The sequence below is a fragment of the Eretmochelys imbricata genome, chromosome 6 (assembly GCF_965152235.1).
Source record: "Eretmochelys imbricata isolate rEreImb1 chromosome 6, rEreImb1.hap1, whole genome shotgun sequence".
NCBI lineage: Eukaryota > Metazoa > Chordata > Testudines > Cheloniidae > Eretmochelys > Eretmochelys imbricata.
The window spans coordinates 12,180,894-12,250,798 of NC_135577.1; the positions used below are offsets into that span (position 1 = coordinate 12,180,894).

Genomic DNA, 69,905 nt, shown 5'->3' on the forward strand with positions numbered 1-69,905 from the left:
GGGGCTGAAGGTGACGGCTAGTGGCGTTCTGTTATTTTCTATTTCTAAACACCCATTTTTTCATGATTTGTGTGTATAAAAACAAACATCTTCTGTATTTTCCACAGTATGCGTCCGATGAAGTGAGCTGTAGCTCACGAAAGCTTATGCTCAAATAAATTGGTTAGTCTCTAAGGTGCCACAAGTACTCCTCTTCTTTTTACTACATTACAGAATCACACTTTGCAAGGTGGACCTTTAGCATCTCAGGAAGAGCAGGAAGAAGTGAGCCCTTCACAGAGAGGGGCCCAATGAGGGGAAAGGCTGGAGTTTCCTTCTCATTTTCCCGACATCCCCTTCCTGCAGGTTGCTTGCAAGGAAGAGCTATTGATGGACCCACATTTTTTGTTTCTTTTTCCAGACAGCAGAGGGCAGAGCTCACAGGTCCCTCTATACAGGCCCTGGGGCTCAGAGTGCCCACCCCTTCACCATTCTGGCCCTTGCACATGGCTCAGGCAGAGCTGGTTGGAAAATATATTTAAATTTCAATGAAATTTTTGGAAACTCTTTTCTTGCTCTTTTCCCCCCAGATTTTTCAAATTTCTTTTTCTGAGGTTGTCATTGAAAAATGACTTTTATTTGGATGATGAAAACCCCCAGAATGTTGCCAAATGTGGTACTTTTCTTCCCAAAATTTCCTTTCCATCCAAAAACAATTGATGTGATTCACACCAAATTTCCTTGAACCAGCCGTGAAAAATAATGGCTTTTTCTGTTTTAATCACTGACTGATTTTAATTTTTGCCCTTCTGTTTCCCATTTATTGACTAAAAGGTGTAGCCAGTTGTCTGACCACACTCGCAGTTTGCTCTTAAAATGTTCAAGAGACCAAATAAATGAACTTAGCCAAATTTATTGTCTAAAGACAAATCAGTACAATACTTCTCAGAAGCAAATTCTCACTGCATGTTCACCTTACACAGAACATGTGCTTCAAAGAAACACATTCCAGATAGCAGAATTTATCAGATGATTTTACAAGTTACAAAACTTTCTAAAGTCACTAAAATCCAATCCATCAGTTTGTCCCAGTTCCTTAACTTGTTGTTCTGTACCTTCGTTATCTTTGTTCTGGATATTAGCATTCCAGGTACTGGTCTGCGAAGGTATCAGCTTGTACCCTGGCAACACATTAAAGTATTTTGCCTTTGATACGTTTCCTATTGTCTAATGTCAAAGCTGACTTCAGCTTTGCAAAATGTTGTGGGATACTTGATGTGTGTGCCAGAACTGCGGGGAAAGCATAATACAGTTGGTTAACAAAACTTCCCAACACTCACGTATATAGGTGTAGAAAGAATGAGGAGTACTTGTGGCACCTTAGAGACTAACACATTTATTTGTGTGTTTGTGTGGATGTGAGTGAGTAATACCAGGCACATAATACTTATTAATGTGGTGTATGCTACACTTAACATAGACCATTGGCTAATACCATCCTTGACTTAGTGCCTCTGAGCCACATGCCATGAGCACATGATAGCTGGGGTCGAAAGAACATCTTCCTTTTCTTCCTTGATCTCACAGTGACACCTGCTGGCCACTTCTCTATTGTAGCACAGTGCAAAGGGATCAGCTCCCCAACTGTAGGGGAACTAGAACAGGAGGACTTGTGGCACCTTAGAGACTAACAAATTTATTTGAGCATAAGCTTTCACGAGCTACAGCTCACTTCATCGGATGCATTCAGGGGAAATGTTGCTTGATGGAGGTCTGGGGCAGGTGGGGTGTGATGTTTGCTGAAGGAGAGGGAAGCTGGGGTGATGGGTAGGTCACAGCATTAACTCCCCAGAGAATGGGGGTGATGGTTAGACTGGGGGGTGGAGAGTCAGTGAAGGGGAGGGGATGAATGTTACCCACCGTAGTGGGTTGGGGACTGGTGGATTATAGTGAATAGGAATAGGGTAGTATGTCTTTAAATAGTTTGTGAGCCCTTTAGTGGTGCTCACCATGTCCTATGTCTTTGAAGGGACCAGATCCCACCCAGCGAACAGGAGCAGCTAACGGGAGTTTTGCGAGGGAGTTCTCCAGGTGAAGTAGGAGTGACTATGTGAACCTTGGAGTGATTTTGTTGTCAGTTTGTTGTGTGCTTGCAGCTTGACTGAAGTATATAGTGTGGTCTGTTTGTTCGGGGGCCATGTGCTGAGACTACTGGCCTGCTAGGCAAAGCTGAGAGCTTCTTAACTAGGCTTTGATCCCTAAACCATTTAGTACCCATCAACCCTTTACCGGGAGTGGGGCTACTCAGGGCTTTAGAAAGCCCGCTCCTAAGTGACCAGAGGAGCTAGTGAACATGGGAGTTTTGCAAGGGAGTGGGAAAGCCAGATACACCTGATGAACAGTCTCTAGACTTAGGCCAATAAAGACCCTCCCACAAAACAAAAACAAAACCCAACGAATATGGCTGCAGGAGTAAAAAGAGAATGCAAGTAGAAGTCCAGTGGCAGAGTTTATTGCACTGAATGCAGAATGTCTGATTGCTAGCCTTGGGGGCAGGTGGCGTATGTGTGCATTCAATGCAAGGATCTCCTGGCCCTCAGAGACCAAGTACAGGCTCTGGAGACCAGAGAGGCTGAACTGGAGGAGCTAAGGGAGACAGAGGTACACAGACAAGACTCTCCGGGACACAGCAGAGTGGTCCTACCCACAGTCTGACAGCCTCTGTGTTGATGAGGAGGATGAATGTCTCAGAGAAGAAGAACATCAAAGTGAAGTGGAGGGAAATGATCTCATATTTAGGAACCTCCTTCCAGATGATGTCATAGTATCCTCTTGCAATGAGGATACCTCTTCAAGGGAGGGAATCCCAGTTATTACCTGTCTCTTCCTTATAGTAATGGGGGATTTGATTATTAGAAATATAGATAGCTGGGTTTGTGATGACTGGGAGAACCACATGGGGAATTGCCTGCAGGGTGCAAAAGTTGCCGATCTCTCGAGACATCTAGACAGGCTATGTGCGGTGCTGTGGAGGAGCCGGTGGTCGTGGTACACATGGGTACCAATGACATTAGGGAAAGGTAGGAGAGAGGTCCTGGAGGCCAGATTTAGGCTGCTAGGTAAGTGATTAAAATCCAGGTCCTCCATGTTTCTGAAATGCTTCCAGTTCCATGTGCAGGGCCAGTTAGACAGGCAGAGCTGCAGGGTCTCAAGGAATGGATGAGAGGATGGTGTAGGGAGGAGGGGTTTGGTTTATTAGGAACTGGGGAACCTTTTGGGAAAGAAGGAGCCTACTCAGGAAGGATGGGCTCCATCAACACCACAACGGACCCAGATTGCTGGCATGTAAAATTAAAAAGGTTGTAGAGGAGTTTTTAAACTAAGGGGGCTGGGGGAAAGCTGACAGGTGCGGAGGAGCACGTGGTAAAGGCAGAGACATCCCTCTGGGGATCTTTTCATGGGGATTCTCTATATCCTAGTAAGAAGGAGAGGATAGAAGTTGATAAAGTACAGGTAGAAACTGAAGAGAAACAGTCAAATGAAAGCATCCCATTCAATTACATTGCATAATGGCAGACAGCTAAAAAGTGACAAATTTTATAAGTGCTTGTATACAAATGCTAGAAGTCTAAATCCTGAGATGGGTGAACTTGAGTGCCTGGTATTAAATGAGGATATTAATATAACAGGCATCACAGAAACTTGTTGGAATGATGAGAATCAATGGGACATGGTAATACCAGGATACAAAATATACAGGAATGACAGAGTAGGTCGTGCTGCTAGGGGACTTGCACTATATGTGAAACAAAGCATAGAGACAAATAAAGCAAAAATCTTAAATCTCTATGGATAGAAATTCCATGCTTAAATAATAAGACTACAGCAGTAGGGATATTTTACCGACCACATGACCAAGATGGTGATAGTGAATGTGAAATGCTCCAGGAGGTTAAAGAGGCTATAAAATAGAAAACTCAGTAATAATGGGGGATTTCAAATATCCCCATATTGACTGGGTACATATCACCTCAGGACAGGATGCAGAGATAAATGACTGTTTCTTGGAGCAGTTAGTCCTGGAATCCACAATGGGGGAGGCAATTCTTGATCTGGTCCAAGATGTGAATACAGCTGAACCACTTGGTAATAGTGACCATAATGTGATTAAATTTAACATCACTGTGGGTAGGGAAAACATTAAATAAGCCTACCACAGTAGCATTTCAGGAAGGGGAAGTACAGAAAAATGAGGAAGCTAGTTAAACAGAAATGAAAAGGTACAGTCACAGAAGTGAAATGCCCGCAAGCTGCATGGAAACTTTTAAAAAAACCACAATAGAGGTTCAAATAAATGTATACCCCGAATTAAAAAACATAGTAAGAGCACCAGAAAAGTGCCACCATGGTTAAACAACAAAATCAAAGAAGCGGTGAGAGGCAAAAAGGTATTCTTTTAAAATTGAAAGTTAAATCCTACATAAACAAAAACTCTGGCAAGTCAAGTGTAAAAGTATAATCAGGCAGGCCAAAAATGAATGTGAAGAGCAACTAGCCAAAGACTCAACATATTCATAAATGATCTGGTAAACAGTGAGGTGGCAACATTTGTAGATGATATAAAATTACTCAAAATACTTAAGTCCAAAGCAGACTGGGAAGAGTTACAAAGGGATCTCACAAAACTGGCTGACTGGGCAACAAAATGGCAGATGAAATTCAATGTTGATAAATGCAAAGCAATGCACATTGGAAAACATAATCCCAAATATACATACAAAATGATGGGGTCTAAATTAGCTGCTACAACTCAAGAAAGATCTTGGGATCATTGTGGATATTTCTCCCAAAACATCCACTCAATGTGCTGCAGCAGTCAAAAAAGGGAACAGAATGTTAGGAACCATTACGAAAGGGAGAGATAATACGTCAGAAAATATCATGATGCCTCTATATAAATCCATGGTACACCCACACCTTGAATACTTTGTGCAGTTCTGGTCGTCCCATCTGAAAAAAAAGATAGACTTGGAAAAGCTATAGAGAAGGGCAATAAAATGATTAAAGGCATGGAACAAATTCCGTATGAGGAGCAATTAAAAAGACTGGGATTTTTAATCTTGGAAAAGACACAACTAAGAGGGGATATAATAGAGATCTATAAAATCATCACGGTTGTGGAGAAAGCAAATAAGGAAGTGTTATTTACTCTTTCACATATTATATTGGGAGTCACCCAATGAAATTAACAGGCCGCAGGTTTAAAACAAACAAAAGGAAGCACTTCTTCACACAAGGGACAGTCAACCTGTGGAACTTGTTTTCAGGGATTGTTGTGAAGGTCAAAACTATAAAGGGGTTCAAAAAAGAACTACATAGGATCATGGAAGATAGGTCCATCAGTGGCTGTTAGCCAAGATGGGCTGGGACTCAACCCCATGCTCTGGGTGTCCCTGGGGATGAATCACTTGATGGTTACCTGTTCTGTTCATTCCCTCTGGGGCACCTTGCATTGGCCACTGTCAGAAGACAGGATACTGGGCGAGAAGGAACATTGGTCTGACCCAGTTTGGCTGTTCTTATGTTCTTAGAGTAGTGGTGGGTAAGCAGCGGGGCGGGGGGGCTCATCAGTCCAGGCAAGTGAGGCACAGCCGAACCAAGAAGTTCCAAAAGCTCCCGAATACATTTGGCATATTCTTTTGTCATTTAACTGATAAATATATACTAATTTAAGGACAAATTGTGATTTGATTAAAATGTCAAAACTCACTGTCTACAGCAGTGAAATGCACCACTGGGAAGTTTGAAGCATGCCATGCTGTGGGAGGCCCAAACGTTGGTATAGCTAAGAGTGCCTCACGAAGCTGCCTTGTTACCATGGCAATTTACCATGCCCAGGAATCCCTTTCTAATGGTGTTGTTGTGGTAGCCATGGCTTGGTGCGGCCACGGCAGGATTGTAGCCTTTAAGTCTATGCTGCAGGGGATGGGGGCCCCATGGTGCATATGCGCAAGAAGCTGTAGCTGATGACTGGTCCACCTGCTGCTGCTTCACTATAAATGCCAGCTTTTAATAGCTAATAAATTATACATTGGGTGGGAGTGAAAATAATTATTTGTGACTTGTGCCTCACATCTAGAAAAAGTAATGAGTTGCCACTGGTGAATAGCCAGGCCTAGCTTGTTTATGAGCATTTAGTAAATTGTTTTTTTGGGGGACTCAGCTGTGCCAGGCTTCATTTTTTGGGAGGGTGGGGGGGTTTAAAGAGCAAAAGATACAACTGGTGGTGAGGATGGGACCCTAACCTACGTGCTGTAAGTCTCACGAGGAACACTTTATTCTTTCAATGGTTGGGTCTTTCCTGACATGGCTTGGCCTTGAATTCTGCTGTCCTTTGTTAGTGGTTGGAGGGCTGCTTGCTTTTGGCTCAGCCCGAGCGATTTCCGAGAAGAGATCTGAATCCTGTGATCTGTGACCTCTATGCTGAACAGAGGATTTGAGAGCAGGAAAAGGATCACTTTTACCAAAAGTGGGACATGAACCTAGGCAGGTACACATCTGTTGGCGCTTAAGGCCCACTGGCCTGGTGAGTGCCCTATTGCTGTTTTTGCTATAGTGAGCTTTGCTTTGAGGAATAAGGATTCTCTCATTGCGGGTTTTCATGTCTCTTCAGCAGCCTGGTGGGGAGCTGTGAGGACAAGCAGATGTTCCCTCTTCTCTACCTCAAGCCCTCTGGGGCCACTCTGAGCTCCATTGCTTTCCTGCTTAGCTATGATCCATCCCATCCCTTCTGAAGCATTCATCTCCTATGGAGTCCAGAAGATAATGTACTCAATGGTCATCATGTCTGCATTACACCCACCTTGGGGGGAGACAGGACCTTGGGGGTGGCTCTTTATCTAGCTTTCCCTACCCCAGCAGGAGAGCGTGGTGAGACTGGGAACTCCTGGTTTCCCACCCGCCCCCACAATGTGGGAGAAGGAGGGTTAGCTTAATGTTGCTGTGATGGCAAATGGGGAGCCAGTGCAACAGTTTGTAAGAGAGTGATGGGACCAAGTCCCCCAGGTGAAGAAGGTAATCTCAGTGGTTGTGTGTGGCTGGGCATCACCTCGGTTGAACTGGTGTGTCTCAAACACACTAGGGCATATGAATTTAGCAGATCATACCCTATTTCTCAAATAATGCATTAGAACAGAGTGCAATTTGCTCTACACCTGGGTGGCATGTTCGAGCTCAGGGCGCTGTTCAGTGTGTGCCCGATAAACAGGACCCAGGGAAGTTTCACAAAGGGAATGCAGGGTTAGCATTTCTCAAATGTGGCCACTGTGTCCACATGCAGCCACCAGGGAGTTTTCCTGCAGCCACGACAGCCTTCTGGGGAGAGATGGAGGAAGGGGCAAAGCCCTAGGACTCCAGGGGTGGTTAAAAGGTAACTGAAAGATAAGCACAATGCAGGCTAGGGTTAGGTATAATAATTTTTTTGGGGGGTAGCCAGGTTCAAGCTCCTGCTTCTGATAAACTAAATTATATCTAAGAGCTGCTGCTTCGTCTTCTTCTTTCTTTCTTTTTTTTTTTTTTTGTCTCTTGTATGTTTTCTCCCCAGGTTTTGGACGTCCCGTGTTGTTTAAATGAACATGCAGATGTGGCTACAAATGCATTGAAACTGCAGCTAATACAATTGCTTGGATTAGTGATTCTCAGCTGTGGGAAAAGACATCAGATGGCTGCCTGGGTAGCTCAGTTGGCAGAGCATCAGACTTTTAATCTGAGGGTCCATGGTTCAAGTCCCTGTTTGGGTGATACCAATGACTTTTTATCCCCAATCTCCTTGCCTCACCTAGACGTACAGAGGCTGCAGACCATGGGGTGGTTCTGGGAAACGGCCAGGACCAAGTGACCCTTTGACCACCTACCCCAGCCGCCCTCTGGCCCTTACCTATCTACTCCAGTCCTCTGGCACTGCTCTCTCTGTCTCTCTCTCCATGGGCAGTTACATTCTTCTCCCAGGAGGGAACGTCACCAGCAGGGTCAGGGTTCAGGGGCAGACACCTGTGAGGGGGCAATTGGCTCCTCCCTCTGATCACCCCTGGGAGTGGTGGTGGGGATTCTACTGATCCCTTTTGCCCTGCTTGGAGTGGGGGCTGGTGCTGGGACCTCTGCCAGTCCCTAGTGAAATGACAGAGCCCTGCACTCCCAGGGCTGGATGTAGTACGTTCAATCAGGGGCAACTGGCAGAAACAGTGGGTGACACCACCTCTCCCCTGCTGGGGGATAAAATCAACTCTTGAGGAGAGGTACATGGGGCTCACTAGCATTATTCACTGCTGCCTGTAAAATGACCCACAGTTGGTTCCACTGGGGCTCGAACCCAGGACCTTCTGCGTGTAAAGCAGATGTGATAACCACTACACTATGAAACCATCTTCTGTAGGGTGGCTCCCCTTCTCGCAGGCCAGGGGTCATACAGCAGTTGGGAGGAACACAGCTGCTGTGGGCAGGCCCAGGAGATGCTGGGAGTTCACCTTGCCCAGTGCTCAGAGCACCTGCCTGGCTGCAGGAAACCACACAGCTAGGGTCAGTGCGGTGGTTGCTTGCAGATCACTCACTATGACCAGCTGCTTCCCCAAGAAGGGTGCGAAGTCTGCGTGCATGGGGCTGGGGAAGTGGGGGTGGGAAGGATCCCGGAGCTATGGTGAATGCCCGCCAGCTGTGTGCACCCTAGAAAAACCAGCCATGTCCAGAAACGCTCCCCCTCTGTTGCTGCTCCCATTTGCGTCCGTTATAGAGTGACCTAAAATAATTGGTATATAATAATGCCACGCGTTTAGCTACCACTCTTTAATCGGTAGCTCTCACATAGCTTTACAGAGGATGGCAAGGTCACTGCCTCCATTTCACAGATGGGGAAACTGAGGTGAAGGTAATCATCACTCAGAGTCACCTGGCCAGGCTGAGACTGGAAGGCAGGGCTGAATCCTAGCCCAGTGCAATACCCACTAGGCCACCACCACCTCCAGCACCCTACCTGTGTGAACAACGGGCCCTGCCCCCAGGCAGTGCAAGGGCTAGGAGACAGTGCTGCACAGAACGGGGGGAGTGCTGGGGGGGGGGGGGAGGGTCTGGGGGAGGGCTGGATTAAGCGCGGGGTCAGTGGTAGGTGAGTGAAGGTTGCAGGGTAGCAGGGGAGGCTGGCTCAAAGGGGAGTGGATGGTTGTCTGGGATGTTAGGTGGGGGCAGGGCTGAGTAATGGGGTGCTGGGGAGATGCAAAAAGGGGCTGTCTGGGGAGAGTGGGTGGGGCCAGATGGGGGGCCCCAGGAGGGTCTCTCAGGGGAGGGGGGGCAGGATGGGGGGTGGTGGGAGCAGCTGGCTGCTGGACAGTCAAGTGGGTGAGGCCGGGGGTCTATGGGAAGCCGGGGGTGGTGGTGTCGGTGGCTGAAGAGAAGTCTGGGCCCCGGCTGGCCGCTGGAGGGAGGGGGCCAGGCGGATCAGTACTGCACGTGGTCTGGGGGAGCAGGGGGGCGAGGGCAGAGCTGGTCTCTCCCCAGGCTGCCACCTGTGGCTCCGCGGCTCTGGGCTCCAGCCGGGACCAGCCGAGTGACTCCGCAGTGGTCTATGGCGCCCGGCAGTGGCCATTGCAGCGCTGCTGCAGAAGGACTTGGACAACTGCAGCCCCCAGCTCAGGGGTGTCCGGCCCTAATAGGCAGAATTGGGCTTTTTAAAGTCTCTTTAATTTCTGAGGCGCCACGGCCCGCAGGGTTTTGCGCTGCTTTTATTGGGAGATTGCTTATTTGGGCTTTCTATGCAATAGGCACCTCACTTCTGTGCTGCTGGGAGCCCAGCCAGCAGCCACCCGCTCGCCAGCCGCCCGGCTCTGAAGGCAGCAGCCCGCTGCCAGCAGCAGCGAGAAGTGAGGGTGGCTGTACACCACAGCATGCAAGGATGGGGAGGCAGTGGCAGGGAGTCCCCTGCCTTGTTCCCCTGGGATCCATTGCCCCGGAGATAGGGTGGCAGGCAGGGTCTCCCCCCGCACCCTCTTGCTGCCCCTAGGAGAGCCCCCTGCATGGGGATGTCAGGCTGACCTTGGGGAGAGTGCAGGATTCTGCCCCAACCAGATGCTCTGCCCTGGGGGCTCTGGTGCCCGCAGCTGTGGCTCCCCCAGCTGGGCTTCCAGGCACTGAGAGCTGCTGTAGGAAGCAGGGGTGCCCGGGGGGGGGAGAGGGCAGTGCCAGGAGGCCACAATAGGCCCTGAGACCCATGGCGAAGTGGCAGTTCTAGCCAGAAAGCAGGATGGGAACCCAGCCAGCCCTTGCTGGCGCAGAACCTGCCTCTGCTCCTCTCTCCGCAGGGCACTGCAAGGGGAGTCGAGCGGCAAGCTTGGAGCAGTCCCAGCCCATTACATAGGGGCCTGGCCGGCCACCCCCAGGTTCATGAGCCCGATGCAGTGCTGCCATCAACCAGGACATGTGCTGCCGACCCCACCTCCTGCCGCAGCCTCCTCCGTCCCGCTGGCTGGGGTCAGTCACCCAGAGAATGGCCCTGGCACCACCTCCCACTCCTCGCTCCCTCCCTTGGGTGTCCTAGTGCCATCCCCTGCCCCTCGCTCGCTGTCTGGCTCTCCCTCCATGTGCTAGCAGAGCTTAGTGCTCACCCCTCTCATCCTCAAGGAGGCTTCAGGCTGAAGGGCGGGGAAGACCTTTCCTAGTCAGTGTTGGCTGTTGACTATGGAAAGACAGAGACACGTGTGTGTCATCTCTCCCCCCCCCCCCGCCCCATCTTGCTAAACCCTGTTGCAAACATTTGCGTTTTTCCTTTCCAAGCTGGAGGAGGAAAATCTCCCACTGTTCCTGCCCCCTTTGGTGTTTATGCAGGGCTTAATTTGTGCGGGGGCAGCCTTTTCACTACAAATTAAGCCCTGATCCCATTCCCCTCCCTCTGAAATGGATTTTGTGTGGTTTGAGAGGCAGTGCTGTGTTTTTTTTCCTCCTTGAGACTTGGCAACACTACAGTTGGGCTAGGCTGGTAGCCATAAACCAGGCTGGAGAGGGGTGTCCTGCTGCCAGCCAGCCCTGGTCCTGCAGTGAGTGCCCTGCTTTTGCAGCAGCTCCAGTTGCATTCACCCAGGGCTGTATGTATTTAATTAAATACATGGTGGATGGCATAGTCTACTGGATAGATCAGTGGATGGGCACTCATGATAGTCAGGTTCTAGTCCCAGCTCGCCCAATGTCACCCTGCAGGCCAGTGGCTAATTCCTACCAGTGCTCTGTAGGTGCCTCAGTTTCCCCCACTCTAGAACACGGATAACCCTGCTCTGCTGATGAACTAGCACTAGGTGTCATCATTTCTGAAGGCAGCTTTGCCCCAACCTTTCAGCTTGCAGGAGGCTGCAGCGTTCTGGGCGGAAGATATGTAGCAGTCACACTGAAGCAGGAGGGTTGAGTAGCAGGATGAATCTCACGCTTTCCTTGCACCATAAATTGGTGCAAAGGGAGGGCTAAGCCAGGAAGGATCACCCCCTCGCATGCTGCTTCTGCAGCAGGAGGCTACAGGGGTGCAATTCCTCCCCCTGCTCCCCTCAATGCATTATGAGAGTCAGTTTATTTTGGTGATTATCCCTGAGGATCCCTGCCCTGCACCTCCCACTCCCAGTCCTCTAGCCCGGGTGGGCAGGGGAAGCATGTAGTATTATGGTCTGAAACTGACTCTAGGGGACACCCAAGGGTGTAGTATGCAGCAAAATTGGTTAGTGGAAGAAGGGGAAGCAGAGAATAATTGGCTTTACACCCTATGGCTAGCTTAGCTTGGTAAGCAGCTCACTCCTCTGAGAGCCCCCCCTGCTGTTATCTGGTGCTGCTGCAATGGGGAACTTCCCACTTCTACCCCCTATAGGTCCTAGGACACACTGCTGCCTTCCTCCAGTGCAAGAGGATTTGGGGACTTAGGGTGCTGCAACCCCTCTGCACCAGCACCTACAGAGCTGAAAGGGAGAGAGGAGGCTGGAGCCATGCCCCGCCCACCCATCAGCCTAGGGAGCTCTATTTCTCTCCTATGCTGGTAGGGACACTGGGGGGGTTCCCTAGATTCCCCACCTAACCCCCCAACCCAGAGAGGGTCCATCACCCCCACAACTAGTGACCACAGGCCCACCTCCACCAGTGCTTCAAAGAACAGCTTCTAACCAGAGCTGTGTGCATGCTACTAACATGAGCACAGCCAGAGTGTGAAAGGGGGGATGTGTGGGAGAGGGGACAACAGGGCATTCTGGGGGCAGAGGGAAGGGGAATGCCCCCCCTGCCATGGAGTAGCCCATGGGCCAGTGGCAGAAGATTTTTTGAAAGGAGGGTCTTGTTAAAACATTGCCAGGCCAGCACTTAATGCCCCTCACCCCCTGACACTGTGTGGCCCTGTTTGAACCAGGGGACAGCTGTCCACCACTGCTTTGACTAGAGGGAACCAAGGGGTATGGACTGGACCTGGCCTATCTCTAACCAGCATAGGAAGGACTGGCAAAAGCCAGGAAGTGGGGGTCCTAGGGAAGCCAAGTGCATCTATGATGAAGGAAATGGGGGGGAGGTAGGGGGGAAGGTTCATTGCCCTCTGCCTGTGACCCCCTCATTGCAAAATCATACCCACACCCTCAATCTTTCCATTGAGCCTAAGCCAACTCTGCTGGGCAGTGGCTTGAAGGGAGCACGTCCTAGCGTTGCAGGCCTCTGTCACCATATACAGCCTGCCTGAAGGCCTGCATGCTGAAGAGGGGGAGAGAGACACCTGCACAAGTCAGGGAGGAAAAGCAGGGGGGTGGCTGTCTTCACTCATTCCAGGGCCTCTTGCTCCAGGTACACAGATGAACCTACTATAACCAGAGGGGAAGGGGACTTTGGGACCAACATCCTGATTGCCAGTCCCTGTGCAGAAGCAGCCAGCCACAGAGACAGCCCCAAGCCAGGGACCAGTTCAGCCCCAGCATCCCAGCTGGGCAGGAGCAGGTCTACATACCAACCCAGCCAAGAGCTGGTCTCTTCAGTGAATCAGCTGGCAGTGACACACACACACCCCCGTGGGGCTTTCAGGTTTTTTTAATTTAGTTGTTTTCTTGGAAAAAAAAAAAAAAGAGAAAGAAAAAAACAGTAAGGCAAAAAACCCAAAACTAGAAGTGGAGGGATTTGTTTTAGTTTTTTTTAAATCTACCAGTGTCCCTCCCATGGGAATCCAGGGCCCATGCCCCCTCCGTGCCTCCTCCTGCCCCAACAAGCAGGGATCAGCTAGCACTGGGCTTGGCCTCATCTCACCCAGCCGGCGAGAGGGGACCTGCCCCGTCCAGCCAGCAGTCTATACGAACACTGCCCCCTCACCCGGTTGGCAGAGGTGGTGGAGTCAAGGGGGGAAAAGAACGAACCCAGAATGAAACATACAAGGAAGGCACCTCAGTGTGTGATTCTCAGCCAGGTTCAGGGCTGCAGAGAGACGCCCCTCTGATTTTGGGGCTGGCCTGTTTCCTGGCCCTGCCCGATCCTCTCCTGCTTTGGCAGCACCTCTGAACCTCAGGATCCAACTGTGGCCGCTATCAGTGCCTCCGTCCTTCCTGCTGGAAGGGGCAGGTGACTAACATGGGGGAGGAGTGGCCAAGTGGAGAAGGAGGGATGCTATCCCAAGTCAGCAGGGCCCTAGCCCAAAGCCAGTATGGCTCTGGGCCCAAGCACCTCCTCCCCCTCTCCCCCAGACCAGTGCTGTGCCTGAGGGGCTGGGTGGGAGCTCTACAGAGCATGGGTACTCACTGTGCAGGAGACATGAGATGTGGGTGTTACAAAAATGAGACCCACTGTGGGAGGAGGGGGCAGAAATCAAACAAAATATTAGCTCTCTCTACATATATATAATATACAGATATATAACAGGCGCTCGCTTGGCCAGAGGGATGCTCCACCCCCACCGCAGCTCCCCACCTTCCAGAGTGCACATGGGGAGGGGGAAGACAGTGGGGTGGGTGCCTCTTGGCGGGAGAGGAGGGGAGAGCAGAGGGGGTGGGGGTCTCATTGCCCACAGCCCTCTCTGAAATCAGACAGAAAGTTCAGCAGACACTGCCCCAAACAGGGTTCTCGGAGAGCAAGGCCAGTCACAGCCTCTGCCCCTGCTCCTGGATGGAAGAGGAGCTATGGCTCTGCATTGCCTGCCACAACATTCCTCCGTCTCCATGGGCACTCACCAGGCTCCCCCAGCCACTTGGGTGCCCCTAGCTCCTGCCTAAGGGAGGAGAGACTGACCCCTCCCCACCACAATAATGAGATACAGGATATCCCCAGCTCCCGCAAACAGCCCCCCACCCCATGGGAAGTACATTGGGAGGCTTCTGTTCTGTCCCACAGCCCCATTGTGTGCATCCCCTTGTCTAAGGGTGTTAACAAGGGCCAGTCCTTTTCTAACAGCTCCAGAGCTCTTCCCTCCCACAGCTCCCGGAGGAGTCGGGCTGAGCCAAGCTGGACAGACAGACAGCCGCGTAAGGGAGCTGGGGGACACGGCCACCTGGGGCACAGAGCACCAGCCCCGGGGATCTAGACATCAGTGTCAATCAGCTAAGGCAACCCAGCCAATCACCGCCACTGGCTTTTGCTTGTGGTGATTGATTCGGAACGAGCGATTGGTTAAGACAGACAGACACTCGAGGAAAGCGCTAGGCAAGGAAGTCACATGATCGGCTGCTTCCCTTCAACCTCCATCCTCTTTCCTTCTCTTCCTCCTGCTGCTGATCCTGCCACTTCCAGCTCAGAAAATGTCCGGACACGAGCTCCAGTCCTGCTTCTCTTTGCTCTCCCAGTATCCTCCCCGGTACACGTGCGCCAACTCCTTTGTAACAGGGTCCTTCTTCCGCTCGAACCACAGAGCCTTGTAGGGGTCGTAGGGAGCGCCTGGAGGGGGAAGGAAGATTGGCGGGAGGGGTGTCAGACACGCCAGCGCCGCCTGGGGCGAGGAGAGGGGCAGGGAGCCAAGAGTCTCCTTACCATCCTCCGTGGCCTTCATAGCCTCGGCCTCGCGCTTCTTGCGGGAGATGCGCTGTTTCTCCTCCAGCCGCTGCTTCTCGGCGTTGGCCTCGTCCCAGCGCCCGTTCTCCATCAGCCTCTGGTCAGGCCGCAGCCGGCTGTCAGTGGGGGCGGTGCCGCTCTCGAGGGCGTTGAGCGTCAGAGCCAGCTCAGAGAAGTAGTACATGTTCTCCGCGTTCTTCCTGTGCCGAGGGACAAGGGTGAGACACGGCCGGGGGACGCGACCCCTGAAGATCCTGCCAGCATGGCGTCCTCCCTCCAGCCCTGCGGCCTGCTCCGCCAGTGGGGAAGCGGTTCCCTGTCCCATGGGAATCCCTGATCTCTGCACTGGAGGGCAGAGATGGCAAGGCGTGAGCCGGCACCTGCATCTCAGACAGCCCAGAAGGAAGCTGGGGCTATGCTGGACCATCTAGCCCCCAGTGTCTCCGCCACACCCCCAGCCCAGCAGCCCTCACTCACGGGAGGGGGTTCCTTTTCCACAGCAGGACCCGACTCTCCTCGGCTCTCTGCCTCCCCTCAGCACCGTTCTCCCCACTGCCTGGCAGCACCTTGAAGCAGTCCATCTTCTCATCCCAGGTGCCCAGCAGGACAAAGTGCACTTTCCCCGAGAGGTCTGTCACCTCCCCCGTCACCTGCCGGGATGGAAAGTACAAAGTGGGGCACTGGGTGCAGCTGTCTCCCCAGCCACCCAGCACAGGAGCAGAGAGATGGGGGAGTTCCCATGTGAGCCTCTAGTGCCGCTCCCAGCAGCCAAAGCCAGCTGCAGGAGCCAGAAATTCACCATATTCCACCCCCTTCCTCTCCATTAACCCATCATTCCGCTCAGGAGTTCACCAGATTCCTCGCCCCAGACCCACTGTGCCCTCCATGGATTCCCCAGATCCCATCCACCCCCAGCCCCGTTATCTCCGCGCTCCTGACCCCAGAGGAACAGCAGATGTCCCTGCTGGAGCTGAGCCAGCAATACAGGGTTGGTTGGGCAGGTCACTCCCCAGATGTAGCTGCCATGTCACACCCCACGTGCTGCCTTCTCCCTCACCTACCATTGGGCAGCAGCTCACACAGGTCCTTTCCCATCCTGTCTCCCCCTCTGCCCCACAGCACCTGGCCCTTTTGTTCTCTCCCCTCCTCTATCCCCCAAGCCCCTCTCCTGCACTGCCCCGATGAGCACTGCACCCTGCTCGGGGGTGGGGGAGGAGACTCGGGATGAGGATTAGCCATGAATCCCCCTCTTACCTTCCTGGCCACATCCCGGGAAAAGTAGCTGTAAGGAACAAACTTGAGATTGCACTTGTCGCCCGTCTTGTGATTGATGATTTCGATCTCACCAGACTGCAGGGGAGTAAGGTTTGGGTTAACTAGGCTCAGCAGCACTCAACGATGCACTTTCCAAGCCCCCACCCCCGTGGTAGTGATGGGGAAACTAAGCCATGGATGTTAGGTGCCTAGCCCAAGTCACACGGCTGGGAATAGAACCCAGGGGTCCTGGCTGCTGCTGTACAACCCGTTCCTGGACTTACTTGCCCCCGTTCCCATCCACGCTGCTGCAGGGCTAGGAACAGAACCTAGGAGTCCTGCCTCCCAGTGCTGCCACGTGAACATGTTCCCAAACCCGCCTGCTCACCTGGTCTATCCATAGCTTGCCCACTATGATGTTGTGCACTGTGGTGGTCACCTTCTTCCACGTGTAGTGATTGCCGGAGGAGTGGAAGATGCAGTGGATGGTACCTAGAGACAGGGAGGTGGAGGTTGGAACAGCCATTAGCAGACACCCCCTCCGCGCTGGGACAGGACGAACTCCACCCACCCACGCCGCAGAAGCAGTAAAAATGGGGGAAGGGAATGGCCAGTCTAACCCCAGCGGCTGCCTTACAATGCTGCAGACAGCACACACCTGCGCCCCTCCAGGCCTCCCGCCCATCTCTAGAAGAGCCCCCAATGCAACACGAACCTGACTTCATCCAGCCCAACACTTAACAGCATCCCAATCTGCTTTTATCCGACAGTCACATGCGCCATGCAATTAGGAAGTACCAAGCTGGCTGTGTGGGGAGCTCCCGGCTACTCCAGCCCCAGCCTCTCCCAGAAGAGAGCACTGTAGGGAGCGGGGGATGGGGAAAGCACTGGATTTGAGGATGTCCCTGCAGGAGCCATAACACTGCCGGGCTCATTTGTTTTCCAATCTCCTCAGAGGTGACCAACTGCGTTCACGCAGCGGCACTTCCCTTTACTTTGGTGGTTTCAGCCCGATGTGTATATTTGCCGTTATGTCTAACACGGTTTCTGGACAGATGCTTGTGCCATGTAACCAATTCCAGGAAGCAGCACACAAGCAGCAGCCAGGGGGCTGAAGGACGGGTCCCAGAGCATGTCTGATTTCTTGCACAAGGGGTATAAAAGAGCAAGACACTCTCCAACAAATATTGCAGACGCCGATTTCTCAACAGCTTATAAGCAGCTTTCCAGATCTCCAATTGTACAACCAATCCCCCACCACTCTGGAGTTACCATCCAATTGACTAGAACTCCCTCAGACCCATGATATTCACTGTTCCTACCACTGGCAAAGAAACTCAGACAACGTGGCCTACTGGACCGGGCTGAGAGTCAGGGCACCTGGGTTCTACTCCCAGCCAATGTTCCCTCTAATTTTTTACATCCATGTGCAGAATGAAGTTTGTTATGTGCACCAATATGGAGGTGATGTGTGGCGGGCGTGGGGCCGAGGGGCTCAGGAGTGGGGCAGAGGGTTGGAGTGCGGGGAAGTGAGGGCTCTGGCTGGGGGTGCAGGCTCCGGGGTGGGGCCGGGGATGAGGGGTTCAGGCTCAGGGCTGGGGCAGAGGGTTGGGGTGTGTGTGGGGGGGGGGGGGGGAAGGGCTCTGGCTGGGGGTGCGGCCAGGGATGACAGGTTTGAGGTGCAGGCTGCCCCAGGGCTGCAACGGGGAGAGAGGACTCCCCCCAGCCCTCTCTCACCGCAGCAGCTAGTGGCTGGGGGAGGGGCGCCTCTCCCCGCCTGCGTGGCCCTTTTATAGCTTGCTGCATGGTCGCGCAGCTTAGAGAAAGCTTAGCTCCCAGCTGTGCCCCAGACAGCAGGGTGATCTTGTATAAGTCACATCCCTTCTCTGTGCCTCAGTTCCCCCCTGTAAAATAGGGGTTGTGACCCTGATCTCTATGGCTGAAAAGCTCTAGGTCAGAGCTAGGTGTTATAAATGTTACCTTAGTTGTGTGGCTGGGGTTAGCCTGCTGCAGTGGCAATTGCTTCGTGCTTTCCAAGCTCCCCACCAGCTCAGGCCATTTCCACTATGGAAACAGCCATGGCAGCTGGGTGGCTTGCTCAAGATCACTCTGCAAGGCAGTGGTGGAGTGGAAATGGATCCCAGAAATCTGGCTCTCCAGTGCATGTTCCTGCGATGGGCTGGGGCAGAAGGAGCACTGAGCTGGGAGAGGAGAGGGGGCATCATCTTCACCACACTCTACCATCCTCCTTCCTGGGCAGCTGACAACACTACAGGAGGGGCTGGAGACCATCGCTGGCACATAGGGTAACAGCAAGGGGAGTGGAGATAGAAACCCCCACTAAGGGGCCTGGGACACTCTGCCGTGGCTCGAGGAACCCTCCCTAGTGCCTAGCAGTAGGGATGCTGGTGGCCAGGACTCACCAAGGGGCATGATGGATATGTATTTGCCACGGAATTTGCTGGTGATTTTGATCTCCTGGCGAAGCGTCCAGCCGTGCTTGGAGTGAGCATGGTGGGCAGCAGCGGGAGGGTGGTGGCTTACCTGGGAGAGATAAGGGAGAGAACGAGACAGTTGCCAAGGGACCTGTGCCATTACTTGCCACTCCCAAGCCCAGCGCCTGGCTCTCTCTAAGAGACACAACTGTGGGGCCCTGGGGTTGGATAGAGAGGGATGGCAGCACCAGGAGCTCCAGCTGGAGGAGATCTCTAAGGAGCCCCAGCACAGACGGCATGGCAGCCTGGCTTGCCCTCTAGGGCAGAGGCTGTTCACACCTGCTCGCAGAGGGAGCGGTAGCCGTTCTCCTCCAGCCGGTCCAGCTCGAAGGTCTCCCCCAGGAGAGGGTTGAATGGCTTGCTGGTGCGGAAGACGGTGGTGGAATAAGAGGAGACTGTGAAGGCGGCCACGTAGCAGAGCTGCTCCAGGGAGCTCTCGCACTTGGCTGCTCGGTCCAGCAGCTCGTGGTACTCCAGGTCCTCGGTGAGGCGCTGCAGCATGGACAGAGGCTCGTTGAAGTTCACCTGGGAGCAGGAGAGAGGAGTCAGAGACAGGAGAGGAGCCCAGGATCTTGGCTGCCCAGGGAGCCGCAGCACTGGGAACCTAACAATCTTAGATCAATGGGGCTCATCAATTTGCAGCCTCAGTCCCAGCTGTTCCTCAGAAAACTGGAGGTCACCTTCTTTCAAAGGACTAGCCCCAGAGACCCCCGCAGGCTGGGGGACTCACCGGCATGGGGATCTTGGAGAGCTCCTTCCCAATGCAGTTCTTCATGATGCTCCACAGGTTGAGGCTGTAGTTCGGCTTGTTGGGAATCCGAGTTCTCTTCTCCTTTTTCGTGTCCTCTGGCTGATGTTTGTACTGAGGGCAAGACATGGGCAAGACCATGCTGGCATGACCAAGGGAAAGCCGGTCTGCAGGCTTTCCTGGCCCTGCATGACTTCTTCTCAATCTTGACTCCTTCCCTCCCTTCATGTCCTTCTCTCTACCTCCAGCCTCCTTCCATGCAGCTTCCTATGCCTGGGACACCCTGCTTGACCAAGTCCACCAGATCTCCTCCCACTCCACTCCCAGAAGGCCTAGTTCTTCCCCCACTCAGCTTTCATGCACTCCCATACCCACAGCCCTGCCTGTCAGGCCCTTGGCTTCATGCCTGCCTAAAGCACCCAGCAAGCTCAAGTCAACAGTGCCAGGAACATTCCTTGGAATATCTGCCCATGTCCCCCAGACAGCTTCTCTCTCTCTCTGGGGGCTTCCATCAGCAACAAGACTGTACCTGCCCTGGGTACAGAACTACCTGCTCGTCGAGGCTGATGTCACTGCTGGTGCCGCTGATGTTGCTGCCAGTGCGTCTACAGGAAGTAGAGAAACCAAAAGTCAGCACATTGCACCCCTCAATGCCCTCCCTCCCCCAAGCCATCAGAGGCTTTTCTCAGTCTGATGCGCATTGAAGAGCAAAGGAATGGTACAGGACATGGCAGGGAGGTGGAGAGGCCCAGGCCATGCTGATAGCTACCCCTCTTCATCACAGTAACCTACAGTATGGTGCTTACCGGCAGAAGCAGAGCTACATGATCATCCACAGATGTACGCGTAGGGAAGGGGCATCCTCCCTGCTAGGCAGAGGAGTAGGGAGAACGATGCCCAAGACTCAGCCCGAGATCACTCACTTGTGGCCCATGCTCTCCGGCATGGTGATGATCTCCGGTGCATCAAAGAACTCATTATCATCATCTTCGTCGCTCAGGTCTCCTTTCCCTGGGCAGCATTCATCTGCAAGAGGGAATGGTGGCAAGCTATACACGAGAGTCTTCAGTCTCCATCTGCCTGGAGCCCAGCAGGAGGTGCTATGGGAAGCAGGGCAGCAGTGCTGGCTGTGTGGGGACCTCCCAGCTATTCCAGTCCTGGCCTCTCCCAGCAGGGGGTGCTACAAGGAGCAGGGCAGGAGTGCTGGCTATAGGGGAGCTCCCAGTTATTCCAGCCCAGCCTCTCCCACCAGACCAGAGGGCACTGTTGGGAGTGGGGCAGCAGTGCTGCTTTTGGGGTGAGCTCCCAGCTACTTCAGTCCTGATCTCTTCCAGCAGGAGCAGGGCAGGATCACTTGCTGTGGCAGAAGCTCCTGGCTACTCCAGTCCCAGCCTCTCTCAGCAGGGGGAGCTCTAGAAGGGAGCAGTGCATAACGATGGAGATGCCTGAGAGAGAGCTCCCAATCCCACCAGTCCTTGCATCACCCAGCAAGAGCAACAGCAGACAGCTGTAGTGCAGCCTCGGGGAAGGAGCCCTGCCCTCTGACCTTTAGCGGAGCCCCCGCTGCGGGGAGTGCTGGCTGGCAGCACGGTGGCCCCTCGGAAGGCTCTCTCTAGATGATTGTGCTGCTTGGCCAGTTGCTCCAGGGTCTCCTCCAGACGGATGCGCTGGTCTCGCTCGTACTGAAGGGACTTCTGCCACTTCTTGCTGTGCGTCTGCGCCAGCATCAGGAAGTCTCGGCAGGCCTGCAAGGAAGAGCACAGGTCACTGCCACAGCTCTGTACTCCACCCTGCCCCGGAAGCGCTGCCTTAGAGGGGTCTGCTCAGCATGCGTTGGTAGGCTCCAGATGCCTCTTATTCCCACCCGGGGCAATGCTGCCCCCTTGTGGACAAACAAGAGCTGCAGGGGAATTTTCAAGCCATTGGCAGTGTCCCAGCCACCACCCCAGCTCAAGTGGCCTTGTAGCCACCCAGACGATAATTCCTTCTGGCCAGTCAAGACAACATCTTCCTTGTGAGCCCCTGTGCTGAGGTTCTGAAGGCTAGAGGCAGCTCTGAGGCCAGAGACTCCCTGGCAAGTGCTTGGCAGCTTACAAAGCTGGGACAGCAGGCAGAGAAATGGAGGGGGCTCCCAGCTGAAGCCACCGTTGGCTCAGTCATTTCAGCGAGCATAGATCCACATTTCCCTCACAGCCCCAGCTCCCTTCTGGGGACCAGCCCATACTGGGAACTTCCCACACCCCACATCCTATAACTGGGTTCCCCATCTCCCTCTGACACCAGGGCGGTGATACCTCAACCCTCTATGGCCAGATGAGCGATCACTGAACCATGCCTTCACTGGCCTCTTAGAAAATCACAGAGCTGAGCTGGAACCATTCTCCATGTGGAATCCTGCCCCATCCCCATCCCTTCCTACGTCCTACTGCGATCAACCCCCAGCGTGGCACACTGTATCAGGCGGCCTGGTGGGCAGAGAAGAGGTGTAAAAGGGTGCAAGAGATTTACATCCTTTTACACCTCTTCTCTGCCCACCAGGCTACCCAATTCAATGTGCTGTGGCAGGGGTTGATCGCAATAGCCACACAAGCCCTAGATAGGCACCGCAGGGCATTCACCATAACAGGGAGGGCACGTAGGCCACAGGTGCCCAACAGAGGGCTCCGATAGCAATGCAGGAACCCATAGTTTACCTGTACTGATTTACAGAGGACAATACATCTGCCCCCTGCTCCAGAGATTGCCTTCACTGAAATAGTGATCAGGGCCTTATCGTGTCGCACAGACCCAGGCCATGGCTGCTTGCCCCACACAGCACATGATCCAGCACACACAGTTCTGCACTGATCTGAGAGGCCTCTCCAATCTGGAGCAGTGCACGCTGGGGCGTGTAATCCCTGCAGTTCCATGTGCTCCACCCCCCGCAGCTGGCCACACTCACGTTGATCATGGCGTTGGAGGTGATGCGGAAGAGTGTGGCTCGCTCGTTGACCTGCTTGATCTTCTCGTTGCTCTCGGCTGGCAGCTTGAGGGTCTCCAGCTCGCTGAGGGAGCGCTGCAGTGCCGTGCCATGCTTGGCAATCAGGTCGTTGCACGTGCTCAGGTCCTCCACTTTGCTGGACAGGGTGCGCAGTGTGTTCTGCAGCTCCGTCTTGTCTGTCTGTGATACGGACTCTTCATCACCTGACTCATCTGGGGAGGGGGGGCGGGGGAATATGTCAAGGACAAGCCACATCACATCCAGCCAGGAAGGGATACTCAGCACCGACCAGCCAAGTGTGTTACCAAACCCTCCCCTGCTCCCCACACACAGTCAGCGCTTCCTACATTCTGTCTCCACAAAGTGATGGTAGTGGATCGGACAGCTCAGGGGAAATGGTGCCTCATCCTGTCCAATCCAGCTGGAGGTCAGTAATGATTGACAGCAGCTGTCATCCAATGGCTGCTCAGGTTGGAATTGTAGCACCTGGCTGGGGCCTCAGCAGTGGGGACTGACCCTAGGACCTCTTTTCAGAGTAGCAGCTGTGTTAGTCTGTATTCGCAAAAAGAAAAGGAGGACTTGTGGCACCTTAGAGACTAACAAATTTATCTGAGCATAAGCTTTCGTGAGCTACAGCTCACTTCATCGGTTCTCAAACCATAAACCACTCCTACCTGGACTAAAAGAGCCAGCTCTGTTAGCCATGGCTCCATCTGTGGCCCAGCCACCACTGGTGGGCACAGAGTGCCAGGCTGAGTGGCTGTGGGTTACAGAACCACTGCTAGTGACCCATGCTGGCAGCTGGGCTCCCGTACTGCAATCTACATAAGCCACATCACAAAACTTCAGCTAGCGCTCAATGCAGCAGCCCAATTGCTTGGCAAGAATTATTACACCTATGCTCCGTGCCAGCTACCAACGTGTCTCAGCTCCCGGTTCTACCCTCGGAGCAGACTGGACGCTGCCTTTTCCACCCATGTGACATCTCAGCAGCTGAAGTGCTGGAGCCCTGGTTGAACTGTTAGGGCAGAGCTTCAGCAGACAGGAGCTTTTGAGCTTCCTTCCTTGGTCTAACAGCACATGTCTGCTCACCCACAGGCCATAGCGTAAAGCTCACCTTGCTCCCCAGACAGCTGAGAAGGGGCATGGATTTGGAGTTAAAGACGGAGAATATTTTTACTCCAGACAGGCTATTTATTGCGCTCTCCTCTATTTCAAAACAGAATCTGAAATGATTATTCTAAAGCCAGGATGACAGTAATGGGCAGGGCTGTTCACTGCATAAGTGGCTCCAAGAAGTCTATCCAAGACACTATCCAAGTCCAATACACTATCAGAACAGATCAAGCCAGGAAATCTTAAGGGAAAGATCTGATCTGACCATGTGGCTAGCATACAAGATGTGTGTTAAACAGCAAGAGAGTCAACACTAGGGTATATATTAGAACTCAGAAAACAAAGACGTTTCAGGAATACCAGAGCCCCGAATCTTGGAATTCACGGTTAGAGATGGCAGAGATTGTAATCAAGACTTAGCATTGTCAAAGTCAGTAAAGACATGACAGCTGATCTTTTAGTGGTCTACGTTGTCCTGAAAAAAGAAAAAAAAAAAAAAAAAACGAGGTCCAGAAATCCCAAGCAGGCCAACGCAGAGCTACATTAAATAACTGTATTGGGGGTCGCTCCCAAAGGCACTACTCAGGAATGATACCTCACTGTGCTGGCAGCTGTACATACTGTCCCAAACAGATATAGCTAATCATTTGCTATGTCCATAGGGGCTAATCTGGAAAAGGTCTAGAAAAATTGGGATATTCTCCCCCCGCCTCAAAACTGCAAGTAATCTTTCATTTTCCAGACCTGTTCCATCATTTGTTCTACGTTACATGGTGCAAAAGTGACAGCTGCCATTCAAGCAGCAGTCAGAGAAGACCTGGGATTTTGTATTAAGGGAGGTAACAGCTGACACTATTAGAGAGGTTCAGAGACAACTCCGATTGTCACGCACAAAACTCAGCCCCTGGGTATGGCTGGACACCTACCAAGGGTGCTGATTTCACTTTCCTGAACATTCCAAGCAGCGGCTGCCTGAGTGTGGAGAGCCAATGTAAGTGCATGAGCAGATCTTTATGCGCATTCATGCCACAGCCCCAGACAGCGCGAGGCGGTAGCTGAGCCACACTCAGACCCCCGTGTTCCCATGGGAAATAAAATTCAGTGGAGCTAAATACATCAGCCCAGGGGGAAGAACGGCCTCAAAAGCCTCTTGCTGCAGAACACAGCAGCTTAGCCATGGGATGGGGAGCCAGGCAGATTTACGATACAGAAACAGGGTGTAGTTGTGGAGATACAGCTCTACCAGAGATTGAACAGCCTACTGGGTAAAGCAGGGTCCATCTGCCCCTTATGCTAAAGCAAACTGGAAGGCAATGAGCCCCCAGGCCGTGTGTTGCCATGGGGCATCGTGCACGCAGTTCAGCACTGAGCAGTGACTGGAGAACTATGGGCTTGGTGCTGGGGAAGGCTGGAGACGTGTGGTCTTTGCCCCGAGGAGCTGAAAATCTAAATAGGATGGAACGAAACATGCCAGGAATCCCAATTGTAAAATTGTATTGACCCCCACGCTACACATCACATCCCTAAAATGGAAAGGTGATTGGTATCTTGGGGTGAAGCATTTGGTGCTGCTTTCAGGTGCGAGGTTCTCATCATCTGCAGCTCCCAAGAGAGCTCCGAGCAGGTAGCTACAGGAGTTGGGAGATCCAATTACTTAGGGATCTCAGATCCCGCCTCCTGACACACAGCACTGCACCCTGGGACCCTAAGCCCCACCTAGGAGAGCACTCCCTCCCCTGAAAGGAAGGGAATTCAGTCTTCATGTTCACTCATTCCTAGCTTCCCCCAAGTCCTCTGCACTGCACCACCACTGGGTCCCTCCCTCCCCTTCCACAGAGCTCCCTCGGAGAAGCCACGCATGGCACCACTTACCTGATTCAGCCAGCATCTTGACAGCCTTGGCCTTGGCCAGCTCCAGGGCCGTGACCCAGCGCTGCCGCTCCACCTCTGAGCTGGCCTTCAAGTGGTAGGTCTGTGCCCCACCGTTGGAGATGATGAAGTTGCAGGAGTCCTCCACAGTGATGTTGGCTGTGGCTAGGTTAATAGTCCCACGACAGGTGTGACGCATCTCCGCTTTCGATCTGCAATTATGGTGGAGAAGGTTGGGGAACAAAGGCAAACAATGGGTAACCCAAGTCAACACTGAGATGGGCATCACAGAACCAGACTGCTGGCATGTAAAATTAGGACAGTCAGAGGAGTTTTTAAACTAAGGGCTGGGGGAAAGCCGACAGGTCATGCTAGTGGGGGAGTGGTTTTATATGTGAAAGAAAGCATAGACTGAAATAAAGTAAAAATCCTAAATGAATCAAACTGTACTATAGAATCTCTATGGATAGAAATTCCATGTTTGACTAATCAGAGTATAGCAATAGGAATAAACTACTGACCATGTGACCAGGATGCTGACGGTGCTTGTGAAATACCCAGGGAAACTAGAGAGGCTGCAGAAACAGAAAACCCAATAATAATGGGGAATTTCAACTGTCCCCATATTGACTGGGAACATGTCACCTCCGGATGGGATGCAGAGATAAAATTTCTAGACACTATAAATGACTGCTTCTTGGAGCAGCTAGTCCTGGAACCCACAAGGGGGGAGGTGGAGGGGGGAGATGCAATTCTTGATTTAGAACTAAATGGAGCACAGGATCTGGTTCAAGAGGTGAACATAGCTGAACCACTAGGTAATAGCAACCATGGCGTAATTAAATTTAACCTCCTCGTAGGGGGAAAAATACCAAAACAACAAGCCACAGTAGCATTTAACTTCAAAAAGAAAACTACACAAAAATAAGGAAGATAGTTAAATGGATATTAAAAGGAACAGTTACAAGAGTGAAATGCCTGCACACTGCATGGAAACTTTTTAAAAACATCATAATAGAGGCTCAAACTACATGTATACCCCAAACAACAGAAACAGTGAGAGGACCAAACAAAAACAATGCCACCATGGCTAAACAGTAGTAAAAGAGTTGGTTAGAGACAAAAAGACACCGTTTAAAAATTGGAAGTCAAATCCTTCTGAGGAAAACAGAAAGGAACAAACTCCGGCAAGTCAAATGTAAAAGTATAATTAGGCAGGCTAAACCGGGGTGGCCAACCTGTGGCTCTGGAGCCGCATGCAGCTCTTCAGAAGTTACTATGTGGCTCCTTGTACAGGCACCGACTCTGGGGCTGGAGCTCCAGGCGCCAACTTTCCACTGGGAAGGGGGGGGGCGGGGCGTGTGTGTGTGTTCGCTCACTGCTCAACCCCTGGCTCTGCCACAGGCCCTGCCCCCACTCCAGCCCTTCCCGCCCCCTCCACTGAGCCTGCTATGCCCTGCTCCTCCCCCCTCCCCCCGCATGCCAGGAAACAGCGGATCGGGAAGGTGGCTCTGGGAGCGGAGGGGGGGCTGCTGACGTATTACGGTGGCTCTTTGGCGATGTGCATCGGTAAATTCTGGCTCCTTCTCAGGCTCAGGGTGGCCACCCCTGGGCTGAACAGAATTTGAAGAGCAACTAGCAAAAGATTCAAAAACTAAACAGCAACTTTTTTTTTTTTTTGGGGGGGGGGGGGAGTGCAGGGGAAGCAGGGACCCTGCCAGACTCTCTGTGGGGCCACGGGATGATCCAGGCGCTGAAGCAGCACGCAAGGAAGACAAGGCCATTGCAGAGAAACTACATGAATTCTTTGCATCAGTCTTCACTGGAGAGCATGAGAAGGAGATTCCCACACTAAGCCATAGCGGTAGTCTGTAACCTATCACTTAAATCTGCCTCTGTGCCAGGTGACTGGAGGATAGCTAATGTAACACTGACTTTTAAAAAGGCTTCAGAGCTGGTCCTGGCAATTGTAGCCCACTAAGCCTAACTTCAGTACCAGGCAAATTTGTGGAGACTATAGTAAAGAACAAAATTATTAGACACATAGACGAACACAATATACTGGGGAAGAATCCTTCTGTAAAGGAAATCATGCCTCACCAATCTATTAAACTTCTTTGATGGGGGTCAAACACGTGGGCAAGGGTGATCTAGTGGATACAGTGTATTTGGATTTTCAGAAAGCCATTGACAAGGTCCCTCACCAAAAGCTCCTAAGCAAGCCAAGCAGTCATGGGATAAGAGGAAAGTCCTCTCATGGACCGGTAACTGGGTTAAAGATAGGAAACAAAGCGTAGGAATAAATTATCAGTTTTCACACTGGAAAGAGGTAAACAGTGGGTTCTCCCAAGGATCTGTTCTGGGACCAGAGCTGTTCAACATATTCATAAATGGTTTGGGAAAAAAGGGTAAACAGTGAGGTGGCAAAGTTTGTAGACAATAAAAAATTATTCAAGATGGTTAAGTACAAAGCTGACTGAAGAGTTACAAAGGGCTCTCACAAAACTGGGCAGGTGGGTAACAAAATGGCAGATGAATTTCAGTGTAGGTAAGTGAAAACTAATGCACACTGGAAAACAATCTCAACTATACATACAAAACAATGGGGTCTAGATTAGCTGTTCCCACTTAAAAAAAGAGATCTTGCAGGTATTGTGGATAGTTCTCTGAAAACATCTGCTCAATGTGCACCGGCAGTAGAAAAAGCTAACAATGTTAGGAATCATTAGGAAAGGGTGATATAGTAAGACAGAAAATATCATAATGTCACTATATAAATCCATGGTACACCTGCACCTTGAATAAAGAGTGCATGTCTGGTCGCCTCATCTCAAAAAAGATAGATTAGAATTGGGAAAAGTACAGAGAAGGGTAACAAAAATGACTAAGGGTCTGGAACAACTTCCATATGAGGAGAGATTAAAAAGACATGGGCTGTTCAGCTTGGGAAAGAGAGGACTAAGAGGGGAGACGACAGAGGTCTATAAGATCATGAATGGTGTGGAGAAAGCGAATAAGGAAGTATTATTTATTCCTTCACATAACTCAACAACCAGGGGTCACCCAATGAAATAAATAGGCAGCAGATTTAAAACAAACAAAAGGAAGAACTTCTTCACACAATGCACAGTCAACCTGTGGAACTCTTTGCCAGGGGAAGTTGTGATGGACAAAAGTATAATCTGGTTCAAGAAGAATTAGATAAGTTCCTGGAGGATAGGTCCATCAATGGCTACTAGCCAAGATAGTCAAGGACACAACCCAGTGGTTTGGGCGTCCTAAGCCTCTGACTGCCAACAGCTGGGACTGGATGGTTCACTTGATAATTGCATTGTTCTGTTCACCCCATCTGAAGCATCTGGTGCCAGCCACTGTTGGCAGACAGGATAGTGGGCTAGCTGGACCATTGGTCTGACCCAACATATCTGTTCTTATGACATGGCACCATCTCAGCAGCCACCTGTTCCCCCAGCATCCCATCCTCTTTCCTAGACAGAACTCCAGCCAAGGAGGAGAAGGTGGGGGTTTTGAGACCTTAGCAGCTTCACCCCAGAATCAGCGAGAGAGGTGGTTGTGGAGTGCCGGGCACCCCATATGCTGGTGGTTTATTCTGATTTGAGCTCCCTGCTATGTGGACATTATTAACCAGGTCTCTTCTCTGCCAGCTTTCACTAGCATATGGCAAGCTCCAGAGTCATTTCTCTCCGCCTCCCATGCCACCCCCCACATTGGCAGTGGCTCCCAGTTTGTTCTATTAATGGGCCAGGCCTATCCCCTTTTAAGGGTCTGGGTGTGGAGGCTTTTCTATGCTCATGTGATCTCTACACTGGCAGGCATTTCTATTAATAGGGCAACATCTTGAACTTCATAGAACGGCCTGATAATTTAGCCCAGCCAGCCAGCCGCACACTAGTCAAGCCAGATGGCTGGGGATTTTATGTTCACTGCTGGGACTCGGCCAGACTGGCGAGCTTTTGGGGGTGTTAAGCCCCAGGTGGATGTGGCTTCACAGAGTTCACACAATAGTCTTCCGCCCCCAAAGTAAATATTAACCAAGTGGACTAGTGAATTTCCGGCCAGCCACATCACACACTGCTGTCAACATGCCCAGTAATGCAGGGAGCGGAGCATGCACAGAACACCCACCACCCAGCAGGAAATTCCAGAGCTGGCCAGGGGAGATGTCCCTGCTAGATCCTGTCCTTTGATCTCACTGATTGGGCAATAGTGATGGGAAGAGAAAGGCCCCCAAATAGCCATGGCAGAACTAGCATGGCTGGAAGGGTGGGTCCTCTCTTGCCCCCCCATTAAGGTCAAGGGATCTCCCTTCCCCCCCTCCATATGCCCCCTGCTGGCTCAACTTCACTTTTAGCAAGAACACACAGCCTCCCTGCCCTGAAGGTCACATGAGCTCTTCAGCAGCCAATCTAGTTATTCAGGCTGCAACCTTTCCCTCCCCCACCCCAGCTCAGGATGAGTTCAAAGTTCCCACTGTATCGCTGTGGTACAATGCGGGGCCATCTCCCTGCCTGCATAACCAAGCAACACCTAGGCAGCCAAGGGCTGGCACACACTCACACCTTCCCCCTGGCCTTGGCAGCTTACAGCTGGCACACCAAGGAAGCTGATGTAGGTCACCCTCTTGGAGAGGGGGGAGAAGACAACATGGGGGTGAGCTGCTTTATCTCAGGGGCTGCCACTTTTCCTGAGCACTCTCGAAACCCTGGAAGTCTTTGCTCGAGAGCATCAGACAAGAAGGCTGGGGGAGGGGAACTGTGCATTCTGCCCTCCCACACCCCCAGCTGTGTAACATGAGCTTGTGTTGCCAGCTATTCTTACCCTCCAGGCTCTAGTTACTCTATGAATAATACAGGGCTAGCTAGAGGAGAACAGCTAACAAGCAGCCACCCCACCCTGGGTTCAGACAGGCTAGGCGCCCTTCCTCTGTGTTGTCACTTTAAACAGTTTATAATCAAGATGCCTGCCTGAGACATAACTCCTGAACCATTTTCCTGGGACTTTTCTGAGATGCCACAGACCTGGTGTCAAGGGTGGGGAGGATAAGTCACCACCTTCTGAGGATTTAAGCTTTCATTTATTTACGAAATGATGTTTCTAGCCCTTAAGGTTGGGAAGAAAATCCTCCCAACATGACCAAATGCAGGGCTGCCTTCCTGAGGCTGCAGTGTCTCTGCTCATGGCTTTCCTGAGCATCAGCAGAGTGACATAACAAGATGCTGGTCAGTTTCATAGCTAAAAGAAAAGGAGTACTTGTGGCACCTTAGAGACTAATCAATTTATTTGAGCATAAGCTTTCCTGAGCTACAGCTCACTTCATCGGATGCTTATGCTCAAATAAACTGGTTAGTCTCTAAGGTGCCACAAGTCCTCCTTTTCTTTTTGCGAATACAGACTAACAGGCTGCTACTCTGAAACCTGTCAGTTTCATAGCTGCCATTCCCAGCCCTCTGGACCACAGTGAGGGTCTCAAGAATCTGTCTCAGCTACTTGCACTTACATCACCATCTGAGCACTTCACAATCTAACATTCCTACTACACCCCGGAGAAGCTGGGCAGTGCCACTCTGACATCTGTAAAATAGAGACACACACACAGACTTCAGAGCAGCAGCCGTGTTAGTCTGTATTTGCAGAAAGAAAAGGAATACTTGTGGCACCTTAGAGACTAACAAATTTATTTGAGCATAAGCTTTCGTGAGCTACAGCTCACTTCATCGATGCATCGTGACTTGCTCCAGGTCACACAGGGAGTCTGTGGTAGAGCCAGGATTTGAACCTATGTCTCTCAAGTATCAGGCTAGTGCTCTGACCACTGACTGTCCTTCTCCCTTAGGCTGCTGCTGAGGAAAGATATGAGCAGAAGCAGGCCTTGTGGCAGGCCCTCAGGAGGACCCAAAGCAATAAAGCAGCAGACTGGTCTACACCTAAAAATTACATCAATCTGGCTACGTCACTCAGGGCTGTTAAGTTCCATGTCTACTGTTGCAGTTAGGTCAACCTAACCTTCTGGGGTAGATGCAGCTAGGCTAATAAAAGAATTCTTCCATGGACCTAGTTGCCACCTCTAGGGGATGTGAATTTCCTACCTCAAAGGAAAACCCCCTTCTCGAGTCCAGGGCTACAGCAGAGTAGCCGCAGCTGCAAACCCCCCTCTCGAGTCCAGGGCTACAGCGATAGGGTGACCATATTTCTTAAAGTAAAAACAGGATGGCCAGGGCTTGCCAGAGCTGCCCCCACCCACAGGGCTCGCCCGAGCTGTCCCCAGAGCCACCCTCCCCATGCCACCAGGGGCTAGCCTGCCAAGCCCTGTGCCGCCAGCAGCTGGGGCTGACCTGCTGAGCTCTGTGCAGCCTGGGCGGGGAGGAGGGGTCAGCTCTGAAGGCAGCGCTGCCTGCCAGCATCACGTTTCTCCGCTGCTGCTGGAGGGTTACGCTGCCTTCAGCTGAACCCCGAGCAGCAGCCGCTGCTCTCTGCTCTGCCTTGCAGCTGGGACAAGAGCCCAGTTTTGGTGAAGAAGTAGGGACGGCTGGGACAGATTTGAAAAAGGGGACTGCCCTGGCCAAAATGGGACATATGGTCACCCTATACAGTGGGGTAACTGCAGCTGCAAAGCCCCCTCTACAGTACAGTGCTACAGCTGGGTAGCCACAGCTGTAGCATGTGTAGTGTACCCATAGCCCCATACACTCACACCCGTAGCAGCTAGGAGGCTGGGGTAGGGCAGAGTACTGAGAGCCCAACAGTCAGGAGATGGAAGAAAAAAACCTTCTCCTTCCCAGTACCCAGAGAGGCAAGGGTGGGGCTTCAAGCTTGTGAGATACCTACTTGCCAGGGGCAGATATGAAGGAGCCCCCATCAAGCATGGGGGTAGGGCCGGGCTTGGCAGGAAGAACCACCCCCTCCCTCTCTCTCCAATCCAGGCCCCTGGTAAAGCTTTTAACCCTTGTGGAGACTCTGGGGCTCAGATGTCAGCTACAGGCAGGGTGTGCAAACAGTTTTGTTCTACCTGCAAATATTTACTATGCAGGTGGCAATGAAATTACTTCCTGGCTGCCCAAACCTAAGCATGCAAAGCCAGGTCAGATGGGAGATGTTCAGCGAACCCTGAGGTGCTACAACAGTGGTTCTCAAACTTTTGTACTGGTGACCCCTTTCACATAGCAAGCCTCTAAGTGCAACACTTTTTATATATTTAACATCTTTATAAATGCTGGAGGAAAAGCAGGTTTTGGGGTGGAAGCTGACAGCTCGCGACCCCCCCATGTAATAACCTCGTGACCCCCTGAGGGGTCCCAACCCCCAGTTTCAGAACCCCTGCACCACAAACAGTAGTGTGAGCAATTCAGGAAGGCATGCCCTGGAGGAAATAGTGACTCAAGGCCCCAGTGTGGTGGTGGATACCGGGCTGCACAAAGTGCTGATGTAAATGGCCTTGGTGATTCAAATCTTATCACACTCCCCACCGGAACCTGGGCATGTTGGCTAACTCCAATTCAGTGATGCCTGAATCCAATCTAAACACCACTTTGAGATCCTTCAGGGAAGACAGCACTGGAGAAAGATTTCAGTGGGTTTTTACAGAAGGCTCTAACTTGCTCACCCTCGTACAGGAGAGCAGTCCTTATTCCCACCCCAGCATCTTGGAGGGCCCAGAGCACAGAATCCCTCCACCCACACAGTAGCACTTTACTGCCTAGGTACCCACAAACAGCCAGACTGAGCAGCACTGTTACACAAGGAGCAGACTGGAGCTGCCTCAGAGTTCCAAAAGTCAGAGGGGGCAGGAGGTGCACATGGCCCCTCTGGCTGGGTGGGCGATGCCCTTGCTGCCCCACTCACCCAAACAGAGAGGTTGCTTTCCACTTCCCTCCTGGTGCAAGGCACTAGAGGGCTGGACTGACCACACATCCCCTGAGCTTACACCTCACTGATCCACGCACTTAGAACAAGAAATATTTTGTTTAAAGCTCAGATTAGTCCCCAGAGGGGGGAAGGAACCCAGGAGACGTGTTATGGACCAACTGCCATGCAGGGGGCTGCTGTGCGTAGCCTGTGATTCTGGGTAGGGTGTCAACCTAGGGGATGCAGGGCAACGTACAATGGGCTGCAAGAGGCTTAGGGTGAGCAGCTGCCAGTGCTACTTATAGGTCACTAGCTCAGTGTGTGTGTGTGTAACCCAGTTTAGGTATGGAAACGAGGTGCCATCTCCCAGTTTGGGGAAGGGGAATTACAGGCTGGCAGCAGGAGGGTTTTCCAGCAGCTCAGGATGCCCCAAAACTGAGCTGAACAAGGGAATGTGAATGATGTCTGCTCAATTCTCTACCGGCCAAATAGCAGAACGGTGTTGAGCGAGTGCACAGACTTAGAGTTGGCCTCCTGGCCCTGAAATTTCGTAACGGGCACCAGCCACCAACCAAAAGAACAATGGAGTCACCCTCCCGCTACTTTACCGAATTCTTGGGGCTCTACTCAGCCAGCTGGGCCTCAGAGGGAACATCAGGAAGAGAAGGCCTCAGTACATAGGGGTTATGATTGAGTGAGAGAGGAGGAGAGTTCAGATGGGGCAGCGACTGGCAGTGAACCCCTCATCTGTAGCAGCATTGCTCCAAGGAAGGGATAACATGGGGGAATCTCCCCACTGAGTGAGGGGAAATTCTGGCCCCGGCAGTAGCTCAGTGAGGAGGAGGGGGGTGACTCTGAGCAAGAGGGAACCCCAGTCTCTGCAATAACTTAGGAACCATTTGTCCAGCGAGCCCAGTTAAGGTGACTGGGCAGGGCAGCCCCTGTACCTTTGCTCAGTAACTCTGGCTGGGTGAGTGCTGGGGGGAGGGAGCAGACTCAGCAGGGGGATGGGAGATCTCTATCCAGCAAGAGTTTGGGCAGGCATCTCTCTACCTAAGTATCTCAGCACTCTGAATGCTCATTGCTTTTCATGAAAAGAATGTCCCCAGGACAAAAGACATCTCTCTTGCTGGAGTTATCTTTAGCAGCTGAGAAGCCCATTGATCTTTGGGGGAGGAGGGGGTCTCTCCCTGGGACAGGGCTGAGCCAGTTGTTGTACCAAGCTCTTATCTAGTAATTTCATCAGTAGATCTCAAAGTGCTTTACAAAAGTGGTCAGTATCATTACCCACATTTTACCGATGGGGGAAACAGAGGGGAAATGATTTGCCCAAGGTGGTCCAGCAGGCCAGTAGCAGAGCTGGGTAGAGAACCTAGGTCTCCTGAGTCCCAGTCCAGTGCTCTATCCACTAGGCAACACTGCTCTGCTTGTAGCTGGAATAGCTCAGCAACCTGTTGCTCTGGGTTTGGATGGGGGAGGGTGGCAGTCCCAGGGAATAAGTGGAGTGAGTGGCCCTGGTCGCCCCCATATTTATAACAGACCATCAGCCCATTGTGCTGGGTGGAGATATGGAAGGGTTTGTCTTTCCCTTGGAGGGCAGGCAGGGGAGGGAGTTCCCATGCCCAAATACCTACGGTAGATGAGGAGTCTGCTGCTCTGTTTGGGCATCTGGTTGCCCATGTGTTTGTAGTAGCTAAGGAACCCACTGGTCTGGACGTGTGTCTCCTTCCACAGATGCTCAGGAGGTAAGATCATTGTATCTCTATTAGTTAGAAGCTCTTTGCACAGAAAAGGGGATGGGAGTAGATCTCTCCCACAGAAGCCTCAGTTAGGTTTTCAGTGCCAGTGTTAGCTGAAAAGCCCATAGCTACCAAGAGATGGGGATGGGATGGAATCTCCTGGAAGAGGATCTATTTGCTGGAATTTGTAACAAGGACAGAGGGGGTTTCTGGTTAGTCATCCCCAGTAGCTGACGAGCTGACTGCTCTGGGGGTAAGGATAGGAACTGCCAGACTGGATCACGTCCAAGGTCCATCTAGTCCCATACTCTGTTTCAACCAGTGGCCAGCACACAAGAAGATGTAAGAACGCTGCCATGGCAGGAGAGGGATAATCTGTCTCCTACCTTAGGCCTCCTCTCATCCTAATAAGAAAAGGAGTACTTGTGGCACCTTAGAGACTAACCAATTTATTTGAGCATAAGCTTTCGTGAGCTACAGCTCACTTCATCGGATGCATTCCTGATGAAGTGAGCTGTAGCTCACGAAAGCTTATGCTCAAATAAATTGGTTAGTCTCTAAGGTGCCACAAGTACTCCTTGTCTTTTTGCAAATACAGACTAACACGGCTGCTACTCTGAAACCTCTCATCCTAATAAATTTCAGACTTAAGCCAATCTTTAATATCCCTTCCAAAAATCTTTAATTAATTGGGATGTTCTTAATCTCCATATAGCTGTCCAATCCCTTTTTGAATCTTGCTAAATTCTGAACCTCAGTGACTTCATGAGGCAGTGAGTTCCACAGGCTAATACCACACTGGTGTGAAAAAAGTATTGACTTTGAATGTCCCTTGGTCTAGTGTTAGAAAGCAGGGAGAACAGAAGCTCCCAATCTCCCCTTTTCACAACCAGTGATTATTTTATAGATTTTTACCATGACCCTTCTCATTTACCTTTTCTCTAAAGTACCAATCCCAGTCTTTTCAATCTCTCTGCCTGGGAGAGTTATCCAGGCCTTGATCATATTCATCACCTTTCTCTGAACTCCCTCTAGTTCTGCTACTATCTCTCTCTACAGGGGTCTTGTTGTTCAGGAAGATCCCTGATATTTACAGCAACCATGGAACCTGGTGCTCTTGGGAAACTCTCTCTGCAGGGGTTGCCACCAGTACCTATAACTGAGGAGCTCATTGCAAAGGTGGGGGGGGGGGGGCATGACTGGTGTCTCTTCCTAAGGGTAGGTACCTGTAGCAGCAGAAAAGCCCACTGTTCAGGGCATAAGCAAGGGGGTCCTCTCTCTTTCCCTAGGGGTTTTGAGTCTTCCTCACATGTGGGGGCAGGGACCTTGCTACCTGAAAAAGTCTGTTGGTCTACGTACTTATCTGGCCCATCATCACCACACCCTTGCAAGGCAGGGTAATATTATTTGCAGTTTACAGATGAGGCACAGAGCATCTGGCTTCTCCAAGGTCACGCATGGAGTCTGTAGCACGGCAGGGAACTGAATGACCCAATCCAGTCCTTTAACTACAAGAACAACCTTTCTTGTGAGGGGCAGAAGGGGAGAACTCCCCCTACTGGGAAATAATCACTATCTGAGTTAATGTATAAGTCTTTTGATGTGAGGACAGGAACTGAGCAGCTTAATGCTACTTTAGGAGAATGTAAAAGGGGCCCTTCCCAGCAGGCTCTAGACAGGGAGGGGGATATAGAGCAAGAGATACAGTACCCGAGGAACCCATTGCTTTGGGTGGGAAAAGGAGCCTCTTTGTTGGGACATCCCAGGCCCGGGGAAGTATCAGTGTGAGGGAAGGGTTGGGATCTATAATAGCTGCAGAGCTAAATCACTCTCCCTAGGATGGGGTCCCAATGGGAGGCAGTCCCCAGCACAGGGGGTGCCATGACCTGCAGTAGCTTGGGGGAGGGAGGCCACGACACAGTGGTGAGGAGACTGTCTAGCTCAGAAAGGGAAATAGGGACTTCCCTGAAGCAGCTTAGGACCCCACTGCTGTCAGGGGAAGGGTCTCACCCATAGCTCAGGAGTTGGGACGTACCACTGGGGGTGGGGCAGGGACTCAGTCGGCAGGACCCATCTCCAGCGGGGTGTAGTAGGTCAGCACCCATTGCTCTGGGGAAGGTCAGCTCACAGAGCACAAATGAGCTCAGGGTACCGCCGCAGCCCATCGCTATGGGGCAGGAGGGCGGGGCCCGGGCTGGGGGCGGGGTCTCACCTGTAGTAGCTCAGCAGCCCATTGCCATGGGGCAGGAGGCCTGGGGGCGGGGCCCGGTCCGGGGGCGGGGTCTCACCTGTAGTAGCTCAGCAGCCCGTTGCCATGGGGCAGGAGGCCTGGGGGCGGGGCCCGGCCTGGGGGCGGGGTCTCACCTGTAGTAGCTCAGCAGCCCGTTGCCATGGGGCAGGAGGCCTGGGGGCGGGGTCTCACCTGTAGTAGCTCAGCAGCCCGTTGCTCAGCACGAACCAGCGCCGCTGATACCCTTTGATGTAATTGGTCCATTTGAAGAGCCAGCCCTCGCGGGCCGACCCGGAAGCGGAGCTGGCCGACCCGGAAGCGGCTGTCACCCCTCCCGGGCCCGCTCCAACGGGGCATCCTGGCCCGCCGCCGCCCGGTGCCGGCGAGGGGAGCGGGGTGGTCGGGCCGGGCCCGGAGCCTCCGCCGCCTCCCGCGGCCGGTGCCGAGGGTCCGGGCGCCGCCGCTGGGCCTGTCCCGGGCCCGGGACCCGCCGCCCGCAGCTCTGACATCTCGCGCCGCGTCCGAGAGCTCGTCGCGCCGGAGCCCAAGTGCCCTGCCCCCCTCCTTCCTCCGTGCGCTGCGCCGTCACCCGCCCCGCGCTGTGCCCATTGGCAGCGCTACCCCTCTCCGGGGGCAAGAGACCCGCCCGCCAGCCCCGCGGCCCCGCCCATGCGCTCCTATTGGCACAGCGGCCTCTGCTGGGCGGGTCCTGGCAGCGTATTGGCTGGCGATAGCCATCACTGCCATCCCATTGGCCTAGTCTTCCTCCTTCCCCCTGGCTGTTTTGCCTGTTCGTCGCTATCTGCGTCCAATGGGGAGATGTGGGCGGGGATAAGCTAACGTCGCCGTAGAGCAGAGACGTTATTGGTTGGGGGAGGTGCTGATAAGGCGACGCCACACACTGAGAGGTGATTCATCCTGTGTCTGATTGACTGGGTAGGCGCCAGTGGGCGGGGTTTCCACCAGTTTAATGTTGGGATTGGCTGAACCAGGAGCCAACCTATCCAGGAAGCAGTAGGGCTCGTGGACGTGTCCAAGCCAGGGTCTCGGTGACCTCTGACCTTGGTGACCTGTGATCTGTGACCCCCTGACCCCGAGTTACTCTCACCCTGGACTGCCAATTGCTGACCCTTGACCTGTCCCCACGGCCAGGACCCTAGCATGACTTACCAGTGTCCCCATCTGCTGGGTCTGGCCTCTTTGAGGCCCCAGGTCATGGCTGGGCAAATGGGCTCAGGATGGCAACGGACTCAGCCAGCGTCACATGGCTGTCTGTGGCAGAGCCGGGAACGGAATCCGAGTTCCCCGATCAAAGCCCCACAGACACACAGGCTCCTAAACCACCATCTGAAAAGGATGGCATAGGGCAGGAGGAGTGAATTGAAGCCAGGCTGCTCCCCCATCCCTGCATGGATTTGTCCCACCAAGCTGTTCTACATTAGGGGAAATCCACAGACCCTGGCCAAATGGTTGACCATAAATTAGAGGCAGAAATTAGGAGACATGTAGAGCCTGGAAAAGAGAGCATGATGGAAAAGTATATTCTGCTTGTCACAACCAAAATATGAAGAAGTTCAAGATAAGGATTTCCCTATCAGCTGTGAGAAAAAACTGTCCCATGAAGAGCAATGAAGAAAACAAAAAGCATAATTGTGTGGAAAAGATGGCAAATGCACCACTGTCATGAAACACTGCACCTTACCGCCCAGTCAGGATTGGACAATGACTAATGGATGCAGAAAATAATAATATAGTGCTTTTTATCAGTAGATCTCAAAGCACCTCAAAATCTTTAATGTATTTCTCCTGCAAACAGCCCTGAGAGGCAGGACAGTGCTATTATCTCTGTTTTTTGCATATGGGGAATGGAGGCACAGAGACTTGCCCAAGGTCACAGAGGAAGTCAGCGTCACATGTCAACATATACAAAGTAAATATCCTTAAATCAAACTCTAAGAAGTTCTCAAGCAGCATTTTGCTTACTTTGCCCATCTGTACATTTTGATTATTATTGATGGTAATATGTTTCATCAGTTTGTCTGTGTAACAGTGAAATCAATCAAACTTCCAAGCCTCCTCTAAGATCAAACCCCAAATACACCATGAAACCCCTCCCAATCCAATGCCATGCAGACTCTGACATCACACACTCTCAACTGAGAAGATGGGATTAGAAACAGCATAAGAAAATTGTGTGTGGTTAGATGATGCTGCTACCAGATCATGGCACTGTTAACACAAATAATGAAGAATTTGGTGTATTGTACATATGGGCATTGCATGTTTCAAGTGCACCTTGATTTCTTCAGACAGTCATCACTTGATCTGCAGTAACTGTGAGGAGTTGTTACTGAGTAAGAGAGGCCCAAATCCTGACAGGTATTTAGGCACCTCACACTCATTGAAATCAGTGGGAGTTAGGCACCTCAGTACCTTTGAGGATCTTAGCCCAAGCCAATAACTAGGTGATTGCCTAATTAATTACACACAGTGGATGCTCTCACTACCTTGCTCACTTTTAGAATTGTGCTTTTCTTTGTGAGCCGCTGGGGTAGCAGCAGGTATTCTCAAAGGCTGCATTGCCTCATTTTAATTAGGTGTATAGAATAAGTATTTATTTAAAGCACCTTCCCATCTGTGCACATTTGAGATTATGCTTCACTCCAGGTATCATTTGTTCATGTATCATTTTTTTCAGGTGTACCCTGTCCCACTGGAGTGGAGATGGAAATTGTTGCTGCTAGGGTAAGTTCCCTGGTCATTGTGGTCTCCCTTAGCTTAACAGGCTGGGCCCAGATGAGGCTGGACATCCTTCCCCCCGCCTCCTCTCCAGCTGGCTCCTTCTTGAGGTTGCACTGAGTTCTCAGCCAAGCTAAGCCCATTGTCAAGGCTGGACCAGCCTTAATGTGAATTGGGCTGAGGTCTAGAGGAGGAATGATCCTTCTCTGGCAGCACCGTCTGAAGCCTGGATCCTCCTTTCCAAGGCTGCTGTAACACCACTGCTACTGATAACATCTTTGATCTGAAAGCCATCCCGTCTGGATTCAAATAACTGGTTCTCATCTCCTCTAGAAACAAATAGCCACCCTTCTTCTTTCTGGCTCCTTTTGCTAGTGACAGCTCTTGGACATTTGCTAGCCTCTCTTCTCATCCCTTCTCTTTGTCTCCTTCCAGGGGACATAGCAGCAGGCAGACACTCATGAGAATCCCCTCCCAAAAAAACCCTTTGCTCTCCCTCCATCTCCCATAGGCTAGGATTGGTGTCTATCTCCTTTTGCCACCCAATCCGCCTCCTTCTCAGGCCCATGAGGCGTGACGGGCATTTTCCAAGGCCCAACCAGCGCTTCCTAGAGCAGTGGTTCCCATCCTGATCCTTGCTGCCTTTTTTCAAACCAAGCACTCCCAGCCCTCCAACCCTACTCTGTATTCTTAACAGTCGGCCAGTATTTTAATTAAAGTGAATTAAACTGTGTTTTAAAACATGTCTTTACATGTTGATGTTCAAGAATGGTGGATATTAAATAGGGAACATTAAGAAATATTGAATACAAAGTTATTGCATCATTTGAAACTGAAATACATCATCACTTATCCAGCCTATACTAGAATTTCTTTGCAACAACTATTACAAATATCACACACGTTGCAACATTAATATTTTCCTCTAACAAAACATCTTGCATCCATGGATCCTTGGACATGGCATCCCTTCAGTGGGAGTCAGATGCCTTGCTGTGCTCCCTGGACTTCACTTCTTTTTGATTGTAGGAAGGAGCGGAGGTATCGCCAGAGACTACCCATTTGTAGCACCAGCATGAGCAGTCACTCCAAGTATAACGTGGATTTTCTTAAGTTAGGGTATATCTACACTAGAAATTTTAAGCTACACTGCTGCAGCTGCACCACTGTAGTGTTGTAGCACAGACACTACAGTGCTGGAGGGGGTTCTTCTTAGGGCGTGAGGGATAACGCAGTGGTTGGAGCATTGGTCTGCTAAACCCAGGGTTGTGAGTTCAATCCTTGAGGGAGCCATTTAAGGATCTGGGGCAAAAATAAGGGATGGTACTTGGTCCTGCTGTGAAGGCAGAGGACTGGACTTGATGACCTTTCAAGGTCCCTTCCAGCTCTATGAGATAGGTATAGCTCCATATTATATAGTTGTAGTAAATCCACTTTGCTGAGAGGCAGTAACGAGGTTCAAAAGAATTCTTCTATCAACCTCGCAGTGTCTATACCAGGGTTTAGGTCATACATTTTTCACACACCTGCCCTTATGTACTTTCCTTTCTTACTTATTGTAACAAGCAGTGCAATAGTTAATAATCATAACTTCGAAGTAGTATGATCTTGAAGTAGTATCCTCTGAGTGAGCAGCCATTGAAATGAATGGAGTAATTCACACGGAGCAATCGTTTCAGACATTGTGCAAGTTCAGACAAACAGCATTGCAACCATTACAGTTGGTGCCACATTTAGGAAAGATGTGGACAAACTGGAGAGAGTCCAGAGAACAAAAATGACCTACAAAGAAAGGTTAAAAATACTGGGCATGTGTACTCTTGAGAAAAGAAGACTGAGGGTGGACCAGATAACAGTCTTCAAATACATTAAGGGCTTTTATAAAGAGGACAGTGATCGATTGTTCTCCATGTCCATTGAAGGTAGGCCAAGGCATAATGGGCTTAAACTGCAGCAAGGGAGATTTAGGTAAGATATGAGGAAAAACTATCCAACTATAGGAGTAGTTCAGCTTTGGAATAGGCTTCCAAGGGAGGTTGTGGAATCCCTATCATGGAGATTTTTAAGAACAAGTGGGATAAACACCTATCAGGGATGGTCTAGGTTTACTTGGTCCTGCCTCAGCTCAGGGTGCTGAACTTGATGACTTCTCCAGGTCCCTTCCAGCCCAACGTATATATTATTCTACAATGAGGCTCCTAGATCAGAGAGGGCCTGTGAATAGAAGACCCCATCTACCCTAGTCTTCTCTGTCAGGCTTCAGGGCCTGGTCAGAGAATCATAGAACTGTAGGCCTGGAAGGGACCTCGAGAGGTCATCTAATCCAGTGCCTTACACTCAAGGCAGGACTAAGTATTATTTAGAGCATCCCTAAAAGGTGTTTCTCTAACCCTGCTCTTAAAAATCTCCAATGATAGAGATTCTACAACCTCCCTGGGCAATTTATTCCAGTGTTTAACCACCCTGACAGGAAGTTTTTCCTAATGACCACCTAAACCACCCTTGCTGCAATTTAAACCCATTGCTTCTTGTCGTATCCTCACAGGTTAAGGAGAACAATTTTTCTCCCTCCTCCATGTAACAACCTTTTATATACTTGAAAACTGTTATGTCCCCCCTCAGTCTTCTGCAAACTAAACAAACCCATTTTTTTTCAATCTTCTCTTATAGGTCATGTTTTCTAGATCTTTAATCATTTTTGTTGCTCTTCTCTGGACTTCCTCCAATTTGTCCACATCTTTCCTGAAATGTGGCACCCAGAACTGGACACAATACTCCAGTGAGACCTAATTAGCATGGAGTAGACCAGAAGAATTACTTCTTGTGTCTTGCTTACAATACTCCTGCTAATACATCCCAGAATAATGTTTGCTTTTTTTGCAACAGTGTTACACTGTTCATTCATATTTAGCTTGTGATCCACTATGACCCCCAAATACCTTTTTGAAGTACTCCTTCTTAGGCAGTCATTTCCCATTTCGTAGGCGTGTAACTGATTTGTTCCTTCCTAAGTGGACTACTTTGCATGTCATTGAATTTCATCCTGTTTACTTCAGATCATTTCTCCAGTTTGTCCAGATCATTTTGAATTTTAATCCTATCCTCCAAAGCAGCAGTTCTCAACTAGAGGACCGAGGCCCCCTGTAGGGATGTGAGCAGGTTTCAGGGGGTCCGTCAAACAGGGCTGTCATTAGACTCATTGGGGCCCAGGGCAGAAAGCCCACACTGCCCTGAGCTCCACCACCGGGGCTGAAGCCAAGGCCTGAGCAGCTTAGCTTCGTAGGGCACCCCGTGGTGTGGTGCCTTGTGCAATTACCCTGCTTGCTTCTTACTAATGCCAGTCCTGACTTTTAGAATCATAGATTAGGGTTGAAAGAGACCTCAGAAGGTCATCTAGTGCAACCCCCTGCTCAAAGCAGGACCAACACCAACTAAATCATCCCAGCCAGGGCTTCATCAAGCTGGGCCTTAAAAACCTTCAAGGATGGAGATTCCACCACCTCCCTAGGTAACCCATTCCAGTGCTTCACCACCCTCCTAGTGAAATAGTGTTTCCGAATATCCAACCTTTTATATGCAGAAAAAGAGTTGTTGTGGCACAGGCGGGCTGTGGAGTTTTTATAGCATGGTAAGTCTCAAAGAAAAAGATTGAGAACCCCGCTCCAAAGCACTTGCAACCCCTCCCAGACTGTTATCATCCGAAAACTTTATAAGTGTACTCTCCATGCCATGATCTAAATCACTGATGAAGATATTGAACAAAACCACACCCAGAACTGATCCCTGCAAGGCCCCCTCAATATGCCCTTCCAGCTTGACTGTGAGCCACTGATAACTAATCTCTGGGAATGGCTTTCTAAGCAGTTATACACCCAGCTTATAGTAGCTCCATCTAGGTTGCATTTCCCTAGTTTGTTTGTGAGACAGTCATTTTCCACTGAATGCATCCAATGAAGTGAGCTGTAGCTCACGAAAGCTTATGCTCAAATAAATTTGTTAGTCTCTAAGGTGCCCCAAGTACTCCTTTTCTTCATGAGAGACCGTATCAACAGCATATTAAAGTCAAGATATCCCACATCTACTGCTTCCCCCCTATCCACAAGGCTTGTTATCCTGTCAAAGAAAGCTATTAGGTTGCTTTGACATGATTTGTTCTTGACAAATCCATTCTGTTACTTATCACCTTGTTATCTTCTAGGTGTTTGTGAATTGACATTAAGATGACTGGTCTGTAATTCCCCAGGTTGTCCTTATTTCCCTTTTTATACATGGGCACTATATTTGTGCTTTTACAGTCCTCTGGAATCTTTTCTGTCTTCCATGACTTTTTGAAGATAATTGCTAATGGCTCAGATACCTCCTCAGTCAGCTCCTTGGAGAATTCTAGGATGTATTTCATCAGGCACTTGTGACTTGAAGACATCTAATTTTTTAAAGGTTTCAGAGTAACAGCCGTGTTAGTCTGTATTCGCAAAAAGAAAAGGAGTACTTGTGGCACCTTAGAGACTAACCAATTTATCTGAGCATGAGCTTTCGTGAGCTACAGCTCACTTCATCAGATGCATACCGTGGAAACTGCAGCAGACTTTATATATACACAGAGAATATGAAACAATACCTCCTCCCACCCCACTGTCCTGCTGGTAATAGCTTATCTAAAGTAATCATCAGGTTAGGCCATTTTTTAAATTTTTTAAAGTAATTTTTAACTTGTCCCTATTTGAGCTTCTGATCCTACCTTATTTTCACTGGCATTCACTATGTTATATGTCCAGTCACCACCAACCTTCTTGGTGAAAACCAAAACAAAGAAGTCATTTAACACTTCTGCCATTTCCACATTTTCTGCTATTGTCCGTCCCCTCCAATCATCACTGAGTAACGGACCTACCTGGTCTTTGGTCTTCCTTGTACTTCTAATGTATGTGTAGAATGTTTTTTCTTATCCTTTACATCTCTAGTTAGTTTAATCCTTGTTTTGTGCCTTGGCCTTTCTAATTTTGTCCCTACATACTGGTGTTATTTGTTTATATTCATTCTTTGTAATTTGCCTTGTTTCCACTCTTTATAGAACTCTTTTTTGAGTTTCAGATCTTAATCCAAGGTGGTCTCTTGCCATACTTCCTATGTTTCCTACGCAGGAAGATAGTTTGCTCTCACGCCCATAATAATGTCTCTCTGAAAAACTGCCAACTCTCTTGAACAGTTTTTCCCCTTAGACTTGCTTCCTATGGGATCCTACCTACCACCTCCCTGAGTTTGCTAAAGTCTACCTTCTTGAAATCCATTATCTTTATTGTGCTGTTTTCCCTCCTACCATTCCTTAGAATCATAAAGTCTACCATTTCATGATCACTTTCACCTAAGCTGCCTTCCACTTTCAACTTCTCAACCAGTTCCTCCTTATTTGTCAAAATCAGTTCTAGAACAGCCTCTCCCCTAGCGGCTTACTCCACCTTCTGAAATAAACTGTCTCCAATACCTTCCAAGAACTTGTTGGATAATCTGTGCCTTGCAATGTTATTTTTCCAACATATGTCTGGGTAGCTGAAGTCCCCCATCACCACCAAGTCCTGTGCTTTGGATGATTTTGTTAGTTGTTTAAAAAAATAGCTGCATCCACCTCTTCTTCCTGGTTAGGTGGTCTGTAGTAGACCCCTACCATGACATCACCCTTGTTTTTTACCCTTTTTAATCTTACCCAGAGATTTTCAACAAGTCTGTCTATTTCCATCTTAACCTAGGCCCAAGCGTATACTTTTTTAATAGATAAGGCAATACCTCCCTTTTTTCCCTCCTGTCCTTTCTGAGCAAGCTGTACCCGTCTACACCAATATTCCAGTCTTGTGTATTATCCCACCAAGTTTCTGTGATGCCAACTATGTCATAGTTGTGTATTATTAACTAGCATTAGTTCTTCCTGCTTATTCTCCATACTTCTTGCATTAGTATACAGACATCTAAGATACTGATTTGATTTCTCCCCTATGTTCTCTCTTATCCCTACTGTAATGGCCCATGCTCCACCCAGATTCCAACCCTTCTCCCAGGTCTTCATGTTTTGGAATTACCTGTGGGCTTTTGTCAGCTGCTGCTGTCGAACCCAGTTTAAAGCCCTCCTCACTCTGTATTCAAATATGCTCTTCCCCTGCCTTGATTGGTAGATCCCATCTCTGCTTATCAATCCTAGTTCCCGGAACAGCATCCCATGGTAAAGGAAGCTGAAGCCCTCCTGGCGCTACCATCCTCACAGCCAGGCATTCATTTCCAGGATGTATCTGTCTCTGTCTGGCCCCCTACCCTTGATCGGAAGGATCAAAGAGAACACCACCTGCGCCTCCAGCTCCTTCACTCTTATTCCCAGAGCCCTGTAGTAACTTCTGATCTGCTCAGGGTCATACCTTGCAGTATCATTAGTGCACACATGGATGACCAGTAGGGGGTAGGAGTCAAAGGGTGGTGATCCTCGACAATCCCTCTGTAATGTCTTGAATACGGGACCCTGGCACACAGCATACCTCCTGGGTGCCTCCGTCCCCCTCACAAGAGTCACCAACCACCACCACCACCCTGATCTGTCATGGATGATTCTGTGATTCTATGGAACAGATAGTGTTGGTGTTATTGACAGATGTAAGAGATGGTCAGGAATTTCTTGAAAAAAATTTTTTTTTTTAAATAAAAAATGCCCATTCATCAAACCCAAACTGTTTCCAAGTAGGGTCAAGTTTGACAAATCTGACTCAAAAAATTTGGGTAAAAAGTTTCAAAATCCCATTTCAATATTGTGGCAAATCGCTGGGACGATGATGATGGGTCCTGCACTTCCTCTTCATGTGTGTGTGTGGGGGGGGTGTGGGGTGTGTTGAGGGGGTGAGGGGAGGTGTGTTCAGGGCACAGTTTCCTGCCCCTGAACTAGGGTATCTACTGTCCCACTAGTAACTCAGAGAAGGGTAGTGGAGAGGGAGGGACCCGGGCCCGCCCTCTACTCCAGGTCCCAGCCCAGGGGCCCTAGGGATAGTGGCAAACCACTTGAACTAGTGCTTCCTTCCCATGGGCTACTTCCCTCTCCTGTTCTTCAGCTTGTGGGGCTTCCTGCCCTCTCTCTGTGCACAAGGCAGGTGTATCTTTACTGGGGTTTTGGTGTTCTAGACAGCCACGGCACTTCTCCAAACTCTCCTCTACTTTAACTCCTCCAAACTGCTCTCTGCTCCAACTCCAAACCACTCTGCTCCAATTCCTTCCCCTGGCTGCTTGAAGCAGGGGGTTTTTATCAGGTGACTTCAGGTGCTCTAATTGGCTTCAGGTGCCCAGTTTGGCCAATGTACATTTGCCAGCAATGCCCCTCTGCCATGTATACTGGCCAAACCGGACAGTCTCTACGTAAAAGAATAAATGGACACAAATCAGACGTCAACAATTATAAACATTCAAAAACCAGTCGGAGAACACTTCAATCTCTCTGGTCACTCGATTACAGACCTAAAAGTTGCAATTCTTCAACAAAAAAACTTCAGAAACAGACTCCAACGAGAGACTGCTGAATTTGAATTAATTTGTAAACTGGACACTATTAAATTAGGCTTGAATAAAGACTGGGAGTGGATTACACATTACATTACACAAAGTAAAACTATTTCCCCATGTTTATCTCCCCCCCGCCACTGTTCCTCAGATGTTCTTGTCAACTGCTGGAAATGGCCCACCTTGATTATCACTACAAAAGGTTTTTTTTCCCTCTCCTGCTAGTAATAGCTCACCTTACCTGATCACTCTCATTACAGTGTGTATGGTAACACCCACTGTTTCATGTTCTCTGTGTATATAAAATCTCCCCACTGTATTTTCCACAGCATGCATCCGATGAAGTGAGCTGTAGCTCACGAAAGCTTATGCTCAAATAAATTTGTTAATCTCTAAGGTGCCACAAGTCCTCCTTTTCTTTATACATATTTTAGAAATCACCCTGAGTTGGGAGGGCAAAATTCTTTGAAACCTCAAATTCTCAAAGGACAGGAAATCCTTTTCCTACCCATTCCTACTAGCTACACATTCTCCCATTGCTGGACCTCTCTACAGTAACCATGAAATCCGGCTGTTCTGCCTCACAAGCAGCAAAGGCCAGTGGGATTGCACTTAGATGGTTTCAGTTGTGCCACTATGACCACTCGATCCTCCCCCTCCAGAGTTCCTTAGGATCAGAGAGAGGTTGGGTCCCTATTCAAGAGCTATGTGAACAACATGGTCTAAAATGCCAGCACTAGGGAAACACCAACCAGCTTTACATCATCTTTGCACCCCCCCACCATGCTGGTTGAGATGAACTCCCTAAATGAAGAGCAGCTGCTGAGGCCAAATCGAGGTCTGAGGAGATGGTGATTGGCAATGGAAGCACATTGAAGAACTCCCTATCTCCATAGCATCACTCTCCACTGAAAGCAGCTTGCTGCTGGATTGCTAAAATGAGCCATTACTTCCTTATTCACCTGGAATCCTTGCGGCTAACCCTGGCCCAGAGAAAAGGGTGCTTCCATCTATAGCTGCCCAGGAGACTGCATACCCCTGAAACAAAACCACTCCAATTGGTTCAGAACAGAGCGGCTGACGTACTCAACAATGCAGGGTGCCAGGGCCACCTGTCTCCAGTGATGTGATCTTTTCAGCTCTTGCTCTGCCAGTATGTACCCATATCATGTACAAATGGCAGCTTAGCTGAGATTGATCTGATTTCACATGTAGCTCTGGGTGCTGAACATATCAGCCCTGGCACTTTCTCAGGCTGCTCCTTTGGTAGGTAACTGATGCTTGCGCTGAGATTCCATTAGGAACAACTCCATCATCCAGCCATTCCACTTCAGGTACAGAAAGAGGGGAGAGTGCCTAACTGCACCTGCTAAGCAGGATTGTCAGCACAGAGATGGGAGACCTCAAAGGTTAAGTTGGCTGCTATTAAGGGTAGCAGCATTGATGATTCAGGATATGTTCTTTCCTCTGAATCAGTAGCAAGAGGCCACACGTCCCCTTTTTCAAATGAGACGTGAAACAGAAGTGCAGACTTCTTGGTTGTTAAAACCTCCCTGGCACTTTTCACAAGAGTTGGCAAGTTCACAAGATGGTAACAGTGGGGTCCTGGTCAGGTTCTGCCTTGAAGATTCACATTGATTTGACAAGTCCTGCAAGTTCCAGTGGAGATGTTCTTAACATCCTGCCGTAACTTTCAGTAGTGGTGCTATGCCCTGTTAAACAGCTCCCCCACTCCACTCCCAAGACTATGATCAAGACAGAGTATAACAAGGGACCATTATGATCAGCTAGTCTGCCTCCTGCACAGTTTGGCCAGAGAATGGCACCTGGCAATTCCTGCACTGAGCCCACGTTTGGTTGAACTAGTGCATATTGTTTTAGGAAGATGTCCAATTCTGATTCAACAACAAAGAAATGGAGAATTCCCCCACAGCCCTCGGCTAGTGATTCCAATGGCTGATTACCCTCATTTTTGAGGCACAAGTTTTTATTTTCAGTCAGAAAATGTCTAGCTTCAAGTGCCAGGTCTTGGATACTGCTATACTTTTGTCCACTAGATTAAAGAGCCCTCTATCAAAATCTTTTCTGCACCTCAGGCTTTAGAGGTAAGAGATATTTGCTGATAGCCTGTCTGGAAGGCACTTTGGGATGATGGAAAGAGCTCGAAGAGGCACAAGACCACCAAGTGGAAGGAAGCACTCTACTCTCCCCCAAGTATACAATTCATTTTTATTTACAATACCCTATAAAAATGTAAATTTAGAAACTTATTTTCATCAGAACCAAAAACAGGGAGGGAGGGAGGGGGAAGCACAAAAAAGGAATAATATAATAAAAGAACGGTCCACTCGATTGGTTGTGAGGGAAATGGAGGGTGTGGGGCGACTGTGGGTATGGAGAGTAGTTATGGGGAGGTGGTTTTGGTTGGAGAGGGATTAGGAGAAAGCAGCGGATTTAGGAGGGAGGGGCAGCTGGTTATTAATAGGGAGGAGTTTACTGGTTGTAGAATACCTACATGTGCAAATATTTTTGTTGTTAAAAGCAAAGTAAGATTAAAAACCCCACCACATTCCAAAAGGAGCAAAACAGCAGGATCTAGCAGTGGTTGGGTATGGAAAATTTATTCAGATTAGCCGCTCTATCCACTAGGGATCAAAGCCAGGCCCCTTGGTTATTGTCTTGGAGGGCTCTTGACAGCATGGGCCTGACCCAAGGGGCAGGTGTGAGAGAGAGGGGTGCAAAATGATTCTCAGGAAGACGAGGCAAGTGTGCAAAGATGTGTGTTCACTGTGTCACAGGACTAGGAGGGGTGACAGAGGGGAGCCCAGCTTATGCAACTTCAGAAAGAATGAGAGGCCCATGACAAGCTGGGACAGGAGAGCCCACCCTGTGCAGTATGAGGGGTGGGACCAAATCTCAGTGCTTGGATGGGGGTGGGGAGTAGCCAGCAGATTCTCACATTTTAGCCAATGAGCAAAAATTGAAGAAAGACTGTCCCTCTGATCCTGTCATCTAAAAGTCACACCCTCCAAACATTTAGGAGACATTGGGCAACAGATGTCTCTCTAGGCCCCCAACTCCACCTTCCAGAGCACATGGGGATTCTCCCCACAACTAGTTGTCTCCCTGGCTATCTGGATTCTGCATTGACAGGGGGGCAGGAAGGAGGAGAGGGTGGGTTCCTCACTACTCCCTCAGTAGCCTGAATGTGGTAGGTGGGGGAAGACAGGGCTGTGTTGGGAGAAAGCAGCAGCTGTTGTGAAGATGCAGAGGGAAATGGGATCACAGCAAGGACATGCCGAATTGCAACCTAGCAGCGAAGGGTGGGAGGACAAACCAAACACACACCCAACCAAGTTCACAGAGCATAAGAGAGGTCTCCCGTGCCAGATATCCAAGAGAAAAATCCCACAAGGCTTTGCTTCAGGGGAGCAACTGCCTCCCCTCCTCCACTGCAATCCTCTGGTGGTGGTGGTGGTGGCGGCGGCAAGGATGGCAGCCGGCATTGAGGACCTGTCAAGACCTCCTACCGTATCCCCTGCACTAACCTGGCAGGGCAGAGGAAACAAGAACAAGAGAGAGTTAGATAGCCGCAGTATTAGGGTGTGATGGAGATCGGTGTCCCCTCCTTGGCTGGAGCACATGCAGACATTCAAGCCTCATCTAACACCACTGAGATCCCCGCCACCTTCACTTGTCTTCATCGCTGCCTGTCCAGCATTGGCAATTCCCACTTTTCTGTTCTCCTAAAATCCCTGATGGTTTAACTGTGGAGAGCAGGGCTGAACTCCTGAATCTCCCCCTCCACACCCTTCTAACTCTACATATCTCCTGGTCACCTCTTCCCCAGCCATACTCCTTCCTCCCCACCCTCAAGCATCTGACATCCACCCAGCTCCAGACAACAGAGCCTGACTCCCTGTTCCTCACTTGCTGAGCGTCACTCAAATCCTCACTGCCACTGCACAACTCCCTGCCCCCCTCCCTGTTATTACACATGGGAAGCAGGACAGCAAACACAGCACTAAACCAGACGAGAAACAGGGACTTACTGCAACTTTGTCTCCAGCACGTTCAGCTTCTGCTGATCAACATAGCGAGAAAAAAGGGACAGCAGGTTAGAGGGGGTGGATACTGGCTTTGCCAGCGCTGCTTCAGGGATCCGCAGAAGCTCTCGGGTTGCCATGAACATCAGCTCCGTCCTGCCAAGGAGAAGGGCACAGATGAAGGTGTGAGTAGGTGGCAAGATGACAGAGCTTCCCTGCATCAACCCCAGGCAGGATTTAGCGGTCAAGGTGGATGACAAGAAGCACAGGAATGGGAGTTCTACTGATAGCCTAATTGGCTTCTCCTAAACCCAGCTAGATTCTGTGAGATGACCTCCTATCAGCAGATAGAGACTGGCAGTTTCAACAAGGTTTTGACGGTATATAGGATTTGTTTCACTGAGGAATCCAGTTGTGACCAAATTGAAGACGCTCTGCAATAATTTATTAATTCTGTATGTTGACCTGGTTATTGGGATGTTTGCTATATGACTATATTGGTTTAGTTTAAGAGAGAAGACAAGGCAAAACAAGCAGGAAGGAAACAGAATGGCTCCAGATAAGCCATTCCTCTGCAAACAACTGAGGGTCATTAAGAGACATCATCATGACCAGGAAGAGGCCCATGCACATGGCAGATCAAAAGGACTATAGCTATTTAGAAAGGGATTCTCTCAAGAAGGATAAGAGAGGTAAAGAGGGAAAGTTGCTCAGGGGAACCAGACTAAGCTGTGGTCTACACTACAGAGTGAGGTCCACACAAGGCAGCTCATGTTGACCTAACTAAGAGTCCACACTAAAATTTTGCTCCCGCCAACATAATTTGTCTGCTATAACAACTTAATAACTCCCCCTCCATGAGCAGCATAGAATCAATGTGAATGAAGTTAGGTTGACACAGCATCAGTGTAGACACTGTCTTGCTTAAATTGGCTGTTGCTGGCTTTCAGGAGCCATCTTCAATCGGTGCAAGTGCTCCTGGTGAGGACGTGCACCGCCGACACAAGTAGTAAAGATGTGGACGCACACAAGCGATGCAATTACTGCAAGCTTTGTTCCTCCTGTTAAAATCTCCTCCTGTTAACTTTGGCTTAAGGAAGCTTGATGGTCAGTTTATTCACCTCTAGTCAGATGCCCCCAAGACAAGAAACTGCAAGTGTCCAAAGCAGCTGGACCTGCTGGGTTAGCACAGCGGATACACAGTGTGCTATAGCCCAGGGCCTAGTCTAAGCATGGAAGAAGGGTGACATTCTACCCCAAGACATGTAAACGCACTCAACGAGACCAGAAAGGGGCAGGGGTGCAGCCAGTCCTACAAGAAACTTTTCGCCACGTAGCCATTAATGAAACCAAAGCCAAACAAAAAGTGAAAGAGGGTAAGTGTCAAGAAGCAGGAAGGAAGTACCATCATATGATAGTGAAACCCTAGCAATGGTTCCTACTAGAAAAAGCTCAAAAAGCCTCCACCAACTTGGCTGAAATGCCACTGGGAGACTGTTTGAGAAGTAGCAATCACTCAGTCATGCTCCCATATGAGGATCCAATAGAGTATGCAGGCCACAGTTCAGTTCCCAGAGACAGCTTAGCTGGCCTATAAGAATTCAGCTAATGAATAGTGGCTGACTCTGAAGAACTCTAGGAATCATCTGAGTCCAGTCTGGTCACCACTTTGGCCACACCCAGTGCCTTAACAATTGACCACCAATCTCTCATTTCCAGACTGAACCCCAGGGGCTGGTGGGTGGGTGAAGCCCTTTATAGATAAGGCCAGAAGGGACTAGGAGATCATCTAGTCTGACCTCCTGCATAACACAAACCAAAAAATGTCACCCAGTTACCCCTGTACTGAGCTCAGTAACTTGTGTTTGGCTAAAGCATCTTCCAGAAAGGTCTTCCGTCTTGATTTGAAGACAGACATCAAGAGATGGAGAATCCACCACTTCCCTGGGTCATCTGTTACAATGGTTAATCACTGGCACTGTTAAAAATTGTGACTTAAGTTGAATTTTTCTGGCTTTAACTTCCAGCCACAGGTTCTTGTTCTGCCTTTCTCCACTAGATGACGGACTCCTGTAACACCCAGTATCTTCTCCCCTTGAAGGTGCGGATACACTGTAATCAAGTCACCTCTTGAACTTTTTTGGATTGAAGTAAGCAGATTCAACTCCTCAAGTGTCTCACTATCAGGCATTTTCTCCAGTTCTTTGTGGTTCTTCTTAGCACTCTCTAATTTTTCAACATCCTTTTTACAAATGTGGATATCAGAAGAGCAGAAAGTGTTCCACTATCTGTCTCACCAATGCCATATAAAGATGGAAAAATCACCTCCCGGCTGTTTCTATATCCAAGAATCATATTAGCCCGTTTTGCTCCTGCATCACACTAGAAGCTCATGTTCAGTTGTTTTCCCTCTATGAAATTAAATCCTTTTCAGCCATTGGAGTCCCATGTTTCAGGCGGAGACTGCATTCAGCAAAACTATGCACCGTCACTGGGGTGCCTCTGTGGCTCTCTGGACTCTAATGCAGAACATTCCCCTGGCGGCCAGGAAGTGTCCCCCTTCCTAGGAGGAAGTTAGACTCCTTCAGTGGGGCTCACCTTCTCCACAACTAACTCCAAAGAAGGCCCAGAAAGAACCACTGAATATCAGTTCCTGGATACACAGGAGCTTTGTAGTAACAGACATCAGCAAGACACCAATAAGAAGCCTGGAATTACTGTAGCAGGCTGCTAACTCACAGCGTGATCCCTCCTCCAGCTGGAGAGTTGTGGATTCTGTTCCAATTCCTAATCTTATGCTCTGACTACTAGACCAAGCCGCATCTGCTGTTAGGAGGCCATATTACTCAGTGTCTACACTGATCCAGGGTATGCTCTGCTCACCACTGGTCAACATGCATTGTTGGCAAAGTGGGGGGGACGCAGCTAAGGGATGCAGCTGGAACTCACCACTGGTTGTCCTGCATTAGCTCCGTAGCAGCACTGGAATTCTGCAATTCCTCCCCACGACTCAGGACCAAGTACAGCAGGGACAGGCCAAACTGCAGAGAGAGAAGTAGTAAGACAGCGTGTGGATGGAGGAGGGGACGATTGTGGGCCTGACCCACAGCAGGCAGACTCTTCTCTCTTCCTGGTGCTGCTATACGACCACATTTCCCACTCCTAGGTCTGAAGCCTTCACTTCCCCTTTTCTGGCCTCTGCTCATGGCCCTCTGACTTTCCCTGTGCCCATTGACTGCAGCCAGTATTTGCGAGGCCTACTCCAGCACAGGCACTGTTTCCAGAGCCCAACAGTCTCATTTATTATTTGTATTACCACAGCACCTGGGAGCCCTAATAATAGACCAGGACCCCTATATACAAGATTTAGTAATAACAGAGAGGGAAAAGTCAGATTAAGACACAAACCATCTGCCTAGCATGTTTAGCCTTAGACTGTGCAAGAGTGACACTGGGTAGGACTGGAAACGTGAGGTGTTGCTTTGCTACAACAGCATGTCTTCTTTCCCTTCAGCTTTTTGGACATGTGCTTCTTGGTTTCCTGTCTGTAATAGCCCCATTATACTTTTCTGGTTCCTTTGCTGTGCTGGGTTTATCAAAGCAGACACTCCCATCGCCCAGAAGCAGCCTATTCCCAGATTCAGCAAGGATTGTACAGCCCCTGCATTGAATTACAATTCCCATAGCACTGTTCCTCCTTTGCAGCACACTGCCCCAGAACAGCATGCTGCTCCCAAGCCTGTCCAGCACCCTTTGTGCCAGCCAGCACCATCATGCTTTGGCACATTAATTGCCTTGGTTGGAGAGCCACTAGAATCTGTTTAGCATGCTTTTGGAGGTGCCGAGCTTATATAATTCCAGGATTCATTCTTTTACATTAATTCTCCTCTGGATCCAAATGAATCCTGAAGAAAGTAACTGATATGTTGCAGGCCCCAGGAGTGCTATACAGCCTTATCTACCATTAAAGCAAAAGCAGTGAAGACCAGAGAAACAGACCCTACTGTGAGGACGAGATGCACAAGGAGAAAGACTCCTATCATCTGCACGTCTAACTGGTGGTACTTCTAAGGTGTCTTTCACTCCGATATGCAATTCTCAGCTCATTTAAAGCTACTCACCCCGCAGCTGGCTGTGCAGTGCAAGGAGAGGGGAGATAATGGAAGTGCTCTGCAGGAAGATTTTACTCCCTTTCCCCAAGTCAGTCCCATTCCTTTAGCGCCTTGCTCATCCACCCCTGTTGCTGCAATTCAACGCAGGAGACTTCAGTGCCAGTTAGCTCAACGCTACCTCTCCTGCCAAGGAAACTGCTGGTCAGAAAGGGCGGCCTCTCAACGAGTTGTTGGCCTGTCCCTGGGTTCAGGAATCACATTTATGGGGGTTCCACACCGCCTGGGTGGAGAAGGGGACCAGCTCTCTCGTTCTCCTATTGGGTGGGGGGTGTTTGGACTAATGAGGGTACCCTCCAGTTAAAAATAGAAAGGAGAGACTCAAGGGAAGTGTCTCTAGCATCTCTCACGTTCTGAGGGTACCAGATGGGTCTATACCCTAACTGGGTCCCAGCAGTGAAGGGACTGAGTAGGCAGATGCTGCAGCCTCTCACAGTGCTCAGCAATAGCTCAGGCGTAGGCACCTTGTTCTGGAGCACAGCTGCGAGGTGCAGGTTGGCAGGTGCTGGCGCCGTGGCGCTCTGAGGTAGGTTCGCTAGCTGCTGCAGAAGGCTGGTGACCGTCCCCGACGGAAGATGATAGAGAACGAGAGAGAACGGCCTCAACAGGCACAGCAGCACCTGAGGGAGAGAAGCGCAACATGAGTCACAGACAGCTGACTAGGCAGGCAGCTCCCCACACTCCAGGAGGGGCCATCGGACCGAATCCAGGTATCATTTCCTATTGGTGAGCGGGGCAAGGGCTCTCAAGGGCGTTCCCTTTTTGAGTAAATCCAGTTATCCAGGTGACACAGAGTGGAGATGCTTAACAAAACAGGAGAGAGAAAAGACAGGCAGGAACTGAAGGGAAAGTAATAATGGGATGTTTGCCTGCGTGGAATGAAGTGACAGCATCACCTCCAGGATGAGACAGGGATGGCTACATATTATTAAGTTCTCCCACCCAATCCTGTCTATGTAGATTGTCTCCATTTGAAGAAAGGAGCTGTCTATGTGTTTGTGCAGCACCCAGCACAATAGGGCCCCAATCAAACCAAAGGCTTCTACATGCTGCTGCTGCAATACAAAAGGAGTCATGCTACTAATATTCCCTCATTCCATTTGTTGCTGACGTTTTGTTCTGAGGCAGCCTCAGAAAAAGAGTTGGTTCAGTATGGGTTTGGGTCAATGTCCAGGGAGGATTCTTATTTTATCTGATTCTGATTTATTTCCTGATCTTTGTTCTTTGCACTGAAGCCTGGCCTCTGAATCTTTCAGCGGGTTATAGCACAGCACGCGCCCTCAATACCTGATCCTGCTAGCACTATGAAATGCACCTCACGTACAGCGTGGCTAACGTTACTCCAAGACCTGGTATTTTGACAGTTCCTGACGTTTGAGTGCTTGTAAATGCAACACTGAAGTTAAAGTTTGAGATCTTTTCATTTCCCTTTTTAAAAAAAATCAGCAAAAAAACAAACAACTGGCCTCACTGGTGATTTCACTCTGGTCTCTATTACTTTATTAAAGCCCTGTACTATTATTAATTCCATAGGGTTTCAACCAGGTACCTGGAAATTGAGACTCCCTCTAGCCCCTCAGAAAGGGTATCAAGTGATATTATGTATTTACTCTCCGTCACAGCCACATAAACAACAAACTCCAAGATCAAACTGAACTTTGCATAAGCAGAAGTGAATTTTCAATTCCACTACTTTTCATGTGTCCTGTAAAACAGCTGACACTTCTTCAGAGGGTGGAAAAAACTCTGGCCTTTTAAGTTCAGCCATTTTTGAGAATCTCTCCATATTAAACTGTATTTTAAAAGAAAATGAAGATTGGAATAATGCCTTTTTCGTTTATTTAAAAAAAAAGTCTGAAGAAGGTCTGAAAGACTTCTTGTTTACTTTTAAAAAAATTTTCCAGCTCGTCTTTTTACCTTAGAAATATTGGTCTTTCCTGTTTCTGCTAGATGTCTCCTTAGAGGACTAGAAAACTGAAGTGGGAGTGCTCTCATTCCTCAGTTGAGGGAATGAGGGTGTTGAGTCTTCCAAAAACTTCTCTCTCTCTCTCTCTAATTATTTGACAAGTGTTTGCATTAATTAAAACAAAATGCTCAGTTTAACAAAAATTCTTTCCCTCTTCCTTGATACTGAGGATTATTATCTGTATCATGGTAGCACAGAGGTCATTGTGCTAGGAGATGTATAAACATAAAAACAGGATGATTGCTGCCCAAAAGACCTTCCAGTTATGTCATAACCCTACTAGTTCTCTATAGTCCATAGAGTTTTCCAGAAAAAGACAGGACCAACAAACCTAACAGTGCTACTGTAAAACAAATAATAGTCAGGCTGCCTGTACACATCACAAAGCAGTAACCAAGGAAACGAGTCCACCACCATCCCTCCTTCCCCCATCATCTCCTTTAAAGCAAGAAGAGGTAAATAGTTATTAGGGTTGGTCTATACTTCAAAGTTAGACCAGTTTCACTACATTGCTCAGGGCTGTGAAAAATGTCATGCCCTGTGTGACATTGATAAGCCAGCCTAAGGCCTGGCATAGGCACTGCTAGGTCAATGGAAGAATTCTTTCATTACCTCAGTTCCCACCTCTAAGCTCTCACTGATTAACTACAGCACAGAAGAACCCCTTCTGTTGCCACAGTAAGTGTCATAGTAAGTGACAACACCATACCTATGTCACTGTATTGTTTCTAGTATAGACATAGCCTAAGAAAGTAGGGAAAGAAATAGGCTAACTGTCTGAATGGACTTTTCTCAAGCTTTCACTTTCTAGCTTTGGGCAATCATGGCCAGTTTCAATCTAGAGGGAGAATTTCTTGGAGTTAAGTGTGTGATGAAAATGGGCGCACAGTGGACATCTACATATCTAACTGGACCATCCTGTCCAAGGATCTCAAAGCACTTTCCCAAACATTAAATATTGAATCCTCACAAACCCATATGAGGCCAGGAATACTACATATAGACCAGTCAGTTATTACCCCCATTCATGGAGTTGCAGATATGCAAAGCAACTTCCCCATGTTCACACAGTGAGCCAGAGAGTGAAGGTATGAGTTCAGATTCTCAGTCCCCTACTCTGATCGTTGGACAACGCTACCTCTGAGATGCAGAGACACACAACTCATACCAACAACCTGAGGGGGAAGTTATTTTTGCCACAGCCTCCTTGGTTACCTCATCCTGAGCATCCTTCTTGATCAGGAAGGGCAGGTTTCTGGCTGTTGCCATGAGTATGTCGGCCGCTTGCTCCGTGGACAGAAAGGGCAGGATCCGGGCAACCATACGCTTCCCTTTCCGGATACACATGATTTGCACAAAGTGGTCGTCACTCGGCCTGCCAAGAGAACGTTCGGACTGTCAATAGCCAGATATAGGAATGACCCCCTAGTTCACAGTGGGTATATGCAAGGGACTCACAGGAAATCCCACGCCCCTGTAACATGGGCCTGCATTTAATTGTGACCTCTCCCCAGCCAGAAAGGACACCTTCCCAAAAGCATCACTGATCTGGCCTGAAGGGAAGCACATGGAGGAGAGGGGGAGAAAGAGAAAAGAAAAAAAAAAAGTCATCACACAAAGCTTCTTCCTGCCTTCAAGCTTCCTTTCAGTAGATTATAATAACGGGCACAATAATGACAGCTGTAGCTAAAGTCGCATAACAGCTTCCATGCTGAGTCCTCCCTGTATGTGTTAGCTGCTCATCATTTACAAGGCTGAAGTTTTCCAGGCTTGGGGAGAAGTGAACTTTGTTTTTTGTAAGGGAGGCAGGAGAAGAGAACCATACTGCCCTGTTACAGAGCTAGTTACAGCTGGGAAGCAACCAAGGGGGGAGAATTTTTCAATGGTTTGCTAGGAGTTATAACTCAGCCTGGGCCCATGCAGCACCGCAACTGCCCCCCGCCCCACCCCCCTGCACCCAGGGCCCGTGCAGCACTGCCCCCCGCCCCACCCCCCTGCACCCAGGGCCCGTGCAGCACTGCCCCCCGCCCCACCCCCCTGCACCCAGGGCCCGTGCAGCACTGCCCCCCGCCCCACCCCCCTGCACCCAGGGCCCGTGCAGCACTGCCCCCCGCCCCACCCCCCTGCACCCAGGGCCCGTGCAGCACTGCCCCCCGCCCCACCCCCCTGCACCCAGGGCCCGTGCAGCACTGCCCCCCGCCCCACCCCCCTGCACCCAGGGCCCGTGCAGCAACACCCCTCCATGCCCATGAAATACATGTCTAACTTCTCTGCATAGGAAAAGCTTTGCTCACTATCCCCAAAACACTAAAGGTGCAGGCCCCACGGCAATAAAATCCTTGATCTGGGGCTGCCATGGTCACACTTTCCTCCTCAGCCCAGGCCCGTTGGTCTCCTGCCTAGTTTCTCCCATGTTTCCTGGGAGAGAACCAGACCCGCATATGAACTGGGGAAGAGGCCTTATTCCAGGCAGGACTGGGCACAAGCCTCCCCAAGTGTCTCGGTCTCTTCCTACTCCACCTTTCCAACTGAAGGGGGGCAGCACCCAAAGGAGAGTTCCCTTGCTGTTTCAGTGAGCCTGTTACTAGAAAGGGGGCGGCCCCACGCATGTGGATATGGGGAATGGACTGTAGACATTCACCCCATCCCAAAGCAAATGAGAGAAGAATTCCACAGTCCTCTCCCTTCTGTACACATGGGTGGGGCAACGAGTCTGGGGGTGGCACAGATTTGTGCAGTAGCAGACTCACGTTCCTCACCTCTCTTGGCCGGGCATTTTCCCCCTCAGATTGTCATACATGTCACAGATCTTCTGCTTTCTCTCCTCCATCAGGGCTGGCCGCTCCCCCTCCAGGCTCAGGAGGTAGCGCCTCTCATAGTCTTCCACATCCAGGAGGAGGCTGTATGTCTGCATGACACGCAGCCGGATCAGAGCCAGCCACAGGTACCCCCGCTATCCCCCACAGCTAGTCAGGACAGGAAGCCGCTGCCTTCCGAGCGGACTCGGAACCAGAGAGTGCTGCTGGATCAGCAAGCCCTGTAGAGAGTGGGTACAGCAAGGGCGGCAGCAAGCTGCCAGTGTGCCTCAGCCCCAGCCTAGAGAAGCCACCATTCTCTCCTTGGCGGGCTGCTGAAGCAGGCAATGAAGAGGGAAGGTGTTTCCATTGTTTATTATGAGCTTCGATTAGAGCAAGAAATAAGGCAGTGCCTGGAGAGTGAGGAGCATGCCTGACTCAGCGGAGGGATCTGGGAAGGGGGTGTGTAGGGAATCGCTTTTCCCATGGCTTACTGGGAACATATCCCCAGCCCCAAGCGGTAGCTGCTGCACGTGGGTTTGGTAGCTCCCTTGGAGCACTGGCTTGGTTCACTCTTGCTGTGGAGCAAAGAGGGGGAGGGACAGATCAATGGTTTGAGCATTGGCTTACTAAACCCCGGGTTGAGAGTTCAATCCTTGAGGGGGCCATTTAGGGATCTGGGGCAAAAATTGTGGATTGGTCCTGCTTTGAGCAGGGGGTTGGACTAGATGACCTCCTGAGGTCCCGTCCAACCCTGATATTCTGATTCGGGGGGGGGGGGGGGGGACACCTCATCTCACACTCACCTTCTCAATGGTGACAAGGGTCTGACGTCTCTTGTCTCGAACCTGCTTCTCCTTCGTCTCCTAGGGAAAGAGAGCGAGGCGGGCCCAGGTGGAGCACAGAACAAAAAACAGTGTCAGAAAGGAGAGGATGGGGAGTGGAGTGAGCGAAGAGAGGAGGACCAAACCCCGGGTAGAAAGAAAGAGCCCAGACTACGCAGGGCAGCCATGTCTGCTGTTACTCACATCGTCCTCACTGCGGGAGGTCACCACCGCGTCAATCATTTTCCGGGGGTTATTTACACTGGAGACTGTGAGCTTCCCCAGCGAGCCCTCAAACTGCACTGCAAGGACAGAGGAATGTGGATGGAGTCATTGCCCCAAGCCTCTGCTCCTCTATCTACCCCAGAGAAATCTTACACTCAGTCTCCTCCAGCTTCACCCTGCCTCCACATCAATGCCCCAGAGAACCTTGATCTCTCCCTGTCCTCCCCAAGGAATCGCTGCAGCTATCCCCAATGCCAGCCGTCTCCAGATCGAGTCGACAGCGGTTCTTCTGCCTCCAGCCCCATGACAGGTAACCATCCTCCACCATTAAAAGAGCACTACGGTTAGGGAATGAGATACTATTTCATGACTAATACGTCACCACAGGTCTGTCAATTCCCTACTGGCCCATGTACCCCCCTACCTTTCCCCAACCCAGGATGCGGTTTGAGGGAGGGAACATTTACCTGGCTTGTAGGCATGCTCTAACTTGGCCACCTGGGGTGTGATGAGTTTAGTACGTTCTTTCTTGGGGCCATCGCCGTGCATCTCCTCTGCTGCTGACACTTTCTCCAGCTTCTGGAAGTAATTCTGAGACAAAAGGGAGGAGGAGGAGGTGGTGGTGGTGGTTAGGATCCCAGCACAGAGAGACCAGGGGCAGCTTGGCCCCCAGAACCAATGTGCCATCACACACAGTCCCGCAGCTGATCGGGCTGACAAGCCAGCCCGAGTGGATGCAGACAGTGTAGGGGCACAGGTGTAGGGGGTGAAGGGGGAGTGCTGAAGCACAGTTACAAAGCCAGCTAACAGCATCATACTGGGAGCTCAGCTGCAGCCACCCTCCCAGCAGTCACTTATTGGGTGGGTGCAGGTATTGCAGACAGGGGATTAGCACACTAGGCCAGCAGCCCCTGGGACAGCCAAGCTCATCCCTAGGTGGAAGCTAGGTTAGGATGGCTCAATTAGTGAGTGCAAAGCATTTACCTGATAGTAGAAGTCATCCAGGTAAGGGTCAGTGCTTTGCAACTGCATCATCTGGATCTTTGATACCCAGTCCTTTTCCCGCTGCAACATGAGATTGGCATATGGGTCCTTCCGCAGCTGCTCCTGATGGCTGCTCCGGTGGCCCACTCGGTCCCCTGCCGAGCCATTCAGACTACGGTGCTGGCTGGTGGGAGGATCCATAAAAATTCAGAAGATACAGAAAGGGCACAGTGGAGAGGACACATTGATAATGGGCTGCACTGCAGGATGGCTCTTGAGAGGCCACACCCGACTGTGGGGAGCATGAACTCCTAGGAGACCCCCAAGGGGGTGTGTGTGTGATACCCTCTTTCTCTGGCACTAGAACCCAAGTGAATCTTCTCTTCCCGCAGTGGAGTTCATTACCCCTCCCCCCCACCCGAATGCAGGCGATTCCAGTACTCACTTCCTGTTCTGCTGCTGTCTCTGATGTAAGAGCCGCCGATGCTGCGGGTGAAGGTGAGTTGTATCTGGTCTGAACATCTGAGGGTGAGGCCTAAAGAAGAGAGTTGTAACCTCAGGTCTGTCATCTCTGGAGAAAGTCAACAGAGACTCTCAAACTCGGTGCGGTGAGCTCAATGATGGGAGACAGAGGATAAGTGTCGTACCTTAGGTTCTGCAAGTGGGACCCAGGACATGGGGGGTGCTGCTGCTGGGATGGGGGTGGCGCGGGGGGCGGTGGCGCTCCAAAAAAGGCACGGAACCCACTGGCTGGAGACATCATCTGCCCAACTCTGCCTTGAAGCAACTTGGGGTTCATGGATGTGAGGGGGCTGCCAACGAGTCCAGAGACACGAGCAAACTGGCTGGGAGACATTCGTCCAGCCTGCAGAGATGAGGGTGAAGGGGCGGTGGGGGGAGAGAGACCACCACAAACATTACCACTGTGACAGAGAGAGTGGGACAGACAAGACTGAGTAGCACAGCTCTAGTCATCCGGGGAGCAGGCAATGGGAACCACCACCAACTGTCTGAGAAGGAGCAGCACAGAGAGAGCCATGCAAAGGCAGAATAGACGACACAGACACCAGAGGACAATGCAGCGCACACAAGATGCTGTTGAGGAAAGACTGAGAACAAGAGGGAATAGTCAGAGCTTTACCTGTGCTCCTCCTAGAAGCTGCGCTCTCTGAAGGTGGGTGAAAACGGGAGTGACGCTGGGAGGGAACGGGTGGCCCAGCAGGGAGGAATTCTGGGGAAAGAAAATGGAAGAGCAAAAAGGAAACACTAATTCTAAACAAAGAACCAATCAACCCAACATGGACATTCAGCAGGTGCATGCTCCAGATACATTCGGATCAGAGAGAAAACGAGAGACCACAGTTACACCCAGATCAGTGACAGGGAGGCCAAGAGATAGGCACATGAGCTTCCAGCACGTGGGATACACCCGGGCCTGAGAGGAACGGGGAAAAGGAAAGAGGTGCTGAGATACAGAAAGGGGGATCTCTAGTCGACACATGGAGGTCAGAACATTGAACACCAGATGATTCCCCTTTAAGAAAACGTTAGTTTAGACCCAGAAGCCTGGATCTGTGGAAGGGAATGGCATTACAGGAGGGATCAGAGGACAAGTGTGATGGTTATGGGAAAGGACTTCAGGATTATTGAGACAGAGTAAGAGGCTCAGGGTGAAGTTGATGAAAAACAGACTTTTGGGATGATAGAAGGGACAGTTATTGGGGCCGGGGGACCTAGAGAGTGAGGGGTCAGGCTGGGAATACACAGAGCATGAGACACTCCGTACCGGGACATTGCAGAGCTGGTTTGGAGACATCCTCTCGCTGTAGGGGGAAGGATAACGCTGTTGCATCGGGGCCCGGATGTGAACAGGCTTCGGACACAGGATCTATCAGGAGGGGGAAACCAAAACAAGGGAACTAGTCTTAGTCCTAGAAACTAGCTTCCCCTTTCCTTGCCAACATCTGCCAGGCAGCTCCTCCCACAGAGTTATCAGACCAGCCTGCAGTTTGCCATATGGTAGAGCCCCTCCACCTCCCCGAATTCCCCCATCTTGTGGTAGGGGGGGAACCCCCCAATACACAGAGCAGCAGCAGCATCTTCAGACTGTTTCTTCTGGAGGAGACTCTGGCTGGATAGCATCTGGTTTCAGGCAGCAATGCCACGTCCCTCCCCGTCTGCCAATTGCTGGCATGTGAAAGCAGCGTATGAAGGAGGATCATGTCGGCTCCAGGCACAGTAGTGGCACCTAAAGGACAGAGCGGCTAAGAGGACAAGCCTACCCACCCTACCATTAATCTCTTCTCCACCTATCAGTATCCAGGCACGCACTCAGCTGTGTTGCTACTCTAAAGATTGTGTGGTGGCAAAAGCTAGTGGCAGGCTCCCTTAAGCTGCCCTAAAAATTTCAGGGTCTTCACCTTCTGGGGTCTCTCTTTCCCATTTCTACCCTGCTTCTTCCTGGAAACACCACCCTTTCCTGAAACCATGGTGACCAGATCCACCTCCTGCCAGAGAAACGTGAGGGGCAGAGGTACCTGCTGGTTGAAGTTGGGCACGGTGGCCTGCTTTGGTGGGGTGCCGATGGGGACAGCCCTGACAGGGGGGCTTCCAATGACTGGGGAGGACGAACGCCTGGGCAGTGCCCGCTCCGAGAGGTCCCGCTCATCCTCCTGGCCCTGTGGTGGTCTCTGAGGCAGAGCATATTCCAGCACAGACACCGAGGGCACCTCCTGCACACGGGAGGAGGGGAAAAAAACAGCCAGTGGTTAGCTACTTTGAACTGTGTGTAGTTTACCAGCTTGCCAGTGGCTAGCCCAGCACGCACTGAGGCTCAGTGAGAACAGAGGCACTCGTGGCACAGCTACAGCAAGGAAATCTGCCTAATGAGAAACAGGGGGAGGATGGTCAGGAAAGCAAATGGTCTCTGGGGAGCTTCAATGTGTCACCTGCAGCTATGATCTAGTGGGCAGGAGTCCTGGCCTAGCGTATGAAACCCTACGCTGGAAGTCAGGTGACTGAGCTCTATCTGGGATTCTGCCACGGATTCACTGCAAAGCAAAGAACAAGTCACCACATCTGTCACTAGCAAGCTCTGCAAAGTACTGCGAGACTCAGGGAGAACAGAACTGTGTGCTACGTATTATTGTTCCATCTGCTGCCTTTCATGGCAATAGACACATTGTTGATACTTTTTAGCCTGACTAGCCCTGCAGAGCCAGCCCAGATGCAGACGAATTAGTTGGACTCTATTCTGGTTCAAGCAGCAGCATTCTTAGCCAAGTTGTGATGGCAGATTCTTTTATCTTGAGGAGTTCACATCAACTTAACTACTCCTGTAACATCTCTCAAATGGGGCAGGGTTACTGGGGATAATACACAAGCAGGAAACAACCCAGCTTGGCTCGCAGATCCAAGATGAAATTGGCACAGCTGGCAGCTAAAAGACTTTCTCGTGAATAGATCACGTTTGATCTAGAGTCAGCAAGAAGCAAGTGCTGGCCCACCCTCCACAATACTATCTTAGAGTCACTTTACAGAGCAAAATGGCTCTTCAGGAGTAAATAAAGTCTCATACTTCAGGGTCTAAGCTGGCTTTCACAGAACTCAAGAAGGAATCGCCCACCTGGCATGGGGTGCAATACAATAAGCTAAGAAGTACATTATGGAAAACTGCAACTTTCTCTGATGCATCTGCAACCAGCACCCCCGGGCAACAGCCTCATCTGAGCAACAGGAGGCAGCACACCAGACCAAAAGGGCTGGTGGCCTGATTCAGTGCAATGGGACACAGAACTGGCAAATCTTATGCTCCTGGAGATGGCAAAAGCTTCTGCTCTGCACTGGAAAGGGATTCCTGAGATGGGAGGAAAATGGCTCCACGAAAGACTCTGAGCTCCCTTTGCAGGATTAATAATGAGACAGGACACGGCACCTGAGTGAGAAGCGGTCCTCGGATGCGCCTCAGAACTGCAGATCCATCCCAGATGCTGGAGTTGAGGCCTCCTGGCTGCTGTAAAAGAGAGTATGATGAACTATCATGGAGAGGGCTCTCCTGTCTTTCCATCCATTCCATGAAGCCAGGCTCCGCCCCCCCACCCCCACAAATATTGCACTCACCTGCATTGGAGGCTGGGTTTGCACAGCCTGCATGATGGCTGGATCTTCGAGCTCGTTCTCGATGACCAGCTTGCTCAGCCTCTCAGCCAGGTTCTCCTCATGGTGCCCCAGCAGGTCCATCTCATCACTGACCGCCCCATCTTCCAGCTCTCTAGCTGTCGCAGGCTTGTCTTCCAGTTCTGCGAGCCGCTCATGTGCCTCCTGCCAGTCGTCATCTGCAAAGGAACCACAGAAAGGAAGCAGGGCTGGCACCTTAGTGCCACTTATTTATTCCACAGACAATTACATTTCCCAGGCACCAATGGACTGGAACAGCAGGGAAAGCTGGGGCTCAGGACTGAGGGACATCAGCAAAGCTATGGGTGGAGCAACCCGGAACTGGAGCTGCAGGGTGGGGTGGCTAAGGGCAGGACTGAAGGGATTTCCATTCAGATATGGCATTCCCTGAAGGAGAGCTGGGGACAGAGAGGTGGAAAGGGGAGTGAATGGGAGATGCAGCTCTCACCAATAGCACCGGCTCCAAACGTGTCGTCATTGAACTGGTCGATATCTTCATCCTCCTCGCCCAGGGTCTGAAAGGCATCTTCATCTTCATCCAGAGGACACTCCTCCAGGGACTTGGAAAGGAGCAAAGAGAGAACAATGAGCAGGCCTCCAGATATGCCAGTTTTAGTTGCCCTCCCAGCATCACTAGTGTGGGCTCCTCTCAGTCACCTCATGCCCAAAGCTGGGGCGCCGAGTTTGTCTGTCTGAACCCGTTCCTGGAGATTGTCTCATTTCCCTATACCAGCACATCACAAATGTGGCCCTTCAGAGGAAAAAGAGAGACATCACCTCCAGCACACACTAAATGTAACTCCTCAGACAAGGCATGTCATCCCTTAGCAAGTGTGTCCCAGGACACCCCCACACATCCAAATTGCACCCATGACCATCAGACAAGGTACTTCTGCCCAAGCATAGACTAAGGCATCACTCACCTCCCACATACCCATTACACACACCTTCTTTACTAAGCATGCCTCCTTAGATGAGGCAATGCCACCCCACAGATAAACATCTCATTTCAAGCACACCTCCTCTGACAGCATGAGCGGAAGGACAATAGTCCAGTGATTAGGGAGCCAGTCTGGGATCAATTTCCTTGCTCTGCTACTATAACATCTTGGGCAAGTCACTTAGTCTCTCGGGGCCTGTTCACCATCTGTGCAAAGGGGATAATAGCACAGCCCTGCCTCACACAGGTGCTACAAGGATAAATACACTAAAGATTGTGAGAGTGATGGGAGCCAGATAAATACAAGGGATAGAAGGAACCTTCTTCCCCTACCCACCCACGACAGACCAAGCACACCCCCATAGTCCTCCCATGCACCCTCCTCAAACAAGTGTGCCCCTTGCCTGAGCTCCCAAACTCATAATGGCTACCCCATCCATACCTTCCATTCAATCACGTTCTCCCTCAAGCTGTTCCACTCTCAGGGCCCCACCAGCCAGGCACATAACTCTTCAAATAACATAGCATGTAACAGAATAAAATCGACCATCATCAAGCCCAATCTGATGGGCCAACATCCTGGGCATCCTCCCGAACTAATGTCTGATCCCAACCTGGTGCACCCATATCCAGAGTAGCCATCTGAATCTAGTTCTGGGGCACACATACCCCACATGCACACTATCCTCAGAAAGGCTGCCCCTGGGCCTGTATCCTGGTAGTTCCTGCTCCGAGAGACATGTCCCCGCCATATCCTATATCTACCTCCCTAAGAAAGGAACCACAGATCAAATCCGGGATGTGCTGTGGCTCATACCCTACATGGCATCCCCAGCCTATACCACAGAGTCTCTGACTCCAGCCCACGCTCTGTGCAGCCCCATCTAATAGAGGCAGCCTTAGCCAGTCCGACATGCTGCCCCCTTCTGAGAGATTCCCCAGCCTACATCCTTTACATTTAACTTCAGAGCCTCCTACTCCATGTGTGTGCCCCCCACCCCCAGCCTGCAGAGCCCATATACCAAGCAGTCACCTTAGCCAAGCATTCCAAGCACCAGCCTGCTAAGTGCATACCTAGCTCTGCCCCTCTGAAACAGCCTCCATCGCCAAACAGCTCCTGCGCAGGGAGGCCTCCTGGGCACCCACTGAGTGTGACCTTCTCAGCCACTCACCCCCACTCCAAGGGGGGAGGGCGTCCCCCTCAGACAAACATCCCACAGTCCCCAGCCCGAGAGAGAGAACTCCCTACCCCACATCCCTTTCTGACCCATGCCCTTGGCATTCCCTTATCCTCTCCACATACACAGAACCCCCATTGTCACATACTGACCATGCACCCTGCAACAGAGGCTCCTCTGGACCTGTAGCCCATCGCCCCCACAACTAAACCCATCCCTAAGTCATGCCTCCTGCACACCCCTCCCTACAAAGATCCTCCAGCCCATACTTCCCCAAAAATTCCTCCCATCCCATGCCTCCCAGAGACCCCCTAGCACTCCATGCCCCCCAAACACCGAGCTCATGCACCCCCCCTGTCACACACCCTGAACCCCTTCCCACCATGACACACACATGCCAGCCTATACCCGCCCCAGCACATCCCCCCCACCTACGCCCCCCGCGACACACACCCCAGCCCATGTCCCCCCACACTTCCCCTGCCCGTACCCCCCGAACCCTGCACCCGCCCAGACACCCTCCCGGCCCATGCCCCCCCCAACCTTGCACCCCCTCTGACCCCCCGAGCCCGCCCAGACACACACCCAGCCCCTGCCCCCAAAACCCTGTGCCCCTGCGAGCCCTATGCCACCCGACAGACACCCGGGCCCATACCCGAGAACTCTGTGTCCCGCAGACACACACCACGGCCCCATCTCCCCTAAAGACATACCCCACCCCATGCCCCACACAAAGGCCCCCCTCCGGCCCGAGCCCCGCCAGCACCTCGTGCCCCCCCCAGCCCGTGCCCGCCACACCCCCCGTGACCGAGGAGGAAGTTGGGGCTCTGGGCGGGGGTAGAAGTGACCAAGGGACTGGGGTCAGAGGTCAAAGGTCGCAGCCTGCGCGGCCCCCTCACCTGGTAGCGGAACATGGTGAGCGGCGCGGAGACTCCCACCGCCAGGGAGGCCCAGCGCGGCCCCCGCTCCGGCTCCGAGCCCCCGCCCCCCGATACGCGCCCGTCGCGTCAAGGGACACGCACATGACGTCATCGCGCAAGTCCCC

The 69,905-nt window shown here is 50.8% G+C and overlaps 2 protein-coding genes and 2 non-coding genes across 9 annotated transcripts; 1 reads left to right on the forward strand and 3 right to left on the reverse strand.

The window, feature by feature from the left end:
- The first annotated feature begins 7,705 nt into the window (after positions 1-7,705).
- On the forward strand, positions 7,706-7,778 carry TRNAK-UUU (transfer RNA lysine (anticodon UUU)). The gene has a single exon. It is a non-coding gene; the product is annotated as a tRNA-Lys (tRNA).
- Positions 7,779-8,326: 548 nt separating this feature from the next.
- Positions 8,327-8,399, reverse strand: TRNAV-UAC (transfer RNA valine (anticodon UAC)). The gene has a single exon. It is a non-coding gene; the product is annotated as a tRNA-Val (tRNA).
- A 4,644-nt stretch (positions 8,400-13,043) lies between these two features.
- Positions 13,044-37,838, reverse strand: OSBP (oxysterol binding protein). Of its 3 annotated transcripts, none has more exons than XM_077820840.1 (14): positions 37,487-37,838; positions 25,466-25,674; positions 22,439-22,689; positions 21,044-21,242; positions 20,421-20,523; positions 20,048-20,102; positions 19,480-19,611; positions 19,029-19,274; positions 18,678-18,798; positions 16,643-16,746; positions 16,255-16,350; positions 15,478-15,650; positions 14,980-15,200; positions 13,044-14,886 (listed from the first exon to the last, which is right to left on the reverse strand). In XM_077820840.1, the coding sequence occupies exons 1-14, from the start codon at positions 37,801-37,803 to the stop codon at positions 14,744-14,746; spliced, it is 2,370 nt and encodes a 789-aa protein (XP_077676966.1). In that variant the 5' UTR covers positions 37,804-37,838; the 3' UTR covers positions 13,044-14,743. The 3 variants fall into 3 exon arrangements, with proteins under 3 accessions (XP_077676966.1, XP_077676967.1, XP_077676968.1); XM_077820841.1 differs by lacking the exon at positions 37,487-37,838 and adding an exon at positions 37,353-37,371; XM_077820842.1 differs by lacking the exon at positions 37,487-37,838 and adding an exon at positions 37,277-37,298.
- Positions 37,839-49,769: 11,931 nt separating this feature from the next.
- Positions 49,770-69,863, reverse strand: PATL1 (PAT1 homolog 1, processing body mRNA decay factor). Of its 4 annotated transcripts, none has more exons than XM_077820845.1 (19): positions 69,760-69,863; positions 67,191-67,302; positions 66,686-66,900; positions 66,501-66,575; positions 65,104-65,298; positions 64,353-64,454; positions 63,708-63,797; positions 63,214-63,431; positions 63,012-63,101; positions 62,567-62,750; positions 62,050-62,173; positions 61,562-61,659; positions 61,340-61,399; positions 60,498-60,646; positions 58,954-59,113; positions 56,237-56,392; positions 54,553-54,644; positions 51,610-51,759; positions 49,770-51,105 (listed from the first exon to the last, which is right to left on the reverse strand). In XM_077820845.1, the coding sequence occupies exons 1-19, from the start codon at positions 69,772-69,774 to the stop codon at positions 51,084-51,086; spliced, it is 2,307 nt and encodes a 768-aa protein (XP_077676971.1). In that variant the 5' UTR covers positions 69,775-69,863; the 3' UTR covers positions 49,770-51,083. The 4 variants fall into 4 exon arrangements, with proteins under 4 accessions (XP_077676971.1, XP_077676969.1, XP_077676973.1 ...); XM_077820843.1 differs by having other exon boundaries at positions 66,501-66,578; XM_077820847.1 differs by lacking the exon at positions 69,760-69,863 and adding an exon at positions 68,757-68,901 and having other exon boundaries at positions 66,501-66,578.
- Positions 69,864-69,905: the final 42 nt, after the last annotated feature.

Excerpts from the sequence above, each read along its gene's own strand:
- PATL1 (XM_077820843.1), bottom strand. Across the intron at positions 63,798-64,352 it reads ACCAGCTCTGCAATGTCCCG|AATTCCTCCCTGCTGGGCCA; the intron begins GTACGGAGTGTC and ends TTCTTTCCCCAG. Across the intron at positions 51,760-54,552 it reads CTAATGCAGGACAACCAGTG|GACGGAGCTGATGTTCATGG; the intron begins GTGAGTTCCAGC and ends TCTCCTTGGCAG.
- OSBP (XM_077820840.1), bottom strand. The coding sequence starts at position 37,803 with ATGTCAGAGCTGCGGGCGGCGGGTCCCGGGCCCGGGACAGGCCCAGCG. Across the intron at positions 21,243-22,438 it reads CCTCCAACGCCATGATCAAC|GCCTGCCGAGACTTCCTGAT; the intron begins GTGAGTGTGGCC and ends TCTTCCTTGCAG. Across the intron at positions 16,351-16,642 it reads GCAAGCTATGGATAGACCAG|TCTGGTGAGATCGAAATCAT; the intron begins GTGAGCAGGCGG and ends ACTCCCCTGCAG.